The 72,089-nt window shown below is 43.6% G+C and overlaps 2 protein-coding genes, 2 long non-coding RNA genes and 2 pseudogenes across 6 annotated transcripts in view; 4 read left to right on the top strand and 2 right to left on the bottom strand.

Annotated features, from left to right (window-relative positions):
* The first annotated feature begins 6,698 nt into the window (after nucleotides 1-6,698).
* Nucleotides 6,699-9,171, top strand: LOC308390880 (D(1)-like dopamine receptor). Its single transcript, XM_080873210.1, has one exon. The coding sequence runs from the start codon at nucleotides 7,578-7,580 to the stop codon at nucleotides 8,901-8,903; it is 1,326 nt and encodes a 441-aa protein (XP_080729336.1). The 5' UTR covers nucleotides 6,699-7,577; the 3' UTR covers nucleotides 8,904-9,171.
* A 1,552-nt stretch (nucleotides 9,172-10,723) lies between these two features.
* LOC308390776 lies at nucleotides 10,724-16,760 on the bottom strand. Its single transcript, XR_013970496.1, has 3 exons — nucleotides 16,677-16,760; nucleotides 16,546-16,607; nucleotides 10,724-11,657 (listed from the first exon to the last, which is right to left on the bottom strand). It is a non-coding gene; the product is annotated as an uncharacterized lncRNA (long non-coding RNA).
* A 3,681-nt stretch (nucleotides 16,761-20,441) lies between these two features.
* LOC308390514 (poly [ADP-ribose] polymerase tankyrase-2-like) lies at nucleotides 20,442-52,188 on the bottom strand (annotated as a pseudogene). Its single transcript has 27 exons — nucleotides 52,044-52,188; nucleotides 51,246-51,282; nucleotides 50,851-50,926; nucleotides 50,283-50,377; nucleotides 47,654-47,720; nucleotides 47,478-47,555; nucleotides 46,489-46,597; nucleotides 46,287-46,408; nucleotides 46,082-46,173; nucleotides 45,904-45,982; nucleotides 45,621-45,792; nucleotides 45,068-45,147; nucleotides 44,651-44,796; nucleotides 44,382-44,547; nucleotides 44,038-44,257; nucleotides 42,673-42,782; nucleotides 30,326-30,514; nucleotides 29,870-30,230; nucleotides 29,136-29,212; nucleotides 28,224-28,344; nucleotides 27,699-27,796; nucleotides 27,359-27,433; nucleotides 26,903-27,008; nucleotides 25,830-26,016; nucleotides 25,588-25,744; nucleotides 24,561-24,630; nucleotides 20,442-20,450 (listed from the first exon to the last, which is right to left on the bottom strand). The product of its transcript is annotated as a poly [ADP-ribose] polymerase tankyrase-2-like (transcript).
* Nucleotides 32,559-41,396, top strand: LOC308390903. The gene is made up of 2 exons (XR_013970520.1): nucleotides 32,559-32,702; nucleotides 33,355-41,396. It is a non-coding gene; the product is annotated as an uncharacterized lncRNA (long non-coding RNA).
* Nucleotides 52,189-52,325: 137 nt separating the features above from the next.
* On the top strand, nucleotides 52,326-62,111 carry LOC308390513 (neoverrucotoxin subunit alpha-like; annotated as a pseudogene). The gene is made up of 7 exons: nucleotides 52,326-52,583; nucleotides 54,587-54,647; nucleotides 54,821-54,910; nucleotides 55,427-56,895; nucleotides 61,326-61,508; nucleotides 61,635-61,772; nucleotides 62,089-62,111. The product of its transcript is annotated as a neoverrucotoxin subunit alpha-like (transcript).
* A 6,695-nt stretch (nucleotides 62,112-68,806) lies between these two features.
* The window catches only part of LOC308390512 (neoverrucotoxin subunit alpha-like), a gene marked incomplete at both ends in the record, with an annotated part of 13,973 nt that continues 10,690 nt past the window's right edge, over nucleotides 68,807-72,089 (top strand). The window contains 1 exon segment of the mRNA XM_080872599.1: nucleotides 68,807-68,852. Within this exon segment, the coding sequence (XP_080728725.1) occupies nucleotides 68,807-68,852 (46 nt within the window).

The raw sequence follows: 72,089 nt of genomic DNA, 5'->3' as shown, positions 1-72,089 counted from the left end.
AGTAACAGTGGAGCTGTTCTCATCGAGACGACCCCTCCTAACTACAGTTTTATCAGTGAGGCCAGGGTGAGCAGGAGAGGAGGAGGGGTTGCTGTCTTATTTAATGAATCATTTCAATGTAAGCAGCTATCTCCTGGAAGTTTTCAGTCTTTTGAATATGTGGCTTTACAGCTGAAGGCCCCATCCAAAGTTGTGTTTCTTAATGTTTACAGGCCTCCCAAATACTGCACAGACTTTTTTAATGACCTCAGTGAACTGCTGTCTGTGATCTGTGTTGATTTCGACTGTGTAATTATTGTTGGGGATTTTAACATCCATGTGGACAACCCTCAGGACAAAGGGACTAAAGACCTGAGTAACACTCTGGGCAACTTTGGGCTGACTCAGCATGTAACAGAGGCCACACATAATAGAGGACACACTCTTGACCTACTGATCTCCAAGAGCCTGAGCATTTCAAACATTACTGTGTCTGATGTGGGCCTGTCTGATCATTACTGTGTTTTCTTTGAAAGTAAAATAATAATAATAATAATAATAATAATAATAATAATAATGGATTGGATTTATATAGCGATTTTCAAGGCACCCAAAGCGCTTTACAATGCCACTATTCATTCACGCTCACATTCATGGAGGCAAGCTACAGTTGTAGCCACAGCTGCCCTGGGGCAGACTGACAGAAGCGAGGCTGCCATATCGCGCCATCGGCCCCTCTGGCCAACACCAGTAGGCGGTAGGGTAAAGTGTCTTGCCCAGGGACACAACGACCAGGACAGAGAGTCCAGGGATCGAACCGGCGACCTTCCGGTTACAGATGCGCTTCCCAAGCTCCTGCGCCACAGTCGCCCCGTAAAATCTCAGCCCACACAAATATATCAACAGCAGTGATCACAAAACTGTGTATAACTGAAGACAGTAGTGAGATCTTTAACCAGGTCTTCCCATTAACACCTGACCTGTCCAGAGGGTCAGTCAATGAGCTCGTCAATAGCTTCAATGCAAAAATGTTAAATGTAATGGATACTATTGCTCCCATTAAGGTGAAGGTTATCTCTGGAAGGAAAAAGTCTCCATGAAGAAACTCCACACTAGTGAAAAATGAAGAGTGTAGGAAAGCTGAGCGCAGATGGAGAAAAACAAACCTCCAGGTTCATTATGACAATTATAAAGAGAAACTTCACAATTATAATTTACAACTGAGGAGTGCAAGGAGGTCCTACTTCTCTGACATCATCACCAAAAACAGCCATAATGCTCGGGTCTTATTTTCTACAGTTGACAGGCTAACAAACCCTCCTGTGCCAGTGGCAGCTGAACGTCGACCATGGCCTGCAATGACTTTGCCAAATTCTTCACAGAAAAAATACAAAAGATTAGACAAGCAATTGGTACATCAACAGCAGATCCAGAATACAGTGGGGCAAAAAAGTATTTAGTCAGCCACCAATTGTGCAAGTTCCCCCACCTACAATGATGACAGAGGTCAGTAATTTGCACCAGAGGTACACTTCAACTGTGAGAGACAGAATGTGAAAAAAAAAAAAAAAAAAAAAAAAAATCCATGAATTCACATGGTAGGATTTGTAAAGAATTTATTCGTAAATCAGGGTGGAAAATAAGTATTTGGTCAATAACAAAAATACAACTCAATACTTTGTAACATAACCTTTGTTGGCAATAACAGAGGTCAAACGTTTACTATAGGTCTTTACCAGGTTTGCACACACAGTAGCTGCTATTTTGGCCCATTCCTCCATGCAGATCTTCTCGAGAGCAGTGATGTTTTGGGGCTGTCGCCGAGCAACGCGGACTTTCAACTCCCGCCACAGATTTTCTATGAGGTTGAGGTCTGGAGACTGGCTAGGCCACTCCAGGACTTTCAAATGCTTCTTACGGAGCCACTCCTTTGTTGCCCGGGCGGTGTGTTTTGGATCATTGTCATGTTGGAAGACCCAGCCTCGTTTCATCTTCAAAGTTCTCACTGATGGAAGGAGGTTTTGGCTCAAAATCTCACGATACATGGCCCCATTCATTCTGTCCTTAACACGGATCAGTCGTCCTGTCCCCTTGGCAGAAAAACAGCCTCATAGCATGATGTTTCCACCCCCATGCTTCACAGTAGGTATGGTGTTCTTGGGATGCAACTCAGTATTCTTCGTCCTCCAAACACGACGAGTTGAGTTTATACCAGAAAGTTCTACTTTGGTTTCATCTGACCACATGACATTCTCCCAATCCTCTGCTGTATCATCCATGTGCTCTCTGGCAAACTTCAGACGGGCCTGGACATGCACTGGCTTCAGCAGCGCAACACGTCTGGCACTGCGGGATTTGATTCCCTGCCGTTGTAGTGTGTTACTGATGGTGACCTTTGTTACTTTGGTCCCAGCTCTCTGCAGGTCATTCACCAGGTCCCCCCGTGTGGTTCTGGGATCTTTGCTCACCGTTCTCATGATCATTTTGACCCCACGGGATGAGATCTTGCGTGGAGCCCCAGATCGTGGGAGATTATCAATGGTCTTGTATGTCTTCCATTTTCTGATGATTGCTCCCACAGTTGATTTTTTCACACCAAGCTGCTTGCCTATTGTAGATTCACTCTTCCCAGTCTGGTGCAGGTCTACAATACTTTTCCTGGTGTCCTTCGAAAGCTCTTTGGTCTTGGCCATGGCGGAGTTTGGAGTCTGACTGTTTGAGGCTGTGGACAGGTGTCTTTTATACAGATGATGAGTTCAAACAGGTGCCATTCATACAGGTAACGAGTGGGGGACAGAAAAGCGTCTTACAGAAGACGTTACAGGTCTGTGAGAGCCAGAGATTTTCCTTGTTTGAGGTGACCAAATACTTATTTTCCACCCTGATTTACGAATAAATTCTTTACAAATCCTACCATGTGAATTCATGGATCACTGTTGCCAAAGTGCTTGCTCATAGGGGGTCATATGATTGTTGGGTTTTTCTCTGTATCTATGAGGCCTTGAGGCAACTTTTGTTGTGATTTGGTGCTATTTAAATAAAATTGAATTGAATAGAAAAACACATTAAGACAATAACAAAATCAGCTTACTATCACCTCAAGAATATTTCAAGGATAAAAGATCTGATGTCTCAACAGGACCTGGAAAAACTAGTCCATGCATTCATCTTTAGTAGGCTTGACTACTGTAACAGCATCTTTACAGGTCTACCTAAAAAAATAAATATATATCAGTCAGACAACTACAGCTCATTCAGAACTCTGCTGCTCGAGTCCTCACTAAGACCAAAAAAGTGGACCACATCAGTCCAGCTCTGAGGTCTTTACACTGGCTGCCTGTCCGTCAGAGGATAGACTTTAAAGTTCTGATGCTGGTCTATAAAGCTCTGAATGGTTAAGGACCAAAATACATCAGTGACCTCCTGACCCAGTATGAACCTTCAAGATCCCTCAGGTCGTCTGGATCCGGTCTTTTATCAGTTCCCAGAGTCAGAACCAGACACGGAGAAGCTGCATTCAGCTTTTATGCTCCTTATATCTGGAACAAACTCCCAGAAAGCCTCAGATCAGCTGAAACACTCAGTTTATTTAAATCCAGGTTGAAGACTCACCTGTTCTCAGCTGCATTTGAATAAAGCACCAAATCCACACTTTTAAGCTTAAATTTCAAAACTAACATTTTAACTACTGATTTTATCTATTTCTGATTTTATATACTGTTTTGTTTGTTTGTTAATTAGTTGGTTTGTTTGATTGTTTTAATCAATTTAAATCATGCTTTTTACTTGTTTTTGTTTCTAATGTCTCTGTAAAGCACTTTGAATCACCTTGTTGTTGAATTGTGCTATACAAATAAACTTGCCTTGCCTAACAACAGCTGATCAAGCTTAAACGTGCTGCTGTTTAGCGCGACATCGCTGGTTTCCTCTTTCTGGCACAAAGTGGGCGATAAACAAACAAGAGAGAGAAGCTGATTAGCTGATCATTGATCAGTTTCATGATTGAAGTAGCAACAAGAGAGGGAGGGGGGAGGATGAGAGAAGAAGAAGCAGCTGCAGCGTAAACACAGAATAACTCCAGCTTTGTGTCTTTTTTCCATTCCAGCTGAAGTCCGGGACAAACTGTTCCTTTTCTCCTCAAATGAAATGCATAATATTTTCTCTGAATATGGGACGATTACATTTTTTAAGGAGCCGTTGACAACTCTACGAATCTTATGAATAAAATAAAGTTCACTATCAGTAACATCATAGCACCCACAGCTGTATAGAAACTCCGTCATGCTAGCTAGCACGCAGTACAAGTTAACTGACTGTAAAAAGTCAGCACAACGAAAATGAACTAAACGTGGTTTATATCTGACCCAGATAGACTGCAAGTCATAACTTCTTACCTGGAGTTCAGTTCACAGCCTCGGGGCTCTGCTCCTCCTGCCTCCCGTTTCCCCTCATCCACCTGCTGGCCTCTGTGGAAGCTCCGCCACAGCCACCACCAAACAACAGTTGTTTTTACACATCGGCCAGCATCTGGCCAATCCACCACCTTTGATTGTTTCTGCCATTACAAGGAAGAAAAAAAAAACAAAAAAAAAAAAAACCCACCATCGGCCCACCGAGCAAATGCCCGGTATGCCTGATGACCAGCTATGGTCGCACCATCAGGTGGCACGCGTGCACAGGGTTGCCAACCCCTGCAGTCCAGTATATAGAGACACGAGACGACGAGGCTCCAGTTACAGCAGTGCAAGTAAACAAACAATAACTATAAGAAGAGTAAGGAAATAAATATACACTTTAGGATCAATAATGATAATAGGATCAAGGGTAAAGGGATCAATAACAATTTAAAATTTACAGTTTGACAATTTAAAATCTCACACACAATATTTCATTCATAATGTTGTAAATCCAAGCCCATCAAGTATTCATAATCTGAATCCTGGGTTGTGCGAAATCCCAGAAATAAACCTTAGACAAACTGAACCTGTGAACTAAGGTGTAGGTCTGTTAGTTTATGTTGTGGTGATCCTCGGGTTGGGGGATGAGTGTTCATACTGGAGTGCAAAATTAAAAACATATGGAAGATGGACAAGAAAAGTTCAAAGCCATCAGGTGCTCAGTTTAGAAAAAATAGAAGAGGAGGAGAAACGAGCAAAAGATGCAGATAAGTAGATGTGTGATTGGATAATGGCAGCTCATCCTGAACCAATCAGAGTCAGAATACTTTATTAATCCCTAAGGAAATTATGTGGGTTACAGTTGCTCCAAGAAGAAATGGTAAAAATAGTAACAGACTAAACTCCAAACATGTATGAAATAGCACTAATATATACAGATCACTCAATTATAAATATCAAGGATTAACAGAGGTGATTGACGAGAATATTCCAGAGCAGAAAAGAGCGTGTGTAAAAAGGATGTAACTATTGCAGTGTTTACAGTGTGTTCGATGGAGGAGTTGTACAGGGAGACGGCCACGGGCAGGAATTACTTCCGGTGTCCTTCAGTGGTGCTCTTTGGTGACCTCAGTCTCTCACTGAGCGTGCTCCTGTGACTAGTCAGTACGTCATGGAGTGGGTGGGAGGTGTTCTCCATGATTGTCCTTATCTTGGACAACATCGGCCTCTCAGACACCACCCTAACAGAGTCCAGCTCCATCCCCACAACATTACTGGCCTTGTGGATCAGTTTATGGAGTCTGTTGGCATCTGTGACCCTCAACCACTCATAGCACTGACCACAGAGATACAACAAGAAAACATTAATTAGCAGGGATAGTGGAAACGTCTGTTTACGTTTGTAAGCCACTTGGCTATGATAGTAAACAGTAGACACTGATGTAGCCAACTGAATCTTTTGGACTGTTTCCAGCACAATATTAATTAATCATTGTCAATTTGTCTTTTTCTCATTGTACAACGAATTATGATTGAGGGAGGGTTCACCCAGGGCGCCAAACAGGCTAGGACCGCCACTGCCCAGGACTCCTGTGAAAACTGACAGCATCACAGGAAACAGGAAGCCAGGCTGTGACGGTGACGTGTGTCCACCAGAGGGCAGAGTTTCACTGCCTTTGAGGCACCTGAGCTTTGAAGGAAAGAAAGACACCTGACAGCTTCAGTGACGTCACCAAAGTCTTAAAAACTGAACACGTGATCATGTTTCGAGCTTCTGTTTTCTTCCTAATATCTGGATAATTAATTGATAACTAATCTATTGACCGCGTGTTGCTGGTGGACCATCAGAGGTGTTCACATCTATATTTCATATCGTTTTCTTTTATGACAGAGGTTAAAGTTCAGCTTACGTCTCATCGCAGACTCAGTGTCCCACGTTTTATTATTATGGTGCTCATTAACAACAACAACCCAAAAATGGCAATAAAGGAAGAAAAAACATGCTTCAGAATTCAGCCTCTGTACATGCAAAATATTTAAATGGCTTTTATATGTAAATGAAAAACGAATAAAAGAACGAACAACACGAGTTTATAACGTATCCTTTTAATTATCGCGCCCACAAAAATATATGAATGAAACGAAACCTGTAAGTTAATTTTTCTTTGTCTGGTACGATAAACTTTTTTTCTATAATCCGCTGATGATGTTGGATTTTAAAACTATAGTTTTTTTTTTTTTTAAAGAACTCTTATAAACGCCGGAGGTCACCGAGAGCAGCTGGGAAAGCAGTTTTATTTATAAGGTTCTGTGAGGCGAAGACTGAAGCTGTGCAGGACCGAGAGCGACACACAGCGAGGAAGTCTCAAACTGTTTCACGACCTGCAGGCAGGAAAGCTCAGTTCAGACTCACCTTCATCAAACGTGCGGCTCCGTGAGTGCGCTCGCTCTGCAGCAGCGAGGATCTGCACCTCCTCACTCCGAGGAGCTCTTCTCTGAAAGCAGCTGCTGTGGATCCGCATCAGACACACCTGAACTTGAAGAAAAACGGGAAACCTTCAGATTTCTGTCAAAGAAACCAACACAGAACTTAATTACTGCTCCAGCTGATCCCCGCGGGAAGTCGCGGGTCCATTAAAGGTAACGCAGACGGACACCTGAGAGACCCTGACAGGCACAGACAGGTGTGCGCAGCAGCAGCAGGGGTTCCGGGCCCGGCTAGAGTGTCTGTGGCTCTCTGCAGGTACCCTCCCACAGTGGGACACACACGTCGGGTCGGCTGGTGCTTCTGTCTACCTGTTAGCCCTGCGACGGGTGGAGACATGTCCAGATGGTGCCTGGGTCTGCTCCTGAGAACCGGATCACTCGTTAATGAAACTGCTGTTTCCAAAGTTTGTTAAACAGTGAGTGGAAGTGTTTGTTTCTCCCGTGACCTGTTAACACGAGAGCAGACGTCTTTGGCACATTAAAAACATAAAGAAACTGAAGCAAACGAACTCGGCGTGAACTTTCCACGCTTCGGTTCAGATATTTCACTTCAGCCTGGAGGTGATTTTGTTTCGGGGTTGTTGTTTTTTTGGTTGTTCTTTTACAGACCGAAACATTTGAAGTGTGCGTTTCACGTGCGCTATATATAAGTGTTGAAGAGCTCTGAGCTCGCGTGGATTCAGTATACCTGAGGGAGGGACAGTCCAAGTGTCCATGGAGACTTTCTACAACCACACGCGGAACCAGCGGCAGGACCAGAGCCAGCACCCAGTGGTCACGGCGGCAGCGGACAGCCCCGCGCACGGGAGTGACCTCAGCCTCCGCGCGCTCACCGGATGCGTCCTGTGCGTCCTGATCGTGTCCACGCTGCTGGGGAACGCGCTGGTGTGCGCCGCCGTCATCAAGTTCCGCCACCTTCGCTCCAAAGTCACCAACGCCTTCGTCATCTCTCTGGCCGTGTCCGACCTGTTCGTGGCCGTGCTAGTGATGCCGTGGAGGGCCGTGTCCGAGGTGGCCGGCGTCTGGCTGTTCGGCCGCTTCTGCGACACGTGGGTGGCGTTCGACATCATGTGCTCCACGGCCTCTATCCTCCACCTGTGCATCATCAGCATGGACCGCTACTGGGCCATCTCCAGCCCGTTCCGCTACGAGCGCAGGATGACACGCAGGTTCGCGTGCGTGATGATCGGTGTGGCGTGGACGCTGTCTGTACTCATCTCCTTAATTCCCGTGCAGCTCAACTGGCACCGCGCGGGCGCGCAGAACGCCACGGACCCGGGGGACTGCAACGCGAGCCTGAATCGCACCTATGCCATCTCCTCTTCCCTCATCAGCTTCTACATCCCCGTGCTCATCATGGTGGGCACGTACACGCGCATCTTCCGCATCGCGCGCACGCAGATCCGGCGGATCTCGTCGCTAGAGAGGGGCTGCCGCGCTGTGCACCGGCGGGCCCGCGCCTCCGCGCACGAGGAGAGCTCTCTGAAGACTTCCTTCCGCCGCGAGACCAAAGTGCTGAAGACGCTGTCGGTCATCATGGGCGTGTTCGTGTTCTGCTGGCTGCCGTTCTTCGTGCTCAACTGCATGGTTCCCTTCTGCCGCCTGGAGCGCCTGGGCGCGCCGCCCTGCGTCAGCGACACCACGTTCAGCGTGTTCGTGTGGTTCGGCTGGGCCAACTCGTCCCTGAACCCGGTCATCTACGCCTTCAACGCAGACTTCCGGAAGGCCTTCTCCACCATCCTGGGCTGCAGCCGCTACTGCGCCACCTCGGCGGTGGAGGCGGTGGACTTCAGTAACGAGCTGGCGTCCCACCACGACACCACCCTGCAGAAGGAGGTGTGCGCTGCGCCGACAGAGCTCGAGCGCGACTTCGATAAAGTTTCGGCCACTTCCGTTGATTCCAGGAACCGCCGGAACTTGCTGCTGCCCGCCATCCTGCGGCACGAGTGCGAGGCCGAGATCTCTCTGGACATGATGCCCTTTGGACACGATGCACCGGCAGACTGTTACGTGATACCCGGTCAAGTCCAGGACCTGTGAGCAGACCGGGATTGACCTTTGACCTTCTGCTTGTGACTTTAAATGAGGGGATTTTTTTCCTGTTGTCGGGTCATTTAAGTGTGGATGATTTTTCCATCAAACATTTGAGAGGATGTAAAAAAATGGATACTCATCATTATCATCATCATCCCGACTTCAGATTGAAGGCAGGAGGTCGTCCTGTGTTTGTCACTGAGCTCTGTTATGCTCATTCCCAATATTCCAACATCTGGACATAAAAACAGATGACAGAGTTTGTCCGAGTCACTGGAACGCCTTACCATTTCCTGTTAACGCTCTTTATACATTAAACTCTTTGCTTGAGACTCACTTCGTCTCTTTCATTTGGACCAAATCTCCACAGTTTTGGTTCCTCTGGTACTTTCCCCACCACCACGTGAAGCTCGAGAAGATCCGACTAAAAGCACAAATCCAAAATGATCCATTGAGTCAAACAGGCAGTTGTGTGTTTGTCAAATGTCATTTGTTGGAATTCTGCTCAAATCTGAATTTTAAAAACAAACCTCATCCTGCTTTATGATCACTGAGTTTATCTTCTAAATCCTGATTTCAGTGTTAAAGTTCATGATTGATCACACAGACTAACAACTAATCAGTTGTTGCTACCACGACATGATGACAAATACTTTTACTGATATATTTGGTGTCCAGTATTCGGACACTGCATGGACCCATTCGTGGCTCTGATGACGTGTTTATGGCTCAAGAGTTAGGAGTTCGCCTTGTAATCGGAAGGTTGCCGGTTCGAGCCCCGGCTCAGACAGTCTTTGTCGTTGTGCCCTTAGGCAAGACACTTCACCCGTTGCCTACTGGTGGTGGTCAGAGGGCCCGGTGGCGCCAGTGTCCGGCAGCCTCGCCTCTGTCAGTGCGCCCCAGGGTGGCTGTGGCTACAATGTAGCTGCCATCACCAGTGTGTGACTGTGTGGATGACTGGATATGTAAAGCTTTGGGGTCCTTAGGGACTAGAAAAAGTGCTGTACAAATACAGGCCATTTATGTGTTACAGCCCACGCAGGGAGATCAGGGATTTTTGTAATGAAATAAGTGAAACAGACACAATTTATATGTTCGTGACTTTTTTTCCTCTCTTGTCATAGCAAAAAATAAATAAATAAAAAAAAAAAAAAAAAAAACACCCAACAGTCATAAACAATCTTTAAAATAATTCATCCTTTAAGTCAGCACTGTAAAAACAAGATTTTTCTGTCACCGAGTTTTCAGTTTATAGTAAAATGTAAAATTGTGTTTACAGCACCGCTCACAGGCTTTTCCTCTCACTGTTAAACCGATAACTCTTTAAAGGTACTTCTTTCCTTTAGCAGATCAATTTAATCAAAGATTCTTTGCTCAAGAATCCTTCATCTTTGTTTGAATCTGCAGCTGCTGAACAACAATACTGTGCACTTAATAACAGACACAAATGAGGTTAAATATCTCAGGAACGTCAGGAGTGTCTGTCAGAGACTTTAAATGGCACCAAGCTAACAGGGTGAATGTCGGGAATGAGGGGAAAATCCGTCCTGATTGTTCTCTGCTCTCGTTAGTGACACTGTCTGGATGGCACACATCATCACACATAAACTAATAAAGTTGTGTGATGTAATACAAATGACCTTAAACTCACAGATATCGATGGTGGTTTGAATTTAAACCTAAGCCCTGACTTGTACTTGATGCCCACAGATTGAAAGCTGTTTGATGTGAGTGTTCAGACCCACTGACTGAACCTCCCTTTGATATGGTAAAGATGGAGGACAGATCATTAATAACAATTACATCATTAATTTTGGCATCTAATTGGCCCTTCAGGTAATTGCAGGCTGTCGGAGTTTGTACATGCAAATTGAATGTGAAGCTGAACAAAAGCCAGATGAGCGTTTCCACGATGGAGTTTGCTGGAAAGCTTTGGGCTGCTGGTTGTCGGTGAGCTGAGGCAAAGCTCTGCAGACTCACAGAGACGGAAAACCTTTTCTAACAGCTCGTTGCAGACGGAGCAGGAACTGTGAGATAAAGGATTATTACAAACCGCGATCATGCAAAGCTCCTTTAGCATAGTCCAAGAATGAAATTGAGCACAATAATTGCACTTTAAAGTTACTGTCATGTTGCTGTTTGAAGCTTTGGATCAGTTCAAGATTAATGTCAGTATTTCATTTAAATCTTCCTCACTGTGTTAAGGTGAGGGAGAGCCAGACTGTTGTTTTACTGCACAGGAACCCGACAAGTCCGCGACTTTAATGTTAAATGTAGGACAAAGGTGAAGGCAGCAGCATCACCACGCTTCCAAAATACTGAGATTTGAGGGGGAAATGCAAATTTTCATCAACAGTCAAAAAAGAAAAAAGGAAATTCAACAACCAAACTCAAGTCTGGCTTCAATGTCACCTCCAAAAATGTCCCTGGGTGGAGATGTGGAACAGGTGGAGCGCTGTGATGTTGAGTGGATCCAGATGGAGAGGTCAGAGCTGATTAGCATTCAGAGTCAAGGATGAAGGTCACAGAGAGCCCTGAGAAAGGAAGTTTGGGTGATCCGAGGCAGCTTGCAGGTGTCCTCTGGAGTGTCTCTCACTGAGCCTGAAAACATGAACTCAGAGAAGAAATCGCTGCAGAGATTTCACCACGTTTGTTGTTCTGACTGACAGACACCGAGCAGCCAATCCCAGCACACCAGGGTCCAGCATGGCGCTGAAAGTGTGGCGCTCCATCTCTCAGAAACATGTACAACAGGAAAAGCTGAAAATCAAAAAATCATATTAACCACAAACTTTTCAGGTTATTAACAGCAAACACAGAAATCTGTTTGTGCCATTATGGAAATGTTTCACTCTTTTATAAAACTGCAGCTCTTTCTACCCGATGAACATCAGTCAGCCCAGACTGAAATGTTACATGTGTGAGGCAGACACGTAATAAACAAGCAGAGAAACCATGTTGCACAGTCACATGATCATTGCAGCCTGTGTAATGCTCAACTACTGCATCAACAACTTGATTTTCAGCCCAGTGCATGCCCACAAATCTCACTTATTCCATGCAGTAATCAGCCATGTACAGGCTGTGAAGTTGGAATTTGCTCCAATCAGAAACTTCTGGAAATAAAGCATATGATGCATAGTGGGTGGGTCCAGCACTGGCAGAAATCAGAGAGAAATATCTTAATAGTAATATGCACAATTAACAAGCACCCTGAATCGGATAATTGAAGAAGTAAAACTTCTTCCAGGCGATGAAGTGCCAGAAATCCAAACTCCATTTGAATATGCAACAGATCTTTGAGATGTTTGTGTTGCCTTCAGATTGCTCTAAACAGTTGTTAGTCTGCACTCAGTCAGTGAAAACTGCTCCACTGTTCCCAATATCAATATAGAGTCTCCATCAGGTTCAGGACTATGTGAAACCTCTTGAGTGTTTATAGCAGCAGCATCAAGGCAACTGAGCAAATCACAAATTTATCCAAGGTTGTGCTCATAAATCAGCAGGATGACACGATGAAACGCTGTCGTCTGCATATAACATCTGTAATATATTTTAATCTAAGAGGTATGATGACCAGAATCTGTTATCCAAGCTGAGGTTTTAAGTACAGTCATCTTCCACTTCCCTCACCTATGGTGTGCCACAAGGTTCTGTATTGAGGCCCTTATTATATACATAATGCTGATTCAACGTTTCAGTTATGGACGTTCTTCTGTCACATTACATTCAGAGCTCTGTGCACTCAAACACGCATCACTATGCTTATGTTTAACATAATGAAGATGTGACTACGACACCTCATTGGTCAGCTTATTGCCTTCTTTGATGACATTTTGTTAAATAAACAGAACAAGTGCTCAGTATTGCACCAGCTTCCCCTGTTTGAAGCTTTTGTTCCACATGTAGAAATGTTGCTGCAGCCACAGCAGCAGCAGAGGTGAAAGGTTGCACAGAGAAACAGACAACCACACTTAAGAGCTCTTTGTGACACACACTCTTTCATCTCCAGGAGAAAGCGGCCAGGATTGTGCTCGTGCCTCCTTTCATTCGCTCTCTGAAGTCACTCAGTGCCAATGCTGGCGTTTCAGTGACAGCCAGGCGGATCGCCAGAGAAGATTAACAGTGTTCGTCTTCTCCGAGGTATTCAAGTGTTTGCATAAAACACATACAACCACATGGAGGGAAAACATGAAGAGAAGAAACCAACAAATTCAACGATAGGGGAAACTCCCATTTCAAAATGTGTTCAAAATCAGAGCGCTTAGAATAAAATAGAGTAGATTTGATTCATTTCTTCTGCCTTCATGATATAACAAAAAATATAATGTAAAATCAGTAATTTAGTAAAAAGGATACTGTACTCAAATATACAGATTAGTGTCTAATTACATCTTCCATTAACCGGACCCATATAATTAATCTAGAATAAATATCAGTGGGTTGGCAGTTTGTGGAAGCCACTATATCTGAATACAGTGGAGGGAAAGGACATTTGCCATGCAACTAATGGTGTTTTACGTATGTGGTGCTAGAGAGCGGAGATGCAATGTGCAAACCGAAGGAGAAAGAAGTCACAGGTGTTTGCGTGAAGGTACATTTAGATTCATTCTGCACCGTCATACCCTACATGTTATCCCCTTCACAAAAACACAAGGAAAGAGAACGCCACTGGCATCTTATTAAAATGTTGTCTTCATTTAAGTCAGAGCTCTAACACAAAAACATGCTCCCAGGTCAGACACGTGACCCTCTCATCTCTGGAAAGCTGACAAGCGCAGCCAGCAGCCAGTTCTAAGCTAACATTAGGCTCCAATGCCCTAACAGTCACTTTCCGGCTGATAAATCGTTCAACTGCGTCTCACCTGGCATTGAAAGCTGAGGTAAACAGCGGACTGACTGCCTTCTACAGTTGAAATTTAAGGTGGTGTCTCTGACAGATGAAAATAAGTTATCCTAGCCACTGTAGCCAGGCTTACGCAAATAAGTTTCTGGAGGTAATTCAGTAGAATTCTGCAAGCTGCTGACATCTGTTAAACTTTGACACACTGTAGCTTTAATTGTCAGGCCATGGTTTGACTTTGGGATCTGGGGTCTTGGTTGAGTATTTTCAGTACATTTGAGTTATTCTCACCATTTTAAGTCTTGAGTTGTAGTTGCTTTAGTGTTGCCTTTCACTTCATTATGCTTTTCATCATCATTCATCCAATGTGACAGAATCACGTGACTTGCAAAACAACCTTTGTGCCCATGCATATCAGCCAGTTTAAAGAAAGTTGGAACCCATCACCTCTGACCGTGATGGTGTCAGGTTCAGCCAGTTAAGGCCAAGTCTGCCTATGCTGAATGTGTAAACGTCAAAGTGTCTGACATTGTCCACAAAAACCTAAAGCTGACCTAATGACTGGTTGCCCAGTAAAAGACTGGAGAACAGATTTTGTTGTTATAGTGCATTTAATGACCACATGATGCATGGAGGCCCAGGCTCAGCTCATCAAGTTGACCTGACACACACACACGGTTTCAACCTAACTTTATTCTTTCATGAGTTATTTACACATTTCTCTTTCTTCACAGTCATTGACATGTTGAAGAGGTTTTCACGTGAGGAGCAGATCGAAATTGTGTTGATATCTGGTGAACGCAGTAACCGGGTCATTGCAGCAGATTTCAATGCAAGACACCTTACGAGACCACCCATCTCCCATGCTACAGTCAGCAAACTGCTGGCTAAGTTTCGTGAAACTGGTTCAGTGTTGGATTTGCCAAAATGTGGACGCAAGAAAACTGTCACTAATGAAGAAACATCAGTGGCTGTTCTAGCTTCATTCAGCAAGAGCCCACAGCGTAGCACTCGCCGCATGTCCACATGCTCTTTTAATCAAGAGCTTTCCTGCATTTTTTCCAAAATATTTATTTATTGGCTATGCTATATTTTGCCTGCAACAGGCAGATGATTGTGGTTTTTGGTGAACTTTGCTCAGTGGGGAAAATCGCTAGGATTTAGGACATGGATTCAGCTTAACACTGTAATACATCTAAAACTTCTGTCCAAAATTTTGGGATTTCTGGACATTCACATAGGCAATGCATCAGTGTACCTTTATCCCCACATTGTTTAATAAAGTTGGGGTGATACATGTTCTAATATATACTGGATTAGATTAAATCGGGTGTTTATAGATTGTGTTTGGGCTTTCAAGTAGGCTTTTTGACATTCCGCTGTGGTTATTCTACACTTTAAGTCTTGACACCATTCAAATCTTTTTTTTTTTCTGAGGACGTTTGAGAGCTGTCCCTGAGGTTGTTATAAAGACGGGATATTAAACCCTTCATCAGCTGATGGTTTATTGCTGTGTCCTTTAATGAGTTTAGAGTGGGCAGTGTTAGGGATTTGAGTTTTTGAAATGAAGCTTCTGATCTGTAGAAATGTTTGGTTGCAATGCCAAATTTCCATGTCAAGTCATTAAAGCACATTAGGGTGTCCTTGTCAAATAGGTCTGCAACTTTACACAAACCTCTGGCAGCCCACATTTTAAAACCAGAATCTTTCCAACCAGGGTCAAAGGCCTTATTGCCCCAAATCGGTGAGAATTAGGATAGTGCTCCTGTTTCATTTTTAAGCTTAAGTGCATCAAACCAGACAAATGGTATTTTTAACAAACGGATTCAATGCATCTTTCAGATCTCTCACACACACACTTTTGTGGAGTACAGGTAAGAACTGAGCAGTAAGGGGGTAGTGCTTGGCCTTTCTAAATTTACCCAGGATAAAGTTGTCGTTGAAAACCAGCATGAAGCTATAGAGAGCAGATGACATTTTAATGCTATCCAAATTAAAGAGCTCAGTTCCCCAGCTACTCAAAACAATTTACCCTACAACATCTCTGGGTATAAAATTAGTCAAGCCAAATCGGCCATCCTCTTAACATTCTCAGAGAATTAAACCACCCATTCAAACAACCGTTCAAGTTGCCTGAGACAGTCTTACCCGTGTGTGTGAGATAAATATAAAAAAAATTCACTCCAAAGATAGATGATTTGGCATGTGCAAACCATGCTCCAACAATCAACTCTGTTGTTGAATCAATTGATTGACTATGCCGCCAATCTCTGATTGGACGCGTAAACATTCCTCTTAGTCCTCCAGATGACTTCTTCACAAAGGCAAAAAAATAATACGCACCAAATTCATTTGGAATAACAGACGAGCCAGACTATGCCTATCATTACTATATCTTCGATAGGGGAAGTCTCTGTATTCCAAGCCTCATGCTTTCCTGCATTTTTAATGCAAAAAAAACAAAACAAAAACAAAACCACACTGTACACACTTTCCACATCAGCTGAAGTTTGACCCAAGAGTTAGTATAATTTGTAGAATTTAAGATGGTGGAATTGCCAAGGGTACACAAGATCAGAAACTGCATTTGTTTAAATGTATAAAAAAATGAATGAGATTCCCCATACCAGATCGGTAAAGGCCTGGGTTAACGATCAGTTCTGTTTTTTATTGCTAGCACTTCTAGCACTGGCAGTTACAGCTGGGCTAGTTTGCCCTGAATTAAAAGATTTCAACTAAATGTAAGCTTGTAAAACAAAGTTAATTTAAGCTTCTGGGCATTCTGAAGTTGAAGGAATAGCTTACCTTTCATTGTTACAGAGAAACAAGATCCACTGCTGAAAAGCAGGAAACAAATGCAGGAAACCCTGTGAAAAAACAAACAAGTCTCTGTAGATAAACTACTAAATCAGACAGCATTAAATTTCACTACTCACTTCAAAACAAGCTTGAGCCCCATGTCTAACTCAAAAAGCAGCACGAGTCATCTACAGCAAGTCGGGATGAAAAACATGGGGAGTGCTGCTACAGGTTTGTGCTTTAACTGGTGTGTGGTTGCTGTTCGCTTTATATTGGTGCAGTTGCAATTACAGTGATTAACCACACCTGGTAAAACCTGCATTTAGCTTGCAACTTGGAAGTGTTTTACCTATCTACTGAACAGTTAGGAGCAAATGAGCGTAACCATCCAAGGGGAACAAGTTGTCAACCTAATCTTATATTGTTTATATACTGCCTGCTTTTTCTTTTCTTTTTTCAAACAGTCAATATGTCAAAATCTTCAGGTTAGTATTGTGGAACTTTGACTTAAAAATGAAATATTGGGATAAATTGAAAATCTAAGATAACATAAAAGCTATTTTTAAAAAACATTTCTGACTTATACTTTTGTTTTTTCCCAGTACAGGAAACAAGCCTCCATAGATATGACCCATGATTCTGAACGTACAATTCTTATGTTTTAATGAACACTTAAACTTAATTTAGATTATGTTTCAAAAACCAACATTTTAAGTCCTTCCAGGCATTTCAGATGGCTGTGGAGTTGCAAGACTTGCTTTTTGAACATTTTGTTCAGAGGGTTACACCAACAAAGATGAAGTGACAGTCCAAACACTGGACTGTTGAATTAGAACATGAACACAGAGGTTAATTATGTAAAAAATGAATGATCAATATAGCACTGAGTTTGCATTGAAAATATACCTCATATCGGTATATCTAAATCCTACAGCTATGCTAATGTTGTGCTAAAAATTCATAGGACATTTACGGTTGCACATCTGAGGCCTTACAGCATCAACAAAACCAGCTAATGTTAGCTCAGCTCAAACTTGAGTGTTGTGGTTGCAGAGAGCGGGCTGGCAAGGTTCGTCAGCCAGCGAGATAGTTATGGGTTATTCAGGAAATTCATGTTCACCAAATCAGAAAAAAAAATGGTGAACAAAACTAACTCGACTTTCTTCTTACGGTTCAATACACAGTTGTAAGAAACCTGATGTAGGAACATATGATGGGTTTACTCATGCCAGCAATGTTTTTGTGTTACTTGGGGAGCGGCTTAGACACAGGAATGTATTTTCAGCTCACTAGCAGTAGAAGTTTGGCACCCAGTTATCCTGCTGCATTTATTTACAGGCCATAATACCCATTATTCAGTGAACATTATTGTATTTAGAAGATTTGGTTCACGGTCCGTAGAGTTGGCAGCACACTGCAACATCTAAAACCAAGATGACTGACAGTCAATGCAATTTTTCTTTTGTTTAATGTTTGAAGACATCAGTTCTTGCACAGCTGAGGGTCAGCATCACCTGCAGAAACAAAGAAATTACCACACAGGTTTTGATTGTTCAAGTGCTAGATGCTTATAAGTAGCCCCTTACCTCAGATCCACGGCTCTTGAAACTCAGTCTCAGGGAAACTCTAGATACTGTGTCAGAGGAAAAGGAACGACTATATCATCAGAGTATTTAGAGAAAGAAAGGGCTTCTCTTCCCCGCTGGTAGCCATTCCCAGACTGGACGATGTACGATGAAGGAAATATGGGAGGTGCTGCGACCATGCCCAGTGGCACGCTGTAGGTATACAAGCCACTGAAGTCAGGGAAAGACTTGGATGGCAGCCATCTCTGAGAATCGAGAGAAAGGGCTCCTCCTACAGGAGCAGTAACCCAAGGAACACCACCAAGAAATGAGGATCCATAAAAGCCTCCAGCACCATCCCCTCCACCTCCGAAGCTGCTAGTCCCTACCCCTCCAGTATCAGAAGTCCAGTCATCACCAAATTGATCTGAAACTAGAAACAGATTTCACACAGTTTCTTTTAATTTTTAATTTAAAAACAGAAAATCCAAGTTTTAAAGTCTAAGTCAAGAAATGAAATAAAGGCTTTATCAAGTAAAACTGTTTCAGAAGACCTCAAAATCTACATTCCTGCTGCAGCTACAGACCAGTTATCATAGACACTTGCCTTGAATAACTGTAGGGAAACAAGCTGCTCTGCTGAACAGCAGGAAGCAAACCCAAGAAACCCTGTTAAGATAAAAGTTCTCTATAAGTACAAGTATGCAAACGAAACCACTAAACAATAAAGCTCAAAACTAACCTGAGAAACAGGTCAAGCACCATGTTTAAATCTCAAACTGCACCACAGTTCAGCTACAACAGGTCAGAAGTAACAGTCTGACAGATGCTATCAGCAGAAGCTCTGTGCTAAGTGCTTATATTTGTGCTCTGCCTCTTCAGAATGAACTTCACCTGGTCCCAGTCAGTCACTGATTAATGCTGCATTCAGTTCAGCTCAGACTTTGAACATTTCTGATCTCCTCTTTGAAAGACCGTTGGATTGAGTGGGAGACGTAACCGTGGACAGTGAGTGTGAAATTATCCAGTCAAGCTGAGCTCAGACCATAATATAATCTTCTACACGTATTCTCATGTTTTGTAAGGATTCTTCAAAACCCTCAAAGTAATAATAAAGAATAAATCTTAAAGCTGCACAGAGTTGTTCTTTTATTATTCTACTTTTCATGCAAATTTCCAAATGCAGCCCGGCCTGAAGGGTGCAGATGGAGTCCAGAGCTCTTACATACATGCTAACAATATCAGCAGCAGCAGCAGATTCAATTCAGTCTTATTTATGCAGCGCCAAATCACAACAACAGTCGAGGCGCTTAAGGTAGACCCTACAATAATACATACAGAGCACTTTGGCAACAATGGGAAAAAACGGGAAGGAACCTCCGGCAGAACCAGGCTCAGGGAGGGGCGGGGCAAAGAAGAGGCTGAAGAGCTGGTGAAGGGGGACATATTCTGTTTATTTGAAGCTACTAGGGTAGCTTTGCATGAATGACAGTTCAAAAATAATCTTTCTCTGGGAGCTAGTCTAGAGTCTGATGGTTATTTTGCTAGGAACCTGAAACATGAGATGATTTAGGATGAGGCCACCCTGAAGTGTCCCTCAGTCACATACAGGTATCACATCTGGTTTCCAAGAAACTAAGATGCTGATGACAAAGATAGTTGGAGGCTTTAAAAGTGAAACTTTACAAACCAATGCATGATATATGACGGTGATTACGCCTCGCCATCTTTAATATACAGTCTGTGGTTTGTGACCTATGATGTGACTTGAATTCATTTATGTCAGTTTTCAAAATCAAAGTGTGTTATTCACACTCTGAACTTTTCATTTATTTATTCATGCGCACATTTGTCATTTTCACTTTCTACAAACGTGACATTTGAACAACAAAGTTATTAAATAATAAACCTGTAAACTTCAGGCAGAGTTAGTACTCGGTCCATCACTGCAGTATTTTATTGTAATAACAGAAAAGAGCTGACACGATGACGCTAGTGTAGAGAGATTTAAATGAAACATGGAAAACCACAGACAGGGTCATTAAGGATTCACTGCCCAGCTGTAGTCCTCATTCAGCCAATCACAGAGCAGAAACAGAGAAAACCAGCCCAGAGAGCGGCGAGGACACAGCTGATCCGTTTCACACATCTCGACCGATCAAAGTCCAAATGATCGCACATCCACCTTTCCAACCAAGTGTGCTGGCTTTAGCTGAGAGCTCCACCCTCTCAGTGAAATCTGGGGACTTTATCCAGTCGTGGACTTGGAAGTACAGGATTGGAGAAACAGGTAAAAACCATAAAGCACCAACAGCTTTAACTTCAGATAAATATGCTTTACAGTCGCTGCAAACACAGGAAACAGCCAGGGTGAGAAATGTGCTTCGAAAATGCCACAAAAACCTGATGAATCCTTTAATTAGCACCATTTTGGTCCAGAGTCAATGAGGCGTTCACTGTCAGCTGCTGGTTTCTTCCCAGTCTGCACAGAAACACTGAAACGGGCACAACGAGCAGCTTCCACATATCCAGTCAGACAGCACCACATGCATCATTCACACACAGAGGAGAACAGTCAGAGCTCATTCACCCTTCAGGTTTTACAGTCTGAAAAAATCCAACTGTTCTTTGATTTCCAGGGTTGAAAGTTTCGATTCTGCAGGACTAAAAAGAAAACGTTTCAAGATGATTTAGGTTATGAATCTGAACTCATGGATGGAAAGCGACCCCCCCCACACAGCTGAGGTTTGAGACTTCACTCTCCGGCAGTCATTGTAAAAAAAAACAAAAAAAAAAACACATTACATGCTCAGTGATTTTAAACCAGCATCAGCTCTATGGGAGGCTTTTTCAACTCTTGCCCACAAAATGACCTCCTGTTTTGGTGCAAACTTCTGTTATTAAACCTGTCTGCTGAGCATTCGCCTGCTCTACTATTTGAATGAGCTCAGTGTGAAACATAGCTCTGTCTTAAAAGGTGCAAAGCAAAAAACCCCAACAGGGAAACCTTTTTGGAAAGCTTGTTAATGTGAGTCCAGCTTTTAGCCCAGAAATCTTCTCATTCTCAGTCATTTGGGTCATTAAGGAAAACTGAACTTTCTATCAGCACTTCCTGTTTGTAAGCTAACAGTGGGCGAGCAGTCAGCCACCACGAGGATGTTCTGAACAGGTTTAAAGCGTCATTATCTTTGTTCTGCTGCATGTGGATTACAGACCTGATCAGAACAGTGATTTGAACGCTCTCATGCTGCCCGCAGGAGGAGATTCCACATATTTATGATACATTTCTCGTTTCACAGAAAAGAGAGCCGATCAGTCTGCATCAAAATAAAATTCAGAGCTGATTGTTTTTGCAAACTTACACAGTTCCTGATGTGATCACTCTCTCCAGTTCACCTACATTACCTTAGTTAAGCTAACAGCCGTCGCTTCAATCAGAGTTCAGAAAAATGAAAACTCAATGAATCTGGACTCTAGAAAGGAAATAAATGAATAAGAATTAGTGACGTTGTGTGTTTTGTTGCTTTGTTCAGCTTCAAACAGGATTTCATGTTAGCTTAGCATTTCAGCTATAAAACAGGGGCCTGTTCTTCGTACGTCGCTCACTACATCCAAGACCAAACCATCGCGCTAACCGTGAGCTCGCTAATCCGGTTCCCCGAACACACCTGTTGTTGACGATTAGTACAGCTGGACGCAGTAATGTGACATCACTGGGTGTCGTAAAAGGGGCTACGCATCGATAGTAGAAACATTGATCGGCAACCCGCTGATTGGTCGGCGAAAATGTCGAAGGAGCGCGCTCAGTATTTTTCGGCAGCAGAGCAAGAACTCTTGATTGAGGGATTTCAGGAGTTTCAGAGTTTAATTAAAACGCAAGGGAACACTGCAAAGGCTGCAAAAGCAAGGAGAGAGGGCTGGCAGGAAGTTGCTGACAAATTAAACTCATAAGTAATTTAATAATAATAATAATAATAATGGAGTGGGTTTATATAGCGCTTTTCAAGGCACCCAAAGCACATGACAATACCACTATTCAGTCACTTTATTATTTATTCATAGATTTATTATATTACACTATATTATCCAATATTATATTACATTATATTATATTGTTATATTATATCCCCTTTCACATTAGAGCCACAACAGGACCCACTAGAACATGGGAACAAGTAAAAGTGGAATATAAGAATATTCTACAGAATGGTAATATTTATCACTTATATTGCTTTTCGTCTCTTGGAAAGAGACCCTGGAATACTCTGTTTGTTTGTTCATAACAGCAACCAAGAAAAGGGCAGAGCAAAAAAAAGACAGGTGGTGGTCCTGCACCCCCTCGTCAACAAGTTGGTTAAGTATATAATACCCTCACGGGAAAATCGATATCTCTCAATGAGCACACTGTCGCGCTGAGCTAAAGGATCCTGTCTGTCCCGCAATATACGCTGGATTCTGAGGACTCTCCTTATCAATCTTGCACCTTCTGCAATGGGTGGCTCGCGTAAACGGACAGGACATGGCTGCGACAGGCTTCCCAAATCCACCTTCGCTTTTATAGCCGTGGTCTCTCATCTTGATTACACGAAGTGATTTGCAATTACTACTCTGAAATATGAATTACATCTGTAATAATCACATACATGTAATAGAATGTTAATAGTACATTTCCCTTTTTTAGGAAATGACCTGTATGTATCTGTGTGACATCAATAAAAGGATCAAGTGCTGCATTATCTTTAGTTACATTGATGTTATTTATTTATGGTGAAACAGTGGTGGAATATCGCTGTTGCTTTCGTATAAATGAAGCGGACATACCTGCGTGGCCGCGATCTAATCCTGTTTACATAAAGTAAACCTGCTCCCGAGCAGGTTTACGCTTACGGCTCTGTTGCTATGACAGCAAGTCCCGGATGAGCTTCGGGGAACCGAACGATCCAAGATCACGCGAAATCGTCAACAATCTAATCCAGCTAACTTACTTAGCGAGGTACGAAGAACGGGCCCCAGATCTGACAGTTTAACTTTCCATCTGGGCAGCTGTTTGTTTGAAGGCATGCGACGCTAACCCTTAAACCCAAAACTCTTCAGTCCAACATCAGCTCAGTTTTTAAAACGAAATATTTTTAAATGATCACTTTTTGTTATTTTCTATCAAATATAGCTTTAAGTTATGTTTGATGTCTGGATTAAATATCAAAGAATCTGATGAACTTGCATCAAAGTGGTCCCTGTTTTTTGTTTTTTTTAAATATATTAAAGTACAAACACTGCCCCTCGGAAGGCTTCCTTATTTTGGCCAGTCAGAAAAAGATTGAGCTTTTCGAGAGGTGGGGCTTAGAGTCCAGAGCTAAAGCAGTTTGTCTGACAGAGGTCAGCATCACATAAACATGAAGAGTGATTAACAAATTTATATCTGACGCCACAGAGGCCCTAAATTTAAACAAAATGACCAAAATCATTTTAGATTTTTCTGTAATGTTAATTCACCAGTAAGTGTAAAAACTTTAACATTGATTTTTTAATGCTAAAATGTAATTATTGTTGTTGAATTTTCCAATTTACTGTTTTCACAAAAATGCTGAAAAAAAGGTGAAGTTGTTTTTAATTAAGTTGTTTCTAAAAAATGTGTGTTCCCTTGTTTTTATGACTGGTTGTCTAATAAATTTGTTAAGGGCTGTATTTTTTTTAAAACTGAATCATAAAAAGCTTTTCTGACCAGGGATAAAAACACTGAGCTGGAATATGAACTAAATAAATCAGTCAGAGATCTGCAGTCAGGCTACGACTGCTCAGGTACGTCTGCGGCAGGTAAATAATATTTGTTTGATGAATCAGATTCAGGTTTTCATGAACTGTGTGATAACTCCAGCCAATCAGAGACTGCAGCTCGTTCAGGCTGATTCAGAGAAAACCTGGTGTTTAAAAACCAACACGATATTTTCACTTCATAAATATTAATAAACTGACATGCTTGTACAAAAAATAAATATACACGTAACATCTCCATGAAACCAATCCAGTTCTTCATCTCGTCAGGTGGTTGCCAGGCAACATATAGGGTTGTTTTGACTGTTCTGTCTGCAGCGAGCAACCGTTCACCGTTACGTCGCCGTTTTCAAAGACGGGGAGCAATGAACCCATTTATCTGCCAATTACAGCAACTTCCCATCACGTGGGTTCAAACATCAACAACATGTCGCGTGGGTCAAGTACATGGATTTGGTTTTTGAAAAATGACCTGAAATATGTGAACAACACATTTTTAACGACAAGAGGATGAAATCAACAGTCACATCACATCAGGACGGAAGACAATAAAGTGCATAAAACCACAAAAAAAACAGTCATCTGATAAAAACCTACATGTTTTATACATGGTATAAATAAAGTTTTCTCTGTGCATGCAGTTAGTGAAGATTCTGGTGTTTCTTCGTGTTTTCCTTCCCTGACTCCATCTTCATCTGTCTGCGGAGGCTTCAGGCTTTATGATCTGGTAGGTGATCAGGTACTCGGGGTAGGCCTGTGGGCGGCAGAGAGGCGTTCACTGACACTCTGTAACAGACACTCAACCTTCCCCAGTTACACCGAACTAAAAACTGATTCTTTCATTTACATTTTTTTTCTACAATCACTTTGAGCTGGTGTATATGAAACGTTCATAAAAGGTTTCATGACAATTTCACACTCACAGAAACTCTGCAGCTGTTCATCACCAACTCCATTTATATTCACAGAAAGCTTTGAAACCTTTTCATGCACACGAGGCTGATGAAAACAGATTTCTCTTGAAACAACACCGAGTTAACCCCCCAAACTAGCTCTGAGCTCAGTTCGTTCACACTCAGTTTGTTGTGAGGAGCTGCTGGTCGGCCTGGAACTGAATTTAAACTCAAAACAATGAGAGATGTTTCAACGCGAGCCCGCAGGCACCTCTCTGCTTGTTTGCGTTTGCAGGAAGACGACAGTAAATGTGACACTCTGACACTTTAACGTCCCCACTTCCTTCTCGTCCTCTCAGGCTGCTGCTTTCAGCACTAAAGCAGACCTCTGCATGTAATGCGACACACTTGTAACGTGGCTGATTGCTCAAGTGGACATGTATTCATGCCACTTTGTGAAGTGCCACTTCTGAGAAGATATTGGTTTTGGCACAAGACATTAGAAAATGTCCAACTGTCTGAGCACGAGCCGCTCTCTTCACTTATTCAACGACTATCTGTCACCTGGCTGTTTGTGTAGGAGACGCGTCCGCCCTTCAGAGGAAAGCTGAAGCCAACATGGCCGTGCTGCAGATTTAAGCAAAGCTCCACAGAGTTCGGTATTTAGCACGCTCGAGTTTGTGTGTTAAACCTTTAATAAAATTCATGATTATTTCTTCAAAACTCTTAATTAACCCAAAATATTTGATGTTTCTAAGACTCCAAACCACAGACTTTATCCAAAAATAAAGTTCTAAGGATGACGAGGTGTTTCTGACCTGCTCTCCTCTGTAGATGACGTACTCGGCCAGAGCGAGGCCGTTAACGCTCGGCCTGCCGGTGACGGAGTGGTGACCCGGCGGCGAATGAGCCATCTTCATGGCGCTGAACTGCAGGAAGGATTTACCCAGAGTCACCCTGCAGAACAACAGGTGCCTGCGAGGAACAAAGAAGCGTGAGAGTGGTGCTCCACTGCAGTCTGAGCACAGGTGTGTTTGGGGGTGGAGGTCAGGTGGTGTACCTGTGGCAGACATAGCAGGAGCGGTCTTTGTGGAGCGGACAGCCCGTCCCTCCTCCGATGCCGTAGACGTACTGGTTACTCTTTGACGAGTTCTCTGCAAAGTAAATCCCGGCGCCGAACATCCCCCCGATGTACGCGTGGCGTTCATCGAAGCCTTTATGGATGATGGCGTTGACAAACGGCGAGCCTGAGAGGGAATCGATGCAGTACGATCAACGCCCACGTTAACATTACTGTTTCATGTCATGATTCGTATGATTCACGCTTCTGTCCCAACAAGTCTCTACTTCACTATCTACCTGTGAGAGGTGACCGACAAAGCTTTGAGCACATCTGCACAGATCCCAGGACAGCTGCCATTTTTACATCTGTCCCTGAACGTCTCATGTCCTCTAAAGCCTCAAGAGGGCAAACAGCCGCAGACCTGACGGCTGAGTTTTCAGTCCTGTCATACTTCTTTATAATCCGCTTCACAGCCATGTTGGCGCATGTGTGGTTGGAGATGAGTCCACGTGGTCACATGAAGCAGGCAGGCATGCAGACATGCACGGACCGTCACTCAGAACGCGGCAGACTCGTGAAAATGAACTCCAGGCCTCGCACTGCGAAATCACCCCGATCACAGACAACTCTATGACTTTGACCTGAATTTGTGTTTGTTGGATCGTTGCCGGCGATGAGAGCTGGGTGTCCGTCTACAGTCCACCATTCACAGGCAAACATCAGAGCAGAAGACATAGCAGATGCCATCTCATGCTGGCTTTGAGCCACACCAACACATTCTTCACTTGTGACACTTCCTGAAAATCAAAATCGTGTTGAAGCATCAGTGTTTCGACACACCCGAGGAGGTTTAGAGGAGAAGGGGAAACAGCCGCACTTCCACCGAGGGATCTAAGAATGGCAGCTGTGCTGAAAACCAGCGATGTACGTGGCCAAGTTTAAATCATGCAAGTCTTCCCCCACTGCTCTACACTGGTACACCTGATATTATAGAGGTTAGATCTGTTGACTGTTCTCCATCACAACACTTTTGCTGCTTGTTCCTATATCATGATCTTTGGTGTTCTGACCGTGAAACAGCATGCGCTCATTGGAGTGGTTGTGGTTTTCCTCAGACACTTCCTTCCTGCGGTGGCTGTACCTCTCCCACAGCTTCTTGTTGCAGACCTTCTGGATCTGAAACACAATCAGCTGAGAGTCAACACAGTGACCTCCTCTAACCTCTGACCCCACCACCATCATGCCCAACAGATGTTCATGTGAGAATAACAATGTCCCGTGGAGCTGGGTCACAACGTCCTGCATCTTAGCACCAAGTCTGTGATGGCGACCGTGTGTAAGACCTGCATTCTCATCTAAACCAAACAAAACAGAACTCATACGATGAAAATGATCTCCTGTCATGTGCTACACGTGAGAGAGGGCGGCTTCAGATTCTTCATCTATGAAAGCAAATCAGCCCGCAGCTCAGAAAATGACCCAGCAGCAGCAAAGACGCAGCCCTCCAAGTCTTCGCAGCGAGTTACCTTGACCAGGTTGTATCTGTTGAAGACTCCTCCAGCGTGGCCGCCGTCTCGGTGCTCTCTGATGGTGCTCTGCATCTGACCAACACAAACAAAACCACATTAGGACCGCGGCCTGGTAGGCTGTTAGGCCTTTAATCTCAGCAAACGTCCTCTCTGTGTTCACTGCCACCTGCTTTAGCTTCTCCACACTTTCACTGTACGTGTACTTTATTCTGTGCACACGACACGTTTGTGTGTCCTGAAGTAAGCATCGCTCACAGCTGGCTCTTTCACAGCGATGAAATAAATCAAGAGTTTCAGAGTTAACCTGCAGGTCTCATCATCAGGTATGAGTCAGTACCTCCTCCTCCACCGACTGGAACTCCTTGTCGTCGGCCGAGAGGTCGATTAAGATCGTCCCACTGTTGGCTGTGTTCAGCGTCAGATACGGATTCAGACCTGTCACAAACACACAAATCAGGAGTTTCTCAGATACGATGGAGAAAAACTTAAAGCAAGCCAACCCCGACCCAAACAGTCGAAGTCATCGTGGTTACCTGCCTCGGTCCACCTGCTGGTATAACATGTGTTTTCTCTTCATTCATTAAAGCTCATGAAATGATTGGAATGTGTTTCAGTCATTAAGTGGAGGAGACCTAACCCCTGGCTCTCGTGAACCTCATCAGTAAGAGGAGGGGGTCCTGTCAATCAAAACAAGGGGCCTTAAAGGGGGAGGAGCTAAGAAATCATGCTCAGATCAGAGAAATAAAGATTATTTAGTGTTGGGAATCATACAAAGCTGCTCTGATAGAGTCCAATGATACAAATCTAGAGTGCACAATGAGCAGAATAACTCCAGTTTAAATGTGTGTGCGTGTGTCCTCACTCTGCGGCCCACTGATGAGCCTCTCCACTCCTTTGATGATCTTGTGTCTGTGTCCGTAGGCGTTGATGCCGATCTCCTTCAGCTCACGATGACCCATCTCCACCACAACGTCTAGAGTGATCTACACACACACACACACACACACACACACACACACACACACACACACACACACACACACACGTTTACTGCCTTTGTAAGGACATTCAGTGACACAACCTATTTTTTGGGTCCAAAGAAAAACGAACCAGAAGCTTAAAACTGAGTCAGAAACCATCTGCAGGCCTTTGCTTGATTCTTTTATTTGCACTGAAACTAAACGACTCTGAAACTGATCGTTTATGAAGCGCGACAGCTGTCACCCAAACTAACCAAGCAAAGGTCATTACAGCTTCTCACAGCTGCTGCAGAGCGGTTTTACTTTTCATTCATTTAGGAGGTTTATCAGCATTCATGTGAAACATTATGCGCAACTGCCAGGTGCTGCTAATCAGAGGCTTTTGATAAACTGATGATCAACACGTGAATATAAAAGTTTAGGCAGACCCTAACATGCTAACTGAGACCTGTAAAGGTCAGAGTTCATTGGCTGTTTGGGAGGGGTTAGGGGCTGTTTTTTTTTGTTTTTTTTTTTTACAATTTTAGCCAAATTAAAGGTGTTAACAGCAGATGAATCATGTGTTAGCACTTCCTGTTGATATCACTGGATGTCTGTGATCTTCAAGTCTCTCCACAGTAACAGCAGGAATAATTGTTGTTCATCAGTCCTTTCAATGGATGGAAAGTTTCCTCATATTTAAATAAAGAAATTCTTCAATGAAAGTCGGTGCAGCTAATGCTCTTGTACCTGCCGTCACTGTTTCCTTACACACGGGAAACCTGCCAGTAGTTTGCCGGTGTCAAAGTTCTCACCTGCTCCCTGTCAAAGATCTCCAGAAGATGCTCCAACCCCAGGTTCTCCAAGAACTGACAGATGCTGAGCTCAGTCCCTGAACAACAAACACAATCAGTTCAGAAACCAAAACAAGACGGCGTTCATCCAGAGGCTCTCGGCACGCGATCCACAGGAATACAACTGACCGCAGTGGGAAAAGGAAAAAAGCAATTAAGTAGAACATCGCTCGGCCTGTTACCAAACTGGACGGTTCACACCGTCTGTGACAGAAACCCAACTATCCCTGCAGCTAACACTCGGGCAGGATACGTCCTGGTTGTCACAGCTTGATCGGATTGGTGGCGTCTTCTTTGGTGATGCATTTGGCTCGCCGTAGTTCAAACCTCACGGAAGATATTTAACTGATACTACAGTGATCCTGGGATTGATGTAGAACTGAGCATTTTTGCCCTTAGCACCTTAGCTTTCTGAAACCATATGTCATGCTCCCTGTAGTGGCTGAAAAGTTAGCCTCACCCTAAACTCTGACTCTAACAGGACCAAAACTTCCAAAATGAAGATCATGTTTTATTCAGTCATAATAAAATAATAAAGTAGTAAAAATAAAGCAAGAGGAAGCTTTTTATCTCCTGGACTTCAGGAGTCGCCCCCTGCTGGCCAGTTTAAGGCTCTTCAGCTCGGGCCTCACTTGTCAGACCTTCAGCGCAGGTTAGCTGTTGATTTCACATCACGTTTTTTTTTAATCACCGACCTTCATCTTTTTTCTCTATGCCCGGGGATCCCTCCGCAGCCAACAGCAGGGCCGACATCTCAGGAAATGGTGAGGACGATGATGGCGGCGGTGAAGACGAGAGGCTTGCAGCAGCGGCTGTGTTACTGGTCGCTGCTGCAGATGTGGAGGAGGAAGAGATGGAAGGGGAAGAAGACAGGAGGAGAGAAGGTGTGGGGCAGGCGGATGACGAGGAAGGGTTGGAGGAGAGGAGTGGTGGGATGGCGGTGACAGGTGGAGCACCGGAGGCAGACATCGCTACGCTGATGACCTGAGGTTTGTAACAGCCAGGGAGAGCGGAGGGAGGCATCGCCGCTGTTAGCAAGGCCCGGACATCATCAGCCTGCAGGAGGAAGAGGAGGAGGAGCTTATCAATATGTTTTATAACCACAAGCTGTTTTATGGTGGACTGTCCCTTTAACTCAGTGTGAGACTGACTGTGACCAGGTCCAGAGGCGACTGTCCTTCCTGGTTCCGCAGGGTCGGGTCAGCGCCGCGAGCCAATAGGAGAGCACAAAGCTGCGTGCGTCCCTTCTGAGCGGCCTCGTGCAGTGGCGTGAACGCCCACTTATCAGTGCCGTTAACACAGGCGTCATACTTGATAAGGAGAGCCGCCACATCCACGTGCTAGAAGAGATGGCACAATGTTCACACTCAGCAGGCTTTTATTGTGAAAGGAAATAAAAACTGATTTATGTCCTCTGATAATCGTGTTTGTGAGATGTGAAGACACACACACGCGCACACACACACACACACACACACACACACGCTAACTGTGTCATTTCCCTCCTCCTCACTGAAGTGTGTTTGTTCACACTCCGTCTCCAGGGGCCCGTTCTTCGTACGTCGCTTACTACATCCAAGATCAAATGACACATCCAAGACCAAATCATCGCGCTAACGTTGAGCTCGCTAATCCGGTTCTCCGAACACACCTGCTGTTGACGATTAGTACAGCTGGATGAAGTAATGTGAGATCACTGGGTGTGGTAAAAGGGGCTACGCATCGATAGTAGAAACATTGATCGGCAACCCTCTGATTGGTCGGCGAAAATGTCGAAGGAGCGCTCTCGGTATTTTCCGGCAGCAGAGCAAGAACTCTTGATTGAGGGATTTCAGGAGTTTCAGAGTTTAATCAGAACGCAAGGGAACACTGCAAAGGCTGCAAAAGCAAGGAGAGAGGGCTGGCAGGAAGTTGCTGACAAATCAAACTCATAAGTAATTTAATAATAATAACAATAATAATGGAGTGGATTGATATAGTGCTTTTCAAGGCACCCAAAGCGCTTTACAATGCCACTATTCATTCACTCTCACATTCACACACTGGTGGAGGCAGCTACAGGTGTAGCCACAGCTGCCCTGGGGCAGACTGACAGAAGCCAGGCTGCCATATCGCGCCATCGGCCCCTCTGGCCAACACCAGTAGGCAGTAGGGTAGATTTATTATATTACACTATATTATCCAATATTATATTACATTATATTATGTTATATTATATCCCCTTTCACATTAGAGCCACAACAGGACCCACTAGAACATGGGAACAAGTAAAAGTGAAATATAAGAATATTCCACAGAATGGTAATATTTATCACTTATATTGCTTTTAGTCTCTTGGAAAGAGACCCTGGAATACTCTGTTTGTTTGTTCATAACAGCAACCAAGAAAAGGGCAGAGCAAAAAAAGACAGGTGGTGGTCCTGCACCCCCTCGTCAACAAGTTGGTTAAGTAAATAATACCCTCACGGGAATATCGATATCTCTCAATGAGCACACTGTCGCGCTGAGCTAAAGGATCCTGTCTGTCCCGCAATATACGCTGAATCCTGAAAACTCTCCTTATCAATCTTGCACCTTCCGCAATGGGTGGCTCGCGTAGACGGACAGGACATGGCTGCGACAGGTTTCCCAAATCCACCTTCACTTTTATAGCCGTGGTCTCCCATCTTGTTGACGCAACAACATTGTCATCCCCTATGTAGCCGGTGTATCAGAAAAACTCAGGAGAGTTTTCTCCAAGCATGACATCCCGGTGCATTTCAGACCCACCAACACGCTCAGACAAAAACTGGTTCACCCGAAAGACAAAACGCCAAAACACAGACTTAACAATGTGGTGTATGCTGTACAGTGCAGTGAGGAATGCCCAGACCTCTACATTGGAGAGACCAAACAGCCACTTCACAAGCGCATGGCACAACATAGAAGAGCCACCTCCACAGGACAAGACTCAGCAGTCCATCTGCATCTTAAGGATAAAGGACACTCTTTGAGGATGCCAATGTTCACATTTTGGACAGAGAGGACAGATGGTTTGAAAGAGGAGTGAAAGAAGCATCTATGTCCACTTTGAGCGACCATCTTTGAACAGAGGCGGGGTTTACGACACCAACTCTCTGCCATCTATAATCCAGTTTTGAGATCCCTTCCCAGACGCCTTAACGCCCACTCACATCCTGGGCCATCTGACCTCAGGAATTCGCATGATAAGGTGGGGCCAGGTTTCACAATGAACACACCCGAAACTCTGGCTGATTGGGACCCACGCCCAGTTTCCCACCTTGGCTCAGGCGATTAGAGGATCATCAGGGGGTCCTTTTGTCCCTCTGTGGGGGGAAACTCCCACTAGGTTATATCTGGGACTCTCCACCATTTGACCTTAGAACTGAAGAAGCTTCTCGGATGAGAGGTGAAACGTCTTCAAGTAACTTAAAGAAGTCCAGACGCTTTTCTTTGCAAGCTCCTTTGACTACGATGACCTGGATGACTGAGAACCTTCACAGACGTCTCCCATCTTGATTACACGAAGTAATTTACAATTACTACTCTGAAATATGAATTACATCTGTAATAATCACATACATTATTAGATTATTCTGTTATTATATGTTACCTTATATATGTAATCAAAGTAGTTGAATTAGAATACTGCTGTAGATCACATTATACCCTTTAATATAGAGTGTGTGAGCTGTATGTAGTTTAGTTCTCATTATACTTTTGAGTTAACAGAACATATTCACATATTAGTTCATTAGATAAATGTGCATCACTCTGTATCCTTGATCTGCTGGGAATGTGTTACACTGTTTTCTTGACATGCTTAATTGTTGAATCATGAAGAGAAGGTTGTAAGCAGGAGACTCTGTGTCTAAAGACAGGGGAGATAGACAGACCACATTCCACACCCCCACCTTACAGAAAGCAGAGAAACAACTGCCGAGGTCATAACTTAGGCGCTGTAACAGAGAAAAAATGTGATGTTTTGGCTTTTACGACTAGCTGGGGGCCACTAGAGACTATAAAAAGCTGAGCAACCCGTCACCATTTTGAGACATGTGCCTGACCCTCTGGTAGCATCTCTCCCGTCCGGACGTTGTAATGCTCTTATTGTTGAATTGTATGGAAATAAATGATTGTTGATTGAGCATTGATACACCGAGTATTGTCCTTCCTTCAGCCCAAAGATTCAAAGAATTGGGAGATTTCAACAACTTGGTGCCGTGTGACCCGGATCTTTGGTGTGCTGAGGAGGTGTAGATTTGACCTTTGGTGAGATCGTGAGGCGAGGTGAACAGAGGACCGGTCCAAAAATAAAAAGGTAAGCACAGCCTGTTGTATTATAAATACCAAATGTGCATATTGGGCTTTCCAAATTAATCTGTTCGCTGAGTCACATGTATTTTCACAGTAAATTTGTCGGTGTCTGGTTTTTGGCGCAAGATACTAACAACATAAGTTGAGGCTGAATTCCAGTGTGTTAAATAAACTGCTTCTACCGAGAAACTAATAAGACACTACGTTGAGCTAGTTGCAGTAAACTGCTTCTACCGAGAAACTAATAAGATACTACGTTGAGCTAGTTGCAGCCACTTTACCTTCCACATTTAATTTTGTCTAATACTGGCTTCTGTAGCAATAATACATTAGAATTTATTCTGAAGACGCGGCCATTAGTCCAGTACATTGAAGTCGAGGTTTGTTTATTTTGTTTATGGTGTCAGTGACGTCCTGGCTTTTGCCGGCTATGAAATAGAAGTTGATTTAAAGAAAAGCAGATGCTGGCTTCACGGTGCAGTTGAACGCTGGCAACGCGAGAGCGAAACACGTCCGTAGGTTTGGTTTATGATACGGCGTGTTCCGGTGGTGCGGCCGTGAAGTGCAGTAGTGGTTGGTGCTAGTTTTAGTACATTGGATAGAGGTTTTGACGGTGGTTTGTGGCGTCAGTCGAGTATAAAGGGCTGCGGTCATAATACAAAGTAAAAATTTAGTACATAGCAACACCTGGTTTATGATGTCAGGTATAACTTCGGGGATGCAAGCATCACTTTTATGATGCGACTTTGCCCCGTGGTGGCGGTCATAAGCGCAGAGAAAGGGGTATTTTGGTCTATGGTGCAGTGTGCTTTAAGAAGATCTAATAGTTGAGCTCAGAGGTTTCTGTGTAAAATTCCCGCTGAGGAAGAGTGTGTGTGTGAAGCTGCGAAGCGCGCTCTGGGTGCTGTTTTGTGGGTAAAGCGCGCACTGAGTGAGAGTGTGAGTGAGGCGCGCTCTGAGTGTGTTTTTTGTGTGGAGTGTGAAGCGTGAACACAGTGACAGTGACGGTTGATGTGTTTGATTAGGAGGACATTAGAGCAAATACACATTTTAGGATCAAAGGTTGATGCCTAGTGTACCTGTGGAACATTTGCCCTAGGAGTGGCGACCCTCCTGTCCGTGGACGCGTGGCCAGGACCGGCGTCGTCCGGGTGCCGAGGTGGTGACTTGGGGAGGTGAGGGCCCCCGCATAGCTACGGAAATAACACTGGAACGGCCGTGTAATCACGGGTTCACATTTATTCCGGACTAGAACAAGACACATTTTGCGAACAAACGTTGAGTCTAGATTAGTAAAGAAATATAAAAAGGTTGAATTCCTCGTTTCAGTGGTTGAAATTGTTGTGTGCCTGTCCCCTGACGAGTGTGAAATTAAAATAAAGAGGGAATTTGGAGCCACATGGAGATAGACGGGCATAATTGGGTGTATTACTCTGTGGTGTAATAAAAATAAAAAGGAGAGATAGTAAGAGGTGTGCAGTGGAGAATTATGGAGGAGTAGAGAGAGGAATGTGTTGGGAGACTGGCGTACAGTTTACGCTGTCAAGGTAGGCGTGTTGCCTGCTTATCTGTTTAAAAGTGATGAAAATGAAATTAAAATAAATCTCTTAGTGTGTTAATACAGGAAGCTGCGGACCTGGACCAACTGCCCCCACAAGCACAGCGGCCGAAGCAAAATTATAGGTAATGGGAACCACACCCAGCACGAATCAGCAGCTGTGAAAAAGACAGCAGCGAGGAGAGAATTAGAGGAGAAATTAAGAGAAGTTTTAACACATAAAATTGGGGCCAACGGACTTGTGGAGGTTGGGAAGGCGTCCGGAGCATCACAACAAAAAGGTGAAACAAAAACACACACAAGCAGAGAAATCTGAGAGAAAGGCTCCTTTTAAGGTAACGCCTAGTTTGAGAAAAGATAAAATTAACCTGCTTTTATACAAATGCACATACACGCAATGAAGAAACAGCTTACACTCATGAACACGTGAAGATTTTCCAGCAAGGTTAAAGAAAAATTAACATACTTAAATGATGAAGTCTATACATTACTGACAAAGAAACCCTCTGGGTTGCAGGACAACAATTTAACTAAAAAAAAAAAAAAAGGAACACTGGTCTAACCAACCAGGCAAGACACAACAAATTTAGTGGTTAAAAGATTCAAATTGTGACATGTTTTCTGTTGATTGATTAATAAAAGTGATTACTGAATGAAAGAAAGTTCCTTTTTTGGGCTTTTAAACATGATCTTAAGAATTTTAACATATACCGGTGTTGTCCTGTCAACTTGGTGGGTTAGGAGTTGATTATATCGGGAGACAAAAAACAAAAAAAGGGGGAGAGAAGGCTGACACAGGGCCTGGCCCCATTGTCTCCCCTCTGAATAACACAGCCAACACAACATCATTTTCCTGTTCGTTTGTTTTTGTTTTTTGTTTGTTTTTGTTTTGTTTTGTTTTTGTTTTTTCTATACATATTTAATTACAGGCTGCTTTGCCGGCCCTGAAAGCCGAGGCTGACTGGACTCCTGCTCTCCCCCATACGTGACACTGACCAAATGCTGCAACAGCTGGACCCACAACAACGACCTGAGAATGTCAACAGACCTGCAGGAATGTGATCTCATGCAGCCGAGACGGAGAGCACTAAACCTAAGGCCCGTTTCACTACACGGGGGAAAATTCCCAGACTGCGTCAGCTGACAGAGCTGTGACGAGACGCCCGCCAAGCCCGAATGAAAAGTAAGGCCGAGCGAAAGAATGCTGACCTTGATAACTTTGCATTCACACTGTGCAGGACAGTGATGGACCAACACGGATGATCGGGTGGCGAAAAAGGGCGTGACCGAGACAGGAGGAGTAACTGAGGTCAGAAGGCACCTCAGAATGGACAAAAAACACAGAAGAAGATGCAGGTTTCACCTGCGGTGAACATCGACACTGGAGAAAGGACTGCCCCAATTGGGGTCAGAACCAGGACGGACTGAATTTTGAGCAGCAGCAGCAGCAATGGTCACAAACAAACTGAAAAGGAGGGGGGGCAGGACCCCAGGGCATGCTTCAGGCCGTGGTTTACCCAGAACACCAGAACAGGAAAGTGATGAACACACACACACACACACACACACACACACACACACACACACACACACGTCTCCAAACACACAGATTCAGAATGAAGTGAAATACACACATGAACACGTGCACTCGTTGAGTGAGTGAGAAATGACACACACACACACACACACACACACACACACGGGAATGTTGATTCACTGAGAAGTGATCCACATACACACACACACACACACACGGGAATGTTGATTCACTGAGAAGTGATGCACACACATACACATGCACACGCTTGTGCAATGAAGAGTGATCCACACGCACACACACATACACGCTGATGCAATGAAGAATGCTTTGCTTATGCTGATATGCCAAATGCTGCACACAAACATCCCAATGCATAATTTTTATGAGGAGCCATTGATTACCATTAAATACTTAGAATGTGTTATATGTCACCCAGAGGGCATTTATGTAGATTTTAGGAATAAGGTCTAAAAAAGTTTGGTTATGAAAACAATGTCTGTGCGTGATGTCTGTTTATGGCTCAAGGCCTTGACTGAATTCTTTGCTGTGCTTCACACAGCCCTGATGAGGAACAGTGGCACAGAGTGAAAAATGATGAATTAATAGTGTAAGTTTAGGTTGGAGTACGGCATTTTCTGTCATTGAGTTTTAATTCAAGGAGGAACAAAAGGTGTTACGGCACCTGAGGTTCTCATTCCCACACAATATTGTCCCGGCAGGAAGCAAAATGTTCCTGTGAATTTCTGGTTGATTGTTTGGTTTTGTTTAGCGCTAGCTTGATTTTATCAGTGAGCTTTGGCTTGTGTTCTTTCTCGTAAGCGAGAGAGGGATAGTTTTATGCTTGGACATGTCTGCAACGGGCCCTAGTTTGTGTTATTTTAGTAGTATTTTGTTGGTTATGTCTGTTTTCGTTTTTGTTACAGTGCACTGGAGAAAAAACATCTGAGAGGTGTGATCCACCGGTGGTGATATGTTGATATTTTGTGAGTTCATGATTTAACAATCAGCTCTTTAAACAAGGCCTGAAAGATTGAAATTTAAAGCGCTATAAAATATTATTACTGTAAACAGTTGCAAAGTGTGCTTCTTCATGATTGTAATTGGCTTGGGAGAAATTCACTTATAGGGAACACTGATCTAAAAGGATTGCACCGAGTCAATCCGGCCCAAAAAACAACAAGGAATTGTTTTCCTTTAAAATGATGACGTCATCTTGCTGGTGATGGAGGCTCGAATAGGTTGCGCGGGAGACTCCATTATCAGCAACATCTGGTATGAATGTGTATGGAGGTATGCATGTGACTGGACTGTGATGGACTGACGACTAAAAGTTTTGACTGACTTGATACTGAGACAATGACTGCACCAACTTTAGGATTAGTAAATGCCAATAAACAATTCATAAACAATTCACCCAGCCGACAAGAGAAGGGTGGATGCTTCGCTTTGTTTTGTTTTGTTTTTTCAGGAGCAGGAGGATAAGAGAGACTGGAGGAGGAGACTCTAGCTTCACATAAGTATGAACTGCAGACTTAACACTGTGGTTGCTGATTTTGAGTTACCGATGTTTGCATTAAGAAAACTGTGCTATATTAGCTGTGTTTTGATTAAGGTATCATGTTATATTATTGGGAATGCCAAATGCTACAGTGGAGAAGACTTTTGATACCACTCATGACTGGAATATGTTATTATTAACCATAGCAGGCCACTGTAAAAAGTCAATTAAATTTTATAGAGGAAAATCGCCAAAACCTTAACAATACCTATGAATGGCTTGCCACATTCAGAATAGAGATATGCAATAATAAACATTGGTCCACGTGATTTAGGTTCTCACTTGAAATAGTAAGTTATTAAATGTAGAATATAATCGACAGGGACATTTGATAGGATGTGGTACTGAAAAAGAACAAGAGCAAAGTAAATAAAGAAAATATTGTGTTTAGTTTGGATAAATTCAAATTAAAATGTACCATTACACTCAGAGGATCAATATGAAATAAAACATATGCAAAATTTGTAGGAAGTACATGACTGATAACTGTTCTGTCCTGAGCGTTTGTTTCTAGAGCACCCACTTGACCACACCAACAGTTTCTCGCCACCGAGGAGGGGTACTTGCAAAAAGAATAAAATAAAAATCTGAGTTTAACAAAACATTTTAAATGTAAATATCAAGCTTACCTTTCTTTTTCCATGAAATGTGCTTGTGGGCACGCCAGCCATTTTGAAAAGGTGGGCAAAACAATTGGCAAGGCCACACCCCCACACATGTGATATAATTTTAAAGGTACTGTTGCCCTCTCTAAGAAACATCAGGAATTAGAGGAGTGGCAAGTAGAGTATGCGAGCTACAAGCAAAAACTAAAATGTGTACTACAGTGTGCAAAAATGAAATACTGGGTCATCAGGGGGTCATGAGGGACATTTATAAAACTAAAAGTCCCACTAACCTTAAAGTGCATTTGAAAAGCCCACACAAGAAGGTTAACCTAGCTTACCTAGAAGACCTCATCAGGGGGAGCACACTCCCCCTCCTTGAAGAGCTCACCCACTCAACCCGCATCCCCAGAAAACAGCTAACCCCAGATAAGGCAGCGTGATGTATCCCGAGACAACAGGACTGGGACATCTAAATAAAGGTGTGAAACAATCGCCTTCAAAAGGTTATCGATTCACTCCAACCAAAATTAGGACCACACGGTGCGGCAAGAGTTAATAGTTATTAGTCTCAACACCCAAGGATAACCAGAAGAGCATGACTGATATGATGGAACTGGGATTTTGTTACACTTAATTTTTGCAAAACACAAATAAAACTAAATTGAAACTAAGGATTTTCAGAAAATAAAAACTACACTAAACTAGCAAAGAATTGGTAAAAACTAATTACAACTGGCAAAAATTGAAAATCTGGAGTCGAAACTAAATAAAAATAACAACTAATGGAAATGGCGAAAAGTTTAAAACCCTGGTGCAGAGATTGGCAAATCTGACCAGGAAACGTTATAAAATGGATTGTCAGGATAGTCAGCGTTAAAGCCACTTTTGACAGTCCATACTAGGATGGCATTGGACATCTTCGGGGCAGAAAAGGGTTGGTGTGACCAAGGTGTGGTTTGGCTTGTTGTATGTACATTTCAAAATGTTACAGCTCTGGATGGACCAGTTACCAGATATGATGTCACTAACCTTCTCTTTTAAGTGTCTAGCTCCAATGAATTGACACATGGGAGTGTGTCAAAAAGGGGGAGTTGAGTCCGAACATCAAACAATGGTGTTATGAACATTTTATGACTTTATTTGTGTGTTTAATAATTTAGCTATGGTAAAACTTAAGCTTATAATGTGGTAGACTTAGAAATGGTTCATTAATTTTTGATTTCTTTTACACACACATAGATTATGATTAGAATAGGTCCTGAACATAATATTTTAAACCAAATTTGAATCATTAGAAGAACAATGGATAACAATATTAGATTATCAAGGCTAGGGAGAGAGGTGTTTTGGTTTTCTGTCTCTTGCAGAGAAAGGAACAGACACCAGACGGGGACCCGGAGATGTGAGGACCCTTCACAGCAGGGACAGATGTAGGGACTGCCGAGACAGCAACTGGGGTCAAGTGTCATGACGTTTGGGCTCCTGGAGAAGATGGATCCCACAAACACAGCAATAACCATGAAGGGGTTGGCGAAAACCAGGAACACCAGACCAACGAGGTTCAAGAGGCTCTTGGCAAAAAGGGGGACACGCCGGTGACCCCAAAATACACAGATCTTTGTTTGAAATCGGGGCAGAATAATCCCCAGAACTGTGCAATGACTAAAGGGTGGTCTAACCCCGGAGGTCGAAGAAAGAAGCTGAGAATCACCCAACTGGAAGACACTGGTAGCTGCAGCAATAAAAATAAAGGTTAAAAGCTCCTTAGACAGAGGTTCTAGTCTAAGTACATTTGAAAGGTATAAGGGGGCATTAAAATGGGAGTGGAAAACTGGAGCACCAAAATAAAGCTGTGGGAGAATTGGGGAGTGATGGGAGAGTCATCTGTAACTGCTGTTATGGTTGTAAATCTAACTTTGCTTGCATCTGAACTGCGTGAACACAGAGGTCATCCCACATATGGTCCACCCGTTAAAGGGGGACAGAGGGCCTCAGGATCAAGAAAACCTGGACCTTGCAACCCTGGAGTGCATGTTGTAAGTGATCTCTTTCAGAGATCAAAAGGGGGAATTATTAGATTATTCTGTTATTATATGTTACCTTATATATGTAATCAAAGTAGTTGAATTAGAATACTGCTGTAGATCACATTATACCCTTTAATATAGAGTGTGTGAGCTGTATGTAGTTTAGTTCTCATTATACTTTTGAGTTAACAGAACATATTCACATATTAGTTCATTAGATAAATGTGCATCACTCTGTATCCTTGATCTGCTGGGAATGTGTTACACTGTTTTCTTGACATGCTTAATTGTTGAATCATGAAGAGAAGGTTGTAAGCAGGAGACTCTGTGTCTAAAGACAGGGGAGATAGACAGACCACATTCCACACCCCCACCTTACAGAAAGCAGAGAAACAACTGCCGAGGTCATAACTTAGGCGCTGTAACAGAGAAAAAATGTGATGTTTTGGCTTTTACGACTAGCTGGGGGCCACTAGAGACTATAAAAAGCTGAGCAACCCGTCACCATTTTGAGACATGTGCCTGACCCTCTGGTAGCATCTCTCCCGTCCGGACGTTGTAATGCTCTTATTGTTGAATTGTATGGAAATAAATGATTGTTGATTGAGCATTGATACACCGAGTATTGTCCTTCCTTCAGCCCAAAGATTCAAAGAATTGGGAGATTTCAACAACATGTAATAGAATGATTAATAGTACATTTCCCTTTTTTAGGAAATGACCTGTATGTATCTGTGTGACATCAATGAAAGGATCAAGTGCTGCATTATCTTTAGTTACATTGATGTTATTTATTTATGGTGAAACAGTGGTGGAATATCGCTGTTGCTTTCGTATAAATGAAGCGGACATACCTGCGTGGCCGCGATCTAATCCTGTTTACATAAAGTAAACCTGCTCCCGAGCAGGTTTACGCTTACGGCTCTGTTGCTATGACAGCAAGTCCCGGATGAGCTTCGGGGAACCGAACGATCCAAGATCACGCGAAATCGTCAACAATCTAATCCAGCTAACTTACTTAGCGAGGTACGAAGAACGGGCCCCAGCTCACCAGTCTGTGTGTTTTGGTGCACTTAAACCAAAAGGGGGCGGCACAGGGGAAAAAACAAAAGCTCAGTTAAAGCCTTTATTACTGCCACACACAATAGAGCACAATAAGGCCACATTAGACACAATGGCACCACCATGTGGTCAGTTAAAAAACTACAATGGTGTAGTTTATCAGCCTGTTTCAGGCTGTCCTGTGATTTCAACTAAAGAAACCTTTCAGCAATCACACTGAAACATCTCTCAGACGCACACTTTTTGTTTGCTTTGTCAGGCGTGTGTCTGTCTTCGCGATTCTGATGTTGTGGAGAGAAATCTGTTTACACCGGCACTTTCTGGGTACTTTCTCTCTTTTTTTCCTCCTCGGGGAGATAATTACATGTTAGCATAAAGACTGTGTTTAAGGTTAGAGTCCTAAGCTGGATTAGGTGTGTGTGTGTCTGTACCTGTCTGTCTATCTTTGTGAGGACCAATCTTTTTCTTGTATCTAGACATTTGTGGAAAGTGAGGACTTTTGTTCCTCATCACAGGGCAAAGCTTCAGCTGGTTTCGAGTTCATAACAACAACAATAATAATAATAATAATAATAATAATAAATAATAATAAAAAAAATGGATTTATATAGCGCTTTTCAAGGCACCCAAAGCGCTTTACAATGCCACTATTCATTCACTCTCACATTCACACACTGGTGGAGGCAGCTACAGTTGTAGCCACAGCTGCCCTGGGACAGACTGACAGAAGCGAGGCTGCCATATCGCGCCATCGGCCCCTCTGGCCGAGTTCAGACGTGGTTTTAGGTTCAGAGCTAACGATGTGTGTGAATGTTATCCCCGACTCACCCCGTACGAGGCAGCGTTGTGCAGAGGGATCAGTCCACCTTTGTCCTGAGAGTTGACCTCAGCTTCGTGCTGCAAAAGGTACTCTGCCACCTCCAAGTTATTATAGCCCGCTATACACACAAAGAAAAACATGCGTATACATATGTATGACAGCATGTTGGAGAAATTAATAATGCAAGAGAATAATTTAACATTTAATAGAATATTTTAACTTTAGCAGGATGTAAAATATAAATTAAATGTGGAATCAAATATGTGAAACTAGATATCACAAAAACAAGTCCTTTTGCCATCGAGCATTCAGGCGTCACTTTGTCATGACTGTAAACTGTTTTTTATATATATATATATATATATATATATATATATATATATATATATATATATATATATATATGGGGTCTATCACACCAGGCAAGACCCCAGGTGCAGGCTGTGTAAAGATGCCCCAGAGACAATCCAGCACATAACAGCAGGGTGCAAGATGCTAGCAGGCAAGGCATACATGGAACGCCATAACCAAGTGGCCGGCATAGTGTACAGGAACATCTGTGCCGAGTATAACCTAGAAGTCCCGAGGTCAAAATGGGAGATGCCCCCAAGGGTGGTGGAGAATGACCGAGCTAAGATCCTGTGGGACTTCCAGATACAGACGGACAAAATGGTGGTGGCTAACCAACCGGACATAGTGGTGGTAGACAAACAGAAGAAGACGGCCGTAGTGATCGATGTAGCGGTTCCGAATGACAGCAATATCAGGAAGAAGGAACACGAGAAGCTGGAGAAATACCAAGGGCTCAGAGAAGAGCTCGAGAGGATGTGGAGGGTGAAGGTAACGGTGGTCCCCGTGGTAATCGGAGCACTAGGTGCGGTGACTCCCAAGCTAGGCGAGTGGCTCCAGCAGATCCCGGGAATAACATCGGAGATCTCTGTCCAGAAGAGCGCAGTCCTGGGAACAGCTAAGATACTGCGCAGGACCCTCAAGCTCCCAGGCCTCTGGTAGAGGACCCGAGCTTGAAGGATAAACCGCCCGCAGGGGCGTGCTGGGTGTTTTTTTTTTTTTTATATATATATATATATTAACAGGATCTTAAAGTGAAACCACTTAAACCTGCATTCTTTGGCCAGCAGGGGGCGTCTCTACTGCATGCAAACTTCTAATATATATGTGCAGCTGATAAGCTGCAAAAATGTTTTGGATCCTTTAATTTGTTACTAACTTGTTACAAATGTAACAAAACTATCCACATAAACAGCTCCACACCAGGGGGCACTGCACAGTGGAGGTAACACGGACTGTCCTTTAAGACTACACCTGCATGAATAATGTAGGCGCTGGTGTTTCAGGTGTGTGTATTTATGTACCGGCCAAGTGCAGCGGCGTGGAGTGCCTCCCGTGTTGGTCTCGACAGTTGACGTTGTCTCGAGTACAGAGTTTCTTCATTCGAGCCAGGCAGCCTTTCTTGGCGGCGTCCAGCAGGGCGGCGTCACCCCACAGGAGGTCCTGGATGTCCTTGTCGGCATCCTTCACCAGATCCAGAGGGGTGTTACCGTCCCGGTTTTTCCGGGTTGGGTCGGCGCCATGCTGGAGCCAGGAAATAACCAGAAACTAGCAGTTTGACTCTGATGTTCAGTGAGCTGTGTGGTGCTGCTGCTTCTATCCTTAAAGTGTTTATTCGTTTAAAACACGTGCGTGTGTCTGTGTGTACCTGCAGCAGGAGTTTGCAGATATCGTATTTGCCTTTGGCGGCAGCTTCGTGCAGCGGTGTGAACTTCCAGAGGTCAGCCACGTTGACCACGGCGCCATGAAGAACGAGCAGCTCTGCGACTTCATAATGACCGTAGGAACAGGCGTTATGGAGAGGAACCAAACCGCTGCAGCAGAGACAGAACCAACGCACATTTTTCCACCACACAGAGATGAAGTCTGACACATTTCTTCTGCTCGAGTCTGAAGACACGCAGTCCTCCTCCTCACCCTTTATCCTTGGCGTGGACGTCGGCTCCGTGCTGCAGCAGGAACTGGACAACTGCCAGACGGTTGTAGCCGGCAGCAAAATGCAGCGGCGTGGACTGCCGACCCTCCACGTCCCTGCAGTTCACGTTCTGTGCTGTGCAGAGCCTCTGCAGATGCCGATGAATATGGTGTGCAGAGACAAAGAAAGCAGAGAAAAAGGGAAAGAGTTAATTTGTTCAGTAACTTTAAGTTCAACAATGAAGCAACATCTGGACCAACAGAACCTGCAGTTCCTCTAATGTCCAGCAGGGGCTCCAGCAGTGAGTCGTGCAGGTGTAGCTCCTAGCTTTTGCTAGTGAACTGGAGGCACTGAACATTTTGATTGCGTGAATGTGTTCCTGGCTTTAGAAATCAGACTGGTCCTCTAACATGGCTAACCTTGACGACGTCCACATCTCCAGATTTGGACGCTTCTAGCAGCTGTCGGTTGACTTCAGAGTTCCCGATCAGAAATCCTTCTGCAGAGACAAACAAATGAAACACAGATGAGCAACAAAGGTTTAAAACTAGTGACGTGAAAGTGGCAAAACAAGTGAGCAGGCAGCTCATTTTCTCATGACTTGGTTTTAGAACAAGAGACGTCGCCCTCTGCTGGTAATTAGAATGACAGCAGGTTTAAGGCACTTAAGCCACACCCACCTTTCATTTCAGTTTATGGATTTTAAAAATAGGACGCAGCAAAGGTGCACCATGTGTCTAATAAGCATTGATCATTCTTCTACTGATTTTGTCGTCTTGATAAATCAGTTGATCACAGCCGGTTTCTCCCAAATTTACGAGTTCTTAAATTAAGTTAAAGGTTAAATAAATGGAAAAACATGACTCTATTCCAAACATTCACGTGTTTGGTGTAGCAGTGTTTCTAATACCTGCTTTCCTTCTTCGAGTTAAAAAACTGACTATTAAAAGCAGGCTTGATGATTTCCGTCACCTTGCAGTATCTCCTGCACGCTCTCGTTGCCCAGCTGTGACGGTGACAATCCCTGCAGCGATGTGAGCAGCGGGTCGCAGCCGGCGGTCAGCAGCAGCCTGCAGGTCTGCAGGTGGCCGCAGCGAGCGGCTCGATGCAGCGCCGTTTGGCCAAGATGATCCACCGCGTTCACCTGGACGGAAACGACAGGCGGGATTCGTCTCAGGTGTTTCTGATGCTGCAGCGACACTTTCTAATGAACGTGCTTGGGATTAACCACACATTTCGGCTGCCGTTCGCTCACCTTCGCTTCATGTTTCACCAGAACCTCAATGACATCGTTGTGGGCTTTCTCTGACGCCACGTGGAGCGGGGTCTGCAGGCTGAGGGAAACGGTGACATCACAAAAAGATCACGAACTGTGTGACATCACAAACATCACTGAAACAGGAAGTAAAACGCTCTGACACCTCGGGACCCACTGTTTAGTCTTCTCGTTGACGTTGGCGCCCTTCCTCAGCAGAACTTCACATACTTGCTTCCTCTTTGGGTACGGAGAGGCAGACGCACAATGCTGAGAGCGCACACACACACACACGCTTGTTTTTAACACTGAAAATTGTCAATCCATTAAAATCTGCGTGAGTCACTCGGGGCGACTGCACAGGACTGAACACGGCGCCTCACCAGCGCCGTCTCCTGAGTGTGTGGGTGTTTGAAGCTGATGGTCTCCACGCTCAGATGCTTTTTCACTTGAACCATGTCGGCGTCCCTCGCCGCCTGCAGCAGGCTGTGACCTCTGAACTCATCTGAGAAAACAGAAAATCCTCAATGTGCACGCTAATCTGCTAATGACTGTTTGACTTATTTTCTTACAAACAGGACGTACAGGCGAGCCGCTCCTTCAGCTGTGCGGTTGGAGCGAGGTCGATGGAGCTTTTATTGTGACAGTTCAGGAAGGTGGGGTCGGCGCCGTAACTCAGCAGCAGAGAGCACACCTGTGCAAACATACGAGGGCCACCTGAGTAAGAACTGGGGAAGAGGGACTATTTCTACAGCAGAAAGTAGTTCCGGTGCCCATGATGCTGTGCTCTGTGTGACTGTTCAGAGTTACTGTGTCAAACATAAGGCCTGAGGGCCAGAATCAACCCGGCAAAGACTCCAATCTGGCCTACTGGACATTTTTGGAAAAGTTAAAAGACGACACAGATTATGGACTTTAACTTGATTTTCACAGCTTGTCCTGCTGATAAAGACAGAGCCATAGTATAAAGTAAACGCAGAGTTATAAAGTAATAGACAACTAAATCTGCAGTAGAAATATGTTTCTATTTTGTGTTGACTTTTACACATTTATTTTTTTAGATTAAGTCCAAAGAGTGGAGCTGACAGATCTCCGCAGCAGCACTTCTTTTTCTTACATTGAGATTTCTCAGGGATTAAATGTGCAGTTAAACTTTTTCACCAGCACTTAAGATCAAAGCGGTCTGTGTGTGGCCCGCAATAATCTGCTTCATATTTATTGGTTATTTGGATGAAGCAGCTGTTTTAAGGAGAAAGAGCGTACACGGTGTCATTTCAGAAGCCTAACTGGCATCACAGTGAGGTTTTGTCGGGAACAACAGGGAGAAAACATGTTTAATGAAGGCGCAAATATCCGACACACTGCAGCGCCATCTAGTGACCAAATAAAAAAACCGCAACCTCGAGGATGCTTTGAGTGTAAGAGCTGCATTAAGGAAAAAACTTTGCATTTTAATTAAAATGCAAATCTTCAGTTTTTCCATCCTGAAAATTCTGTTGATGAATGCTGTCCTGCAGGTGTTGAGCTCCAGGGTGCGCTGTGATTGGCTGTAGTGAGTTTTGTGTTTGTTTTACCTCAACACGGTTCTTGGAAGCAGCTTCATGGAGAGGCGTGAACTGCCACAGGTCCATGGCGTTCACGCAGGCGCCGTGCTGCACACGGAGACAGGACGGATTAGTATGGGTATGACCCCCACCCCCACCATGTGCACAGTGCCCGTTCTGCTCGAGCCTGATAAAGTGACAGATACCTTCACCAGCAGCTCGGTGACCTCGTAGTGGCCGTACGAACAGGCGTTATGAAGAGGAACCAGGTCCCTGAAACAAACACAACAGCGAGCGGTCAAAACTGCTGCTGCGTTTAACACGTCACAGCCGAGGTGGAGCACTGCGTGTTAAAGAAAACCATCCACAGACTGCAGGCCTCTGTTGAGCCTTACAGTGAAAACTAAGGTCTCTAATCAGAAGTACCTGACTCCGTGGTATAATTCTGAAACACGTACCCTAAAGCAGATGACTCGTAATCTGGAGAGGAAATGGCGTGTCACAAATTTAGAGGATCATCATTTAGCCTGGAGAAATAGTTTGCTGCTTTATAAGAAAGCCCTCCACAAAGCCAGAACATCTTACTATTCATCACTGATTGAAGAAAATAAGAACAACCCCAGGTTTCTCTTCAGCACTGTAGCCAGGCTGACAAAAAGTCAGAGCTCTTTTGAGCCAACCATCCCTTTAACGTTAACTAGTAATGACTTCATGAACTTCTTCACAAATAAAATTTTAATCATTAGAGAAAAAATTACCAATAATCATCCCACAGATGTAATATTATCTACAGCTACTCTTAGTACCATTGATGTTAAGTTAGACTCTTTTTCTCCAATTGATCTTTCTGAGTTAACTTCAATAATTACTTCCTCCAAACCATCAACGTGTCTTTTAGACCCCATTCCTACAAAACTGCTCAAAGAAGTCCTGCCATTAATTAATTCTTCTATCTTAAATATGATCAACCTATCTCTAATAATCGGCTATGTACCACAGGCCTTCAAGCTGGCTGTAGTTAAACCTTTACTCAAAAAGCATCTCTAGACCCAGCAGTCTTAGCTAATTATAGGCCAATCTCCAACCTTCCTTTCATATCAAACATCCTTGAAAGAGTAGTTGTCAAACAGCTAACAGATCATCTGCAGAGGAATGGTTTATTTGAAGAGTTTCAGTCAGGTTTCAGAGCTCAGCACAGCACAGAAACAGCTTTAGTGAAGGTTACAAATGATCTTCTTATGGCCTCTGACAGTGGACTCATCTCTGTGCTTGTCCTGCTAGACCTCAGCGCAGCGTTCGATACTGTCGACCATAATATCCTATTAGAGCGATTAGAACATGCTGTAGGTGTTACAGGTACTGCACTGCAGTGGTTTGTATCATATCTATCTAATAGACTCCAGTTTGTGCATGTAAATGGAGAGTCCTCTTCACACACTGAGGTTAATTATGGAGTTCCACAGGGTTCAGTGCTAGGACCAATTCTGTTTACATTATACATGCTTCCCTTAGGCAGCATCATTAGAAGACATAGCATACATTTACACTGCTATGCAGATGACACCCAGCTCTATCTGTCCATGAAGCCAGATAACACACACCAATGAGTTAAACTGCAGGAATGTCTTAAAGACATAAAGACCTGGATGGCCGCTAACTTTCTGCTTCTTAATTCAGATCAAACTGAGGTTATTGTACTCGGCCCTGAAAAGCTTAGAAATATGGTATCTAACCAGATTCTTACTCTGGATGGCATTACCTTGGCCTCCAGTAACGCAGTGAGGAACCTTGGAGTCATTTTTGACCAGGACATGTCCTTCAATGCACATATTAAACAAATATGTAAGACTGCTTTCTTCCATTTGTGCAACATCTCTAAAATTAGAAATATCCTGTCTCAGAGTGACGCTGAAAAACTAGTTCATGCATTTATTACTTCCAGGCTGGACGACTGTAATTCATTATTATCAGGATGTCCTAAAAACTCCCTGAAAAGCCTTCAGCTGATCCAAAATGCTGCAGCAAGAGTCCTGACAGGGACTAGAAAGAGAGCAGATTTCTCCTGTTTTGGCTTCCTGTTTAATCCAGGATTCGAAATCCTGCTCCTCACATACAAGGTCTTAAATAATCAGGCCCCATCTTATCGTAATGACCTTGTAGTACCATATCACCCTATTAGAGCACTTCGCTCTCGCTCTGCAGGCCTACTTGTTGTTCCTAGAGTATTTAAAAGTAGAATGGGAGGCAGAGCCTTCAGTTTTCAGGCCCCTCTTCTGTGGAACCAGCTTCCAGTTTGGATTCAGGAGACAGACACTATCTCTACTTTTAAGATTAGGCTTCAAACTTTCCTTTTTGCTAAAGCATATAGTTAGGGCTGGACCAGGTGACCCTGAATCCTCCCTTAGTTATGCTGCAATAGACGTAGGCTGCCGGGGATTCCCATGATGCATTGAGTTTTTCCTTTCCAGTCACCTTTCTCACTCACTATGTATTAACAGACCTCTCTGCATTGAATCATATCTGTTATTAACCTCTGTCTCTCTTCCACAGCATGTCTTTATCCTGTCTTCTTTCTCTCACCCCAACCAATCACAGCAGATGGCCCCGCCCCTCCCTGAGCCTGGTTCTGCCGGAGGTTTCTTCCTGTTAAAAGGGAGTTTTTCCTTCCCACTGTTGCCAAAGTGCTGCTCATAGGGGGTCATATGATTGTTGGGTTTTTCTCTGTATCTATGAAGCGCCTTGAGGCAACTTTTGTTGTGATTTGGCGCTATATAAATAAAATTGAATTGAATTGAGACAAAGGAAAGGGCAAAGAAGCTCCACACAGGCACTTACCCCTTATCCTTGGCGTGTACGTCAGCGCCGTGCTGCAGTAACAGCTGCACCGTCTTCACACGGTTGTAACCAGCGGCGAGGTGTAGCGGCGTTGACTGAAACAACAACAACACCCAGTGGTGTGTTACAACACAGGGACACACCGACACAAGCCTCCACCCTGCTGTCAGAGTTATGACCGACAGGAAGAGTTTCTCTACATGAGTCTATTCATGTGAGCCACACTCACCAATGACCCACCACTAATCCATTGAACACAAGGAGCTGGATCCACGATTTTTAGGTTCTGTCTCCATTTATTTTTTAGATATTTTACTGTTATTTTAACCATTTCATTCATTTCTGCATTATTTGTGCTGGTTAACAATATTTAAACCATGTATCTGTTATTTATATTTAACTCAATAACTTTCAGTTTACTTTAACCATTTATCAGGGGCGGAGCTAAATGGGGGGCACCTGTGGTTCTCATGTGCCCCAAAATGTGATTAAACTGATTAGGCATCACACACTTCTTAGAAAAAAGCGTTCAGCTCAGTCTGATATAAATTCAGACCCTCATCGTTACCTTTCGCCCATCACTGGCGTGACAGTTGACGTTGAGCGGCGTCAGCAGAGCCATCAGCTTCTGTTCGTTCCCGCTCCTGTGGAGACATCGGCATCACATTCAACAAAGCTGGAGTTTAATGAATTATATTCAAGGCGTCAATTTCAGAAAAATCTGCTGATGTGTTTTCTCATGAATGTCAGAATCTACTGAAACGAGAGCAAGCGCTGACAGACTCTCACTTCCTATGTTTCTGAGAAATGAATCAAAAATCCAAAACTTCACATTTAAGCAGCTAGAAAAGAGAAATTTGGGGATTTTTAATTTTAAAAATGACACTTGTTCGTTTCAGCTGTAACATCTAAACATTTATGCTTCAACCAAACAAGGTGATACAGAATTACAGAGTACTGTACCTGGCACTTTCCAGAAGCTCATCTTTTCTGTATTCACCTGCAAACAAAAGAAAACAGAAAAAAACAAAAAACACAGGAAGAAGCTGATAAAATGTTTCTCTAAACTTGACCTCTGACCTCTTTTTCTTTCAGTCTTAATATGAACCACAACCAAAGTAAAGGCTAATGTGAAAAAAAAGTAAAACAAAGCTCAATGAAATTAACAATTTGCTAACATGCTAATATTTAGCAGCTATGTTTACCTTTTTCTGAGTGTATTTGCCATAAATACCAAACGAAACTATTCTGCTCATTGTCTTTGTTTCTGTGCCGAGTCTCGACTAGAGAAGCTTTGCCTGATTTATCTTATTTATCGTAAAGTGAGTTTGATGTCAGCTCATCGTAATCGTAGCAAAGATCTGCAGAAACTGAGTAAACGGAGCAATGTGAGGGTTTCTCCCTCAGGAATTACAGTCAGCGCATCACTGTGGGCTAAGTGATGGGCTGACGGTCATTTTTATTCTATATTAATCACATTTCATTTTGCATGAGCAAACAGACTAGGAAAAAAAAGGGGAAATATAAGCACTTACTTCCGGTGCTCCCTGTGCGTGGCAGCCTGTTACAGCAGCTCAGCTCATTCTGAGCTTCTTTCTTATCTCCTCGTTATTTTCTCATAATTTTTTGTAACTAAAGTTTTAGCAATTAGATTCTGCAATCATGGAGTACCGTTTTGTGCTAGTCTTGGTTGTCTTTCTCTATTTTTTTCCACCTTTTTCACCCGTGTCTGGGAACCCAGCACATGGATCCTTTGTTTACAGTAGGGATCAACTGTTAGCGCTGCGTCCCGCAGCGGAGCTGCTGGCGGACAGACACGACATTCCCAGCGAGCTGAGGAGGAAAAGACGTGGGTGTCGTGCTGGGAGGGAGCGCCTTCGCCCAAGAAGGAAGCATTATAGACCATCTCTCCCTTCTGCAATCACTGGAAATGTAAGATCGCTGCCCAATAAGATGGATGAGCTCACGTTGCTAACCTGGTCACAGAGGGAATACCGGTAATGTAGCATCATGCTAACGGAGTCCTGGCTAACATCGCTAACTATGGACACAAGCGTGATTGTACCTGGATTCCAGCTGCTACGGGCGGACAGGACGAGAGAAAGCAGGAAGACGAAAGGAGGGGGATTGGCAGTGTTTGTGAATGACAGAGGGTGTAACCCCAGACACATCACTGTGAAAGAGAAACTCTGTAGCAGAGACATTGAACTGTTAGCTGTTAGCATGCGTCCATACTACCTCCCCCGGCATAACCCCCCCCCAACCAACGCGGATTCAGCCTGTTACTCTCTCCACTCTGTGGTCAGCAGACTGCAAACACAATCTCTGAGAGCCCTTCTCCTAACATCATGGGACTTTAATCATGTCTCACTGGACTCCACACCGCCCACCTTCACCCAGTATATGACCTGCCCAACCACAGACAATAAAACACTGAATTTACTGTACACCAATGCAGAAGAGGAATACAGTCCATCACTTCTCCCTCCGCTGGGCAGATCTGATCACAACCTGGTGCACCTTGTCCCTGGTTATGAGCCCTTAGTGCGCAGGGAGCCACCAGCCAACCGCACAGTGCAGAGATGGTCAGAGGAAGGCGAGGAGGCTCTTAAGGATTGTTTTGAGTCGACTGTGTGGGAGGTGATCTGTGTTGACCACGGACAGGACATCGACAGCCTTGTGACCTGCAATACGGACTATATTAACTTCTGTGTGGATAACACTGCACCCACCAGGACTGTGCGGAGTTTCTCCAACAACAAACTGTGGATTACCCCAGAAATTAAAGCGTCCTCAAGCAGAAGAGGAGGGCCTTCAAATCCAGAGACAAAGAGGAGTTGAAAAGGGTGCAGAGAGAGCTGAGAGGACTGATAAGGAATGGGAAGGAGAGCTACAGGCAGAAGATGGAGAACCAGCTTCAGCAAAACAACGTTGGTGAAGTCTGGAGAGGCCTCAGAACCATCTCAGGCCACAAACATCGGAACTCTCTGCCTGGGAGGGATGTGAGGTGGGCAAATGAACTGAATCGTTTCTTCAACAGATTTGATTCATATATGAGACAGTCTCCAACATTGGCTGCAGACTCACCCACCCCCACTGCTGGGGGTTCCACATCTGACACCTCAGACACTTCACACCTCCTCTACCCACCCTGCTCACTCCTCCCCACCCCCAACAACAGCATCCAATACACACTCAACACAAGGCTCCAGCCTGTCTCTCTCAGCCACCCAGGTTAGGAGGGAACTGAGGAGGATTAAAGCCAAGAAGGCAGCGGGTCCAGATGGCATTAGCACAAGGGTCTTCAGGTTCTGTGCAGACCAACTGTGTGGGGTGATGGAGCACCTCTTCAACCTGAGCCTGAGGCTGGAGAGAGTCCCACAACTCTGGAAAACCTCCTGTGTTGTACCAGTGCCAAAGACTTCACCCCCTATGGACTTCAACAGCTATAGGCCGGTGGCTCTGACATCCCACCCATTAAAAAACCTGGAGCGGCTGGTCCTGGCTCAGCTTCGGCGCCTGGTGAGCTCATCACTGGACCCACTTCAGTTGGCCTACCAGCCTGTAATTGGAGCGGATGATGCCGTCATTCACCTTCTACATTGTTCCCTCTCTCACCTGGAGACCGCTGGGAGCACTGTGAGGATCATGTTCTTTGATTTCTCCAGTGCCTTCAACACCATTCTTCCCACAGTCCTGAAGGACAAGCTGGTGAACTCTGGAGTGGACCATCACCTCACTACCTGGATTCTGGACTACCTCACTGACCAACCACAGTGTGTGAGAATTCAGGGCTGTGTGTCGGACAGGGTCGTCTGCAGTACATGGGCCCCACAAGGGAACGGTTCTGGCACCGTTCCTCTTCACCATCTACACAGCAGACTTCTCCCACAACTCCACCCAGTGCTTCCTGCAGGAGTTCTCTGACCACTTGCCAATAGTCGGCCTCATCACTGATGGGGACGACAGGGAGTACAGAGAACTGACCCATGGTTTCACCAGGTGGTGATCAGTTGACAGCTTAGCCCATCTCTTTACCCGAGTGTCCAAAACATATGGCCTTGGGTTTGGTGATACGATTACAAAATTGATCATCAAGCTGCAGCCTAGAGTGTCCTGGGGCCACGTGCACTTATGGACACTCTTATGTTCGAACATGGTGTTCTTTATGGTCAAACTGTGGTTTGCACAGAAGTCTAATGACAAAACATCGCTCGGTTCAGATCCAGGAGGCTGTTCCTCCCCATCATACCCATCCAGGTCTCACTGCCATTGCCCACTTGAGCACTGAAGTCTCCCAGTAGGACAACAGAGTCCCCCAGGCGGGGCACCCAGCGAACATCACAAAACAGACATCAGTGATAGGTTAGGCATTAGAGGGTTAAAGGCCTACAAACAAAAGCCTACAAACAACATAATTTCACATCCACATTTTATATATAGACTGTGTTCAAAGTGGGTTTGATCACATGTTTGATCACATAAAAGAAGCTGAGTGGTCACATTGTATTTATGACCACATGTTTTTATTCATGTAGGACCATCATCTGTTTTGGAGGTGGCTGCTCTGGGTCAACCTTTCAGTTTAGGGATGCTCTATGATGCACGGAGAGGGAAACTCATCCCAGGTAAAATGTGATTTGTTGTTCAAGCAATCAGCCGTATGGCCAGCAAAAACCCACACTAATTTGTTTCTTAAATGACCTATCTACTTATAGGGTAAGTAGATGCATCAAAGAAATATTTGCAATCAGCAATGAAATATTGATGACCATTTAATGAAAATACTGTATGAAGAAAATAATAGTAAAATGAAAAGGGTGAGTAAAAAAAGGAGCAAAAAAACCCTTTAAAGAACAGACAACCTTAAGATTAATTCATTTGGAAATCTCTGAAAGAACAGAATAGATTCTGTCTCAAAAAAAACATTAATAGAATAAAAACTTTGAAGCATGTTTTTTGCAGAGTAAAAACCATGAGATTTCTAACTCTCTAGAGCTTTATGAGTGTTACAGTTTCACTAAAAGTGTTTTGAAATTAAGTTTTACATTTTTTAGTACATTTCAAATACAATTTTAATCTATTTTGTTTCTAAACTTTCTAAAGACTTTTTTTTTCCATTTTGTGGATTTCGTGTCTTAAAGGTGTCACACTGTGGAATAGTAAAACTCTGCAGAAGAAGCCAGTGGAGCATAATCAGCACAGCAGTGAATTTCACATCAATGCAACGGATTCCATTGAAAAAAAGTCGGCACTGCTGGATGTTAATGGTTCTCTGAAGGCCAGTTTCCTGGGTGGACTCATTGAAGTTGAAGGATCAGCCAAGTATCTGAATGATAGGAAGAAATCACATCATCAGTGTCGAGTCACACTTCAGTACAAAGCTACCACCAAATTCAAACAGCTGATATTGACTCCTGATGAAACCAAAAACTCTCAAGAAGCAAAAAATGTGAAACGCTTGGCGACACATGTAGTCACAGGAATCCTTTATGGAGCAAATGCTTTCTTTGTGTTTGACAGTGAGAAGTTAGATGATAGCAACATTCAAGCCATCGAGGGCAGCATGCAAGCAGTGATAAAGAAGATCCCCTCATTTAATGTTGACGGGAAAGTTGACATCAAGCTGAGTGATGAAGAAAAAGCTGTGACTGATAAATTCACCTGCAAGTTCTATGGAGACTTCATCCTTGAAAGCAACCCTGCAACATTTGAAGATGCAGTGAAGACATACATCCAACTTCCAAAACTACTGGGAGAAAACAGAGAAAACTGTGTTCCACTGAAGGTCATACTGATGCCTCTAAAGAAATTCCATCCAAAAGCTGCTTACATGATAAGCAGTGGATTTATTAGTAAGGCTGAAGATACCTTACAGGAGCTTCATAACCTTGACATAAGATGCAATGATCTGCTGGAGGACAGAGTGGCGAGAAGCTTTCCACAGATACAAGAAAAGTTGGGCAGATTCAAGAAGCTCTGTCAGTATTTCAGATCTTCACTCCAGGAAACAATAGCAGAGAAACTTCCCTCCATCAGGGCAGGTGAGGAAAATGAGCAGGAATTAGTGGAAGTGTTTGATGACAGAGACAAGTCACCGTTCAGTCAGGAGAAATTAACCAAGTGGATCAAAGATGAAGAGAGAGAAGTCACCATCATCAGGTACTTTGTAGACATGATGGAGGGAGCAAAGATCATCTCAGATCAGTCTGAGCTGGACAGAGAGGTGTTTAAACCAGGAGTAGAGGAAGTTCTCTGCTTTGTTTTCACCTCCCTGAAATCCATTGACCCATATCTGCAGAACATGTCTGACTACTTGGAGAAAAAGAAACTGGAAGGTACTGATGGTAACACTCCACCTACCCAGGACCAATGGTACTTCTCAGATGACGTGATAAAGCAGATGACAGAAAAGGCCAAAGTTGTCCATGACCATGCCAAAGCTCTGAAGACCAAGAACAGTTTCCATTTCCTAGTAGCAGCCATTTCAAATGATAATTACAAGGGAGGAAGTATCTACCACTACAGGAAGAACTTCCTGATCACTGAGAATTTCTCAGGGTGTATATCAATGATGTGGAAAATGAAATGGATAGGAGAGATCTGATGTGGTGTAAGTACTTACAAAATAATATTCTTCCAGGTTCATAGTGTTAAATTTTCAACATGAAATTGCTGATTATTTTATTATATAGGGTCACATTTTTCTCAGGTGGCTGCTAAAACAGTAATTATGTACAGAAAAATATTTCAAGTCAGACTGGTTTCTGTTATTGATATTGTCCATAAACTGTCCTTAAATATATGCCTTTTTAAAATAATTAAAATCTTAACTTCTTAAAATATCTTAAACTTCTCTCATTTCTGTGAAATTTGTCTTTGAGTAAAAACCTTTTCATGCATGTTGAAAGAGTTTTCAGGGGTTCCAAAATCAAACCGTACAAACCAGTCTACTTGATGCAGAAAAATAATGTACGTCAACAACAATTAATCTGACAGAGTTATAAAGAGCAAAAGTAAGGAAAAGTATTCCTAAGTGATAAAGTTGGTAAAGTTTTAAAATAGCTCCAACTGAATGAGACATGAAGCAACTCCAGGTCAGGGACAAGTTCCAGCTCCAAGTGGAGGAGTTTAAGTATCTAATTCAATTCAATTTTATTTATACTGCGCCAAATCACAACAACAGTCGCCTCAAGATGTTTTATATTGTAAGCTAGACCCTAAAATAACACATAAAGAGAATAAACCCAACAATCATATGACCCCCTATGAGCAGCACTTTGGCGACAGTGGGAAGGAAAAACTCCCTTTTAACAGGAAGAAACCTCCGACAGATCCAGGCTCAGGGAGGGGCGGGGCTCCACCCCTCCCACTCACAGCAGATTGAATTCTTTTTCAGTCACCACTCTCTCCCCCTTGAGGACACTCTCTACCACTTCATCCAAGTTAAACCATAATTCCTCTCACTTTTCAAACTGACATCCACCCTGTGGGACATGCACAGTGACAACATTCAACATCCCTACTTTGATCTCCAGCTTCAAACTCATGATCCTGGCTGGCACTCCCTTCAGCCACACTGTACATAGTCACATACTCTTCCTTCAAAATGACTCGTATTCCATTTCTTTACATTTACATCCCTTTACTAGTCATCGGCCCTGCATTTAAAGTATCTACTTTCCCCTCCAAACTCCTGCCTTTCCTTTTCTCTTATTGCCTCCTAACACACCTTCCACATCTCCTCTTCTTTTGTCTTTGGCCACCAGTAGCAGTTTCCATTGGTACCTTAATAAATAATAATAATATTAATAAATTTTATTCATGAGCGCCTTTCAAGTCACCCAAGGACACTTTACAATAGCATAAAACACATAGTAAAACAATGGCAGAATAAGAACAATAAAACAAAAGCACAAGATAAAATTAACAAACAGTGGGTTCACAGTGAATATGCAGATTTGAACAGATGGACTTTGAGTTGGGATTTAAACTGGGGGAGAGAACCAGTGTTTCTTATTTCTGGGGGTAGAGAGCTCCACAGCCTGGGAGCAGAGGAGCTGAAAGCTCTGCTTCCAATGGTGCTGAGGCAGAAGGAAGGCGCAGCAAGCTGGATAGAAGGAGACGATCGAAGTGAGCGGGTAGAAGAGATGGTGCTTAACAAGTCAGAAAGGTAAGAAGGAGCGAGGTTATGAAGGGCCTTGAAGGTGAGCAGAAGAAGTTTGAATATTATCACAGGGAGCCAGTGAAGTTCCTGAAGGACAGGTGATGTGCTGGTAGGAGGGGCTCTGGTGATAATGTGAGCAGCAGAGTTCTGAACCAGTTGAAGCTTATGGAGGGATTTTTGGGGAAGACCATGCAAAAGAGAATTGCAGTAGTCATATGGGAGGTAACGAGACTGTGGAACAGAATGGACGTAGACTGGGTGGAAAGTGAAGGACGTAATCTCTTAATGCTGCGTAGATGGAAGTAGGCGGAATGGGTGAGATTATTGATGTGAGATTTATAGGAAAGTGGCTGTAGCTCAGGTGGTAGAGCAGGTCATCTACTGATTGGAAGGTTGGTGGTTCGATTCCCGGCTTCCCCTAGTCTGCATGCCAAATATCCTTGGGCAAGATACTAACCCGAAATTGCTCTCCGATGCATTCATCGGAGTATGAATGTGTGTGAATGTCAGTTGTGCTTGTGCGAATGGGTGTGAATGGGTGAATGCACAAGTTGTGTAAAGCGCTTTGAGTGCTCAGAAGAGTGGAAAAGCGCTATATAAGAACCAGTCCATTTACCAAAGTGAACTGTCTAGGATGACACCAAGGCTCTTAACCTGAGGAGAGGGGAAAACTGAGGAGTTATCGATGGTGAGTGAGAAATGGTTCGCCTTCAAAAGGTTGGATTTGGTGCCAATAAGGAGGATCTCAGTTTTATCCTCATTGAGCTTTAGAAAATTAGAGCTAACCCAGGATTTTAATTCGGATAGACATTCTGAAAGGGAGGAAGGTGGGAGGGAGGAATCAGGTCTGCAGGAGAGCTATAACTGGGTGTCATCAGCAAAACAGTGAACCTGAAGATCAAATTTGCGGAAAATGGTACCTAGAGGGAGGATGTATATTATAAAGAGAAGAGGGCCAAAGCTGAGCCTTGAGGTACACCAGAGGTGACGGGGAATAGACGAGAGTGGAATGATCTTAGTTGAATAAACTGGGAACGGTCGAGGAGATATGATTGAAACCAGGCGAGGGGTGTGTCAGAGATGCTGAGAGAAGAAAGTCTGCTTAGAAGTACAGAGTGAGAGATGGTGTCGAAGGCTGAGCTCAGATCTAAAAGGACGAGAATGGTGAGAAGACCAGAGTCAGCTCCGATTAGAAGATCGTTAGTGACTTTAAGTAAAGCAGTTTCTGTACTGTGACATGAGCGAAAACCAGATTGAAATCTCTCGTAGATGTTATTATTAAACAGGTGTAAATGAAGTTGAGCTGCAACCACTTTTTCGAGTATCTTAGAAATGAAGGGTAGATTGGAAATTGGACGGAGGTTGTTAAAGTTGTTAGGATCTAAAGGTTTTTTCAGTATAGGAGTGACTAGAGCAGTCTTGAATAAGGAGGGAACGATACCGGTGGTGAGAGAAGAGTGAATGATAGCAGAAATTAGTGGGAGTAAAGAAGAGAGGCAGGATTTCACAAGCCCCGTGGGCATGGGGTCAAGATGACATGTGGCAGGCTTTGATTTACATATGAACTTGTAAATAGCAGATAAATCAGGAAGATGAAAAGTGGAAAACGGCTCAAAAAGGAGAAAAGGTTCTGGAGAGGGAGTAGACACAACATTTGATCTGAGTTGCTGGTGGATGTTATTGATTTTCATAGTCCAGAACAGCATCAAGGAGTTGCAGGTTTCAGAGGAATAGAAGTGCGGTGGTAAAGCGTTGGGGGGTTGAATTAGTTTGTTGAGAACTGAAAACAAAGTCCTTGCATTACCCTCATAAGAACTGATAATACCAGAGTAGAAGCTTTGTTTGGCCTTACTGATGGAGTCTTGGTGGTATTTATAGATTTCTGAATCAACAGTTAAACCACATTTCTTATATTTACACTCTAGCTGCCGAGCTTTGGCCTTCAGAGCTCGGAGGTCAGAGGTAAACCAGGGAGCAGAGCGAGCAAAGGAAACAGAGTGGGTTTTTACAGGAGCCAGAGAATCAAGGACAGTGTGTAGACAATTATTATAATATAATAACAAATCATCAGGAGTAGAATAGAAGTCCTTGATCTGAACATTGTCCAAACTGGTAGTGAGAATGTCCATATCAATGTTCCTGATGTTGCGGAATAAGATGAGACGGGTTGGCTTGGTAGAAGAGCAGTCCTGTTTGTGGCACATTAGTATATGTGAGGGGGCAAACTCCTCAAGATGGGTGGTGACTATGGTCGCCATTTAGAAGTCGGCCATCTTGGATACAACTCTTGCTTTTTCAATAGGAAGAGGGCCATGTGACACATCAAACTTATTGTTAATGTCACAAGAAAAACAATGGTGTGCTTGGTTTCAACGTAACTTTATTCTTTCTACCCACCAGCTCGATAGCTGTGTCTGGTGTTGTAGGGAGTTATGAAGTCAGGAAGGCTGTACTGTTTTACGAGTACTCTCTATATCAGGCATATGGCGGGGGAGTACTTAGCACTTAACCTAGCTCAGCTTTCTCACAGTGACAGAAGGGCAATTTCTTGTTGCTTTAGCTGATTTTATGCTAGCCACTGCTAACTGCTACCACTCTTCTTCTGGTAGGTGAGCGTACTGCTTGTCCACTGGCGTAACTCAAACCTTTCTAAAAGAAGTTCAATTTTATTTCATTTACACTGTGCCAAATCAAAACAACAGTTGCTTTAAGGCTCTTTATATTGTAAGGTAATGACCTTAGAATATCACATAAAGATTATACAAATAATACAGAGAAAATCCCAACAATCAGACAAACGCTTTATGAGCAAGCACTTTCGTGAAAGTGAAAATCTGTCACATTATCATGAATGTGAATCTCTTTTTCTCCATCAGATGCCTGTGGTCTCAGTCTGGATCCAAACACAGCACACTGTGAACTCCTTCTGTCTGAAGGAGACAAGGAGGTGACAAGAGGAGAGAAACAGCCATATCCTGACCTTCCTGAGAGATTCAGTGAGGTTCCTCAGATTCTGTGCAGAGAGGAACTGACTGGCCGCTGTTACTGGGAGGTGGAATGCAAAGCTTTTCTTCAAGCTTGCGTGGATGTAGATGTTTGCTACAAACAACTTGAGAGGAAAGGAAACAATGATGCATGCAGGCTTGGAAATAACACTATTTTGTGGTGTTTTACTCACCATCCAGATCAAGGTTCAGGTGAAAACCCTCTAAGTTTCTGTGCAAAACATAATAATGAGTCCAAATATTACCCTGTTCATCCTACTGGCTATCCCAGACTGGGAGTGTTTCTGGACTGGGTTGCAGGCACTCTGTCCTTTTATTGTGTCTTATCTGACAAACTGAGTCACATTCACAGCTTCAGAACGAAATTCTCTGAGCCTGTTTATCCCGCATTCTTCCTCCACAATCAGCCAGAATTCAGTAATACTGCAGGACTCATGTCTGCTTATTTTTTTATTTTACCTTTTATGATAATAGTGAGGTTTCCAACTTCAGTTAAGCTGATGTTCTAATATGACAATTAAAAATTGCCTTCCACAGCATAACTGGTTTGTATTAACTTTTCTTTCTTTTTGCTCTTCCTGTGATTTAATGTTGAAAAGCTTTTAATGTGTTCACGTTTCGTTGAATCTTGCAGGCATTTTCTTCCAGCTGATGTGAGATTAGAATCCAAGTGATGTAAAAATTATGTGTCTGATATTTTATCCAATGTGTTGTATTTGATCAGCTGAACAGCTGCTTAGAAATTATTCACTTTTATATTTGAAGAATTGTAATTTAGTCTGATTGTTACAGATGACTCTGACTTCACATATTTGATGTGTTCGTATTATATGCTCTTTGATTGTTTGATTGTTATTTAGAGTTTTGACTTTAAGGTTGATGACTGATAACAATTTGTTCTGCATAAGTTGTGATTTTAGGAGGAAACTTGTTAGTTAACCATAAATAAAAAAGTAAAAAGCAGGAATCATATACTATTTATACATTTAGCTATCCATGTGTCCTCAAACATCAATAAAAAATATATGGAAAATGAGTTTGCCTCTTTATTACTATATAGTATAGAGAAAATAAATAATATACTTTTATAAACTAAGATTTTAGACATTTTTATCTTCTGATTGTTTGATTTAACTAATCAATTTTTAAGTCATAAAATGAGGGAAAAATAACTAATTGTAGCTCAGAGTGACATCTATCAGTGACAATTAAAAACAAAAAGATGTTCAGTTCACAGTGAATTCTTCCACAGCATGTCTGTATCCTGTCTTCCTTCTCTCACCCCAACCAATCACAGCAGATGGCCCCGCCCCTCCCTGAGCCTGGTTCTGTCAGAGGTTTCTTCCTGTTAAAAGGGAGTTTTTCCTTCCCACTGTCGCCAAAGTGCTTGCTCGTGATTGTTGGGTTTTTCTCTGCATGTATTATTGTAGGGTATACCTTAAAATATAAAGCACCTTGAAGCTCCTGTTGTTGTGATTTGGTGCCATATAAATAAAATATAATTGAGGTTAAAAGAAATCTTCCTCTAAATTGTGTGGCTGTATCTATCCAAGTCTGTGTGTCTACTATATTGTCTACAGTCATGCTGCATGTTCATAATACAGTGAATGAAAATGTTTCATGAGTTCTGTGTGGACGTGGCAGCAGCAGTTTGTGTCTTTGTGTTTCTTAAAAGAAAAAAGAAAAATACAGAAACCTTCAGTTCTGTTCATAATAAACCTCCCAGCATTTGCACAGGCTGTATGTACGATCTGTCAGCTTGAATCTACAAAGCTGGAGTTCCACACATGATGAGAGAAAAACGCAGCAGCAAACACTGTGATCTGTGCTGAGCAACGCCCTCTGCTCAGTAGTGATGTGCGGATCGATCCTGAAATATCAATTCCTCCGATACCAATCATTTATGTTCTAGAATCGATTCTCACATTAAAATATCGATATTTTAGTAATTTAGGGTAAATTTGTAGTTTATCATTAACAGGAACACAGTGGAAAGAAACTATAACATTCGGATTGTCTACATTCAAAGGAACTACTTCCTCTCCCGCCTTTCATAGTCATGTGCGAAATACAGCTGTATAAATGTCTCGCAGCTGCTGGCTTGCGCACTCACAACAATGGCTGAGCGTAATTGGAGTGATGTGTGGACGTATTTTACCTCCACAAACAGCTGAGACGTGGTTTGCGATACATGTGGCAAAAAGTGAGGTGTTGTGGCCACACTTGCCAACCTTGAGACCTCAGAATTAGGGAGACATTCAAAAAGGCTGTTGGGGGGGGGGGGGGTCGATAAATACATTTTACAGTGTTTATTTATCGGATAGAATACGTTAAATGTCACCGTTATTATTGGCCGGCCCAGAAACAGCGGGGGTGTCCAAATTCAGAGGCTGCTTCCACCTGAGGACCGGCCTTCGCGGTCTAAAGAAAGCCGGGTAGTACGTCACGAGCTCCCTAGGTGGAGTGAAACTCTGCCGTCTGCTCCTTGCTCTCTAAAATATAACCGGGCGCTGACGTAAACTCTCGACCGTCTCACACTTCTGTTTAATCATTTTCTGTTTGACATTTATTCAGCTGTGTGAAAACCCCGGAGGAACCCTCCCAAGGGATTAATAAAGTTACATTTAATTTAATCTAATCTAATAACTTTAATCTCAGCCAAACCGATTTACTCACGAACAAATAAAACACTGAAAAAGCCAAACAATAACATTTTTAAGTTCTCAAAGTGACTTGTATATCATGTTTAACCCAAGTAGCGAAAGACCGCGGGGGTTTGAAGATGATGTGTCGGCTCAGATATTTGGAGTTTACACAGCTACATTCTCACCTGAAAATATGTTAAAAGTTTTTTTGTGACCCAGAAAGAGAAATAAGAGTAATATTAAAATTATCTGGAAACTGGAATTGGCTGGGCTGAATTATGAATTCTGCGACATGGTTTTTCAACTTTGTTGTCCGGGTGGAAAATCTGGAGAAATTCGGGAGAATGGTGGCTCCGGGAGATTTTCGGGAGGGGCACTGAAATTCGGGATTCTCCCGGAAAAATCGGGAGGGTTGGCATGTATGGTTGTGGCAACATCACTAACCTTGTCAAACACCTCAGAGTAAATCATATCACAGAATATGACGAGTGTATGTTGAGGCAAACTGAAGAGAAGGACAGGGACAGGTGCTGCTAGGGCGAGACAGACGTCTCTCACGGAGTCCTTTAGTGCTGCAGGCAGGCAACGTGCTCAAATAGCACAACTTCAGTTTTTTTAATTTCTATGTGATGAACTCTGCATTATTAAGTCATAAGAACAAGAAATATGATGTCCTGTAATCATTATGACGCTATAACTTGAGATCCAATAAATAAAATACATTTTTGTACAAAGTATTGGTATCGGATCAGTATCGTCGATACCACCCTGAATATTACTTGGTATCGGATCTGAAAGGAAATCAGTGGTATTGCACATCACTACTGCTGAGCAAACAGTGGAACTACAAAAGGTGGTAAATGAAAAGCAGCTCAAAGCACGGCTTTAAAGAGACTCACTGAAACACACAACAGTGTCCACATCTGCACTTTATAACAACATAAAGCATCATTATAGGAATAAAACTTTATTTATAAAGCGTACACAACAAAGAGAAGGACACCAGGAACAAAACAAGCCAATCAATGGAACGACACTGTCACGATTTGCGAAGGCAGATCGTGTGGAGATGAGAGAATGAGGACCCAAACGCAGACACAGATACAGGGGAAGGTTTTAACTGAAGGCGAGCCTTTATTTATGGCTGTACGAAAAGTCTACAACACAATAAGCGAAGGGGAACTGAAAAACACTAACAAAACCTGAACTGATAGAAGCTATCCAAAAGGAACGTAAAAAAAAATACAAAACCTGTAAGTCGGGAACGAGGAAGCTGAGACATGAGAACACAGATGAACAGAAGATCCAATGATGGGAAGCACACACAATAAATACACAGAGAGGAACGATGGAAATTCACAACAGGAAGGAGACGCAGCTGAACTTTGTTAGACCTGACGACACAAAGAGGAAGAAAACCTCAAAACACTGAATGTGGGGCACTCTAAAGTAAAACAGGAAACAACACGAACATAGAAACCAGGAACACTAGACAATGAACACAAGGTAGACACATAGACAAAATCTAGGGGCTGGAAAATCACAAAAGTATTAAAGGATAACCAAGGAGTTAGAAATACAAAAGACAAAACCACGAAAAAACACAAAATCCACTCAGACACACAGGGCTTACACTAACAGAGCACACAGCTGGAAAAGCTTTACAAGCTGACTATGAGTTCACACTAGATAAAGCTGCCTAAGGAAAGAAAGCTGGTTTGGATCAATGAAGCTGCAAAATATAAACAGTTCAAACTGTTCTGTGAAAAGAAATCAGATAAAACTGATATGATGTAACCTTGATACCAGCATGTTCACTGTTGTGCAACTCAGTCGAGTTTATTTCTTTTTTCTTTTTTTTCTTTTTTTCTTCTAAATTTTCAAAGAAAAAGTGCAACGAGGAAGAGATTTGGTCACACACACCCTGTCTGTCTGATACAATAAGTTCAACACAGCCAGGCTTTCTTTATGTTAACTCTGGCTTTCTGCTTCAGGATCAAGCTCCAACTACCCTAATCAGAGACATTAGAATAGGTGATAGAGAAAATAGAAAATAGAGCTAGCTAATCTTATGGTCTGATCACCACAAGCACAAAAATAAATACTTGAAGTCAAACTCAGATACTTGCTCTGGACCCAGTTATGGGTGCAGCATTAGTTACCAGGGTGATAGAGCCAGGTAAACAGAGAGCTGCCTTCATGTTCAGGGACCACAGCACTGCCACAATGACACTCTGGTGTTTCGAGTTATTTTGAGTATTACTTAATATAACAGATATTTCCTGGTTGGTTCCTTTATGATTATATTCTCAGTGTAATTTATACGTTTTCTTAGTTTTGCTGCCATCTGTGATCTGCTTTCTGTTGTGGTAAGTTATAGTTCCTATTTAATTCATTGAGTTTAAGTTTGACCTGCCTCCCCTGTGTTCCCCCAGAAGTTTCTGTCTCCATATAGGCTTTCCCTTTCATTGTTACTTCCTGTTTTCTTTTGATAGTCTTTTTTGAAGGAAGCCAAGATTAAGAAACTACAACTTTACATTAGAATGTGCAGACTCCACCCTTTCATAATCAGTGCATAGGTAGGAGCCAAAAAGGGTGTAGTTTGTGGGTGTGATCACCCGTGTGTACACCTGTGAGCATGGACGCGCTTGTTTTTAAAAGGTTCCTTCATGTAATGATCTGCTAGAGGGTGTGGGGGGGCCACAGCCCCATCCTCCAGGGCATGAAGCAGGTATGGAGGAGATCAAGACTCCAGACATCCAGAGGCCCCCAGAACACAAGAGACCAAGGAAGACCAACAGAGGGGCAGCTGCGCCACTGTCCCAGAAACAGCTGAGGAGAGTCCCGGATGAGGGCTCACTCAGCAGCCGCGGAGCAGAAGCCAGGGGGGGTTACAGTGACGTGCCCGTGAGCTCCGCCGGCAACCAGCTGCGCCAGAGTGACCGAGCCCCAGGCTGAGAGGCCGAGAGGCCGAGGGCACCCCACCCCTGAAGTGGCCCAAGCGAGCCCCAGGATCCATGCCCCGACAAGCAGCCACCAAGGAGTGAGCCGGTGTGTACCCAGACGCCCATCCCCGGACACAAAGAACCACCAACGCACCAATGTCTGATGGCGTCTGGCACTGGCAGGGGAAGTGGTGGGGGGAGATAGGTCTCCAAACCTTGGAGGGCCTGAGATGTCCCCAGAGAGGTGGCGTCTGATACCCGACCTGACATATAGACACAGACATACAGGCACACACAGATACAAACATCCATTCCCACCCTCATGCTCTCATATGCACTTACTCCACACTCAACTGACGTGGAGACAGACATAAAGAGACGCTGTACACACAATCACACTCCCCAAGCGTACTCTAAGAACCGGGTCTAGGTACCCTTGCCCCTGGAGGGGGGAACTGCACCCAGACCCAGGTGGTGTTACCCTTTTCCCTGCGGTGGGGAGAGGCAGACCGCCCCGACTCCGCAGCAGCAGGGAGGCCCCACACTCCAGACCGCAGTCGGACGGCCAACTCCTCCCCCCCGCTCCAGCAGGCCGCAGAGAACGGGGGTGAGAGAAGACTCCAAACCTCCCTCCACCCGCTCATTGTAGTGTTGATGCATGTGTGTTCTAAGGTGCATTTAAAACCCAGGAGGGCATGGAGCTACCTGCCAGAGAGCAGCAGGTAAACGCATGGTCCCTCCTGCTAGCCCTCAATGACTACGTGTATTTAAAATTGAGAGGTGGGCAACGACGCCAGGGGTGAGGTGTACACCCTGATGGTCTTTTGGAGTCCGTGTAGCGTGCCCACCCCAAAGATCCTATATGTATGTGTAATGAGAGTATGAGTGATGTGAATGTCTAAGTTGTGGGATAAAATTGAGGCACAAGAAGCCAGAAGGGGACAGAGGGGGGGGGGGGGGGGGGGGTAGCCTCCTCTGCACCCTGGTGACATACCCCTACTCCAAGGTCCTGCATGTGTGGGTGGTTGTGGTGGAGCGGGAAGAGGGAGGCAGCTGGAGATGGGGAGGGAAGGAAGGGAGGGGCAAGTGACCCCTCCCTGGGGCCAGCTCCCCCGCTGACCGCAGTACGCACCCCCATACTCCACAAGCCACCAGGGAAAGGGGGCCCAGGCCCATCTGGACCGGGGCCAGTACAGCAGCGCCGCCTGCCCCCACAGAGCCCGGGACACCCCACCCAACCCCACCACAGAGAAAACTGCACCCACTCATCTTCGAGACTACACGAGACAATAGATGCCCAGGCTAACATCTTCCTCCACCTCTCCTGTATCTCCCCCTCCTGCAGAGTGAGTTCCTAAAGAGAGGAGAGCTCCTGCAAGATGTAACAACCTCCCCCACCAGTCGAAGAGCCCCTCAGGGGGCTCGATGCACTGGCGGCACCCTGCGCCAGGGCCGGGCCCCCATACACCCACCCGCCCACAACCCCGGCAACATACCAACTGGGACCAAACCCCCCTAGGCCCAGCAAGGGCCCCAGCCCGGAGACGGAGCACCCCCACAACTCCACGCCCGTCCCGGACCCACCCCGGGGCAGCCAGGCTACCAGGTCAGCAACCCACGTCCATCAGCACAGACCCTCCCCTAGCCCCGCTGCACGCAGCCACGAGGAAACCATCACCTAAGAGCCAACAGAGCCCTTAATAGGCCATGACCGCTACCTCGGGTTGAGCCCTCCAAAGAAGATGCTCCTGGGGAACCCCCAATGCCCCAAGCCTGTCCCTACCCCCACACCAATCGCAACAGCGAAGGTGGGACCAAACTATGCCCCCCCCACCCCCACTAGGTGATGGAGCTGATCAACGGAGCCCAGAGCAATTGATCTGTAGTGGTGGCAGAGGCTGTATCGAGACTAATGTAATCTAATAGATAATTTCTATATTGGTTAGAATTAAGTTTATTTTTATTTTTCCAGTTCATGAGGACTGTTTTCTTGGCTATGCATAGAGCAGTGAAGACCATATGGGCTATATTCTTTTCTGAAGTGACATTATCTAAGCTGCCCAACAAACACACTAAGGGGGAAGTTGGAATGTTACATTTCAGACACTTCGATAAGTCTTCACATATCTCGCGCCAAAACTTCTGAACTGGTGGACAGAACCAAAGAGCGTGGATGTAATTGTCCGGTAAATTGGTTTGGCAGTGTGAGCAGTTGTTGGTAGACGTGAAGCCCATCTTGAACATCCGATGACCTGTATAGTGCGCTCTATGTAGTATTTTGTATTGAATTAATTGAAGACTGGGATTTCTGATTAGATGAAAGGTTTTTAAGCAAATCTGAGACCAGAAGTTTAGGTCTAAGTTAACTGATAAATCCGCTTCCCGTTTTACAATAGGAAGTGATATTGATTGATCTGTTTTAGAAAGCATTCTCTATATTTTGGATATTAATTTGGGGGTTTTAAGAGTAAGAAATTGACCCACACTTGGTGGTGTTTGTAGTTCAACTTGACCTGGTTTAAATTTCTTTTTTACTATGGATTTAATTTGTTGATATTCTAAAAATCTTTTCTTGTTGATCCCATATTGTGTAACTAGTCTGTCAAATGGAATAAATTATGTTCCTTCTAATATTTGTTCTAAGTATTTGATTCCTTTACCACTCCAATCTGAAAAGTTTATCATATTATTGTTTTGTAATATGTCAGGGTTGTTCCAGATAGGTGATAATCATGGGATTAATGAAGACTCTGTCAATTTTAGAAACTCCCACCATGCTGTCAGAGAAGAGCTGATGTTGGCACATTTGAAGCATTCATGTCGTTGGATGTTTGAGCTGATAAATGGTAGGTCTGAGATCTCTGGATTATTGCAAAGTGCTTGTTCTACATCTAGCCAAGGTTCATCTAAGAGGGTATGTTTTAGCCATCCTGAGATAAACTGAAGCCTGTTGGCTAAGAAGTAGTGCTGAAAGTTAGGCAGTTCTAGTCCTCCTTTATCCTTGGTCTTTTGTAGTGTTTTTAAGCTTATACGTGGGGGTTTATTTTTCCAAAGGAATTTGGACATACATGAATCTAGAGATCTGAACCAATCTTGTGGTGGTTTAGTTGGGATCATTGAGAATAAATAATTAATTTTTGGTAATACCATCATTTTTATAGCGGCAACCCTTCCCATGAGTGATATGGGCAGACATTTCCACCTGGCCAGATCACCTTCTACTTTCTTTAAAAGTGGGATATGGTTTAATTTAGTCAGATCTGCAAGCTTGGGAGAAACATTAATACCTAAATATTTTATATCTCCAGATTGCAGTGGTGTAGAAGAAGAATTATGGAAGGAACAATTAATCGGTAGGACTGTAGATTTTGACCAGTTAATTGGGTAATCTGATATTCTTGCAAAAGAGTTTATCAATGCAATGACCCCAGAGATATTGGTTTGTTAGTTTTGGAGAAAAAGTAACACATCATCCACATAAAAGCTGATTTTATGTTCCACGTTCTTGCATTTTATGCCCTTAATTACTGAATTCTGTCTAATTGCTGCTGCTAGTGGTTCAATAAAAATTGCAAACAGTGAAGGGGAGAGTGGGCATCCCTGCCTGGTGCCCCTCACGAGACAGAAGCTGGAGGATGTCTGGTCATTTGTTCTGACACAAGCTGTTGGGGAATTATATAATATTTTTAACCAGTTAATGAAAGAGGATCCAAAACCAAATTTGTGTAAAGTTGCAAATAGAAATTTCCAGTTAACTCTGTCAAACGCTTTTTCTGCATCTAAAGAAAATATTGTAGTTTCAAGGTTTTTACTGCACGAGTAGTCTATCAAATTAAGTAATCTACGTGTATTTGTTGATGAGTGTCTACCTTTTATGAAACCAGTTTGGTCAGGATGAATTAAGAGGGGGGTTATTTTCTCTAGTCTCTTTGAGAGAGCTTTGCAGATTATTTTAAGGTCTACATTTATAAGGGATATTGGACGATAGCTTGAGGGATATACAGGGTCTTTGCCTGGTTTTAGCAGGAGACTAATGTTGGCAGAATTCATATTTGGTGGTAGTCTGCCATTTTCCTCGATTTCCTGCAACATTCCGTGGAATACTGGTGCCAGAATTGTCCAGAATTCTTAGTAAAATTCTGCAGGAAAGCCGTCTGGACCTGGAGCCTTATTATTGGGCATGCTTATCAGGGCTTCCTGGAGTTCGCCTGGTGTCAGTGGTGAATACAGTGCCATTGCTTGAGTGTCTAATAATTTTGGAAGAGTTATGTTGTCCAAAACCTGATCAATTTCCTTTTTAGATGGTTTATTTGTGGTGAATACAACGTTTTATAGAAATCCCTGAAAATGTTGTTTATTTGTTTCGGGTCATATACTGTGTTCCCAGATAAATTGTCACGGTCTGCAGAGACAGGCCGTGCGGTGGTGTGTGTAATGGACCCAGGAGCGTACACAAGTGAGTAGACGGGAGTGAACTTAACAGAAAGCGAGCCTTTATTAGGGCTGAAGACAACGTGGACAACCAAAGCAGAGATAGCGTGACTAGACTATAACTACACTGGGAAAACTAATACTGTGACAAACTAAGAAAACTCAGAGACGAAGATGATCACTGAAAAGACTGACCGTGAGAACATGGGGGTGAGAACACAGACGACGCGACACAGACTGCATGAAACACCGAGACTAAATACACATGAGGGATGAGGGGAAGTGGCCACACATGGGGGCACAGCTGACACACATGAACCTAACGACAGGACAGGAGAAGTGAAACTGAATACACTTGACATTGAATACAGACTTTCAAAGTAACACAGGAAACATGGAGATTAGACATGATCTGAACTAAACATAACCATGCAGACATGACTCATGACAGGAAGACGCACGAACCAGGGAGACGGAGTACAGGGGAAGATGACAGAAGCGACAGCATGAACTTAACACAAGACACACAGACATAAACACATGAAGGGCAAGGGAGGCTCAATACAAGGGTAATATAATTACAAATGAGCTGGAATAACTTAATGAACCTAACA

Source organism: Rhamphochromis sp. 'chilingali' (assembly GCF_963969265.1).
Source record: "Rhamphochromis sp. 'chilingali' genome assembly, chromosome: 22".
Lineage (NCBI taxonomy): Eukaryota > Metazoa > Chordata > Actinopteri > Cichliformes > Cichlidae > Rhamphochromis > Rhamphochromis sp. 'chilingali'.
Note: the sequence above shows the minus strand (reverse complement) of the source record. Positions and strands in the feature narration are given on the sequence as shown.

Bases quoted from the DNA above. Each gene is read 5' to 3' on its own strand.
- LOC308390880 (XM_080873210.1), top strand. From the start codon at position 7,578: ATGGAGACTTTCTACAACCACACGCGGAACCAGCGGCAGGACCAGAGC.